At 43.9% G+C, this 72089-nt stretch overlaps 2 protein-coding genes across 4 annotated transcripts in view; both read right to left on the minus strand.

The window, feature by feature from the left end:
- Positions 1 to 18740, minus strand: part of atp1a2a (ATPase Na+/K+ transporting subunit alpha 2a) — a 112265-nt gene extending 93525 nt beyond the window's left edge. Inside the window, exons 1-4 of the mRNA XM_084057115.1 lie at positions 18613 to 18740; positions 16675 to 16749; positions 14175 to 14234; positions 9351 to 9554 (exon numbers count right to left, since the gene is read on the minus strand). Of these exons, the coding sequence (XP_083913241.1) occupies positions 9351 to 9554; positions 14175 to 14234; positions 16675 to 16749; positions 18613 to 18624 (351 nt within the window). The 5' untranslated portion in view covers positions 18625 to 18740. The remainder of the gene's footprint in view (positions 1 to 9350; positions 9555 to 14174; positions 14235 to 16674; positions 16750 to 18612) is intronic.
- Positions 18741 to 29007: 10267 nt separating this feature from the next.
- Positions 29008 to 57685, minus strand: mpz (myelin protein zero). 3 transcript variants are annotated; one of them, XM_084057128.1, is made up of 6 exons: positions 57371 to 57685; positions 52560 to 52726; positions 45773 to 45986; positions 42483 to 42612; positions 41460 to 41502; positions 29008 to 33517 (listed from the first exon to the last, which is right to left on the minus strand). In XM_084057128.1, the coding sequence occupies exons 1-6, from the start codon at positions 57414 to 57416 to the stop codon at positions 33398 to 33400; spliced, it is 720 nt and encodes a 239-aa protein (XP_083913254.1). In that variant the 5' UTR covers positions 57417 to 57685; the 3' UTR covers positions 29008 to 33397. The 3 variants fall into 3 exon arrangements, with proteins under 3 accessions (XP_083913254.1, XP_083913253.1, XP_083913252.1); XM_084057127.1 differs by having other exon boundaries at positions 29008 to 32176; positions 57371 to 57579; XM_084057126.1 differs by having other exon boundaries at positions 29008 to 33858; positions 57371 to 57579.
- Positions 57686 to 72089: the final 14404 nt, after the last annotated feature.

Raw genomic sequence — 72089 nt, forward strand, 5'->3', positions numbered from 1 at the left:
TAGAAAAATAATCTGTTACAATGACTTATATTTTGAGCTACAAAATGAGCTAGTTTGCCTGGACTGTATGTAATATACACACACACACACACACACACACACACACACACACACACACACACACACACACACACACACACACACACACACACACACACACACACACACACACACACACACACACACACACACACACACACACACACACACACACACACACACACACATTGTATACACAGCAGTAAGAGGTTAAGTGTCTTGCTCAGGGACACTTCTACGCCATAAACCGGGTGGTCTGGGGTGGGGGTTCGAACTGCCAACCCTCTGATTGACAGACAGCCCCCGGACCCCCCCCCCCCCCCCCCCAAAAGAAATCTGGCATGGGTTGGGCTTTAGAATAGATCAATGTCACCATTGATTCGGGTTATAAAACTCACATGTAAGCAGGTTTTTTTTCGTAGAGCAGCAGAGGGGATTAGCAACCCTGTTTTAAACCAGCAGCCAAAAACCTCAGTAGTGGGATACAAAGGAAAAGTTTAAAGGGAGAAAACCTTGGGAGGGAACGATTGCCGATTTCCAAAAGGAAACACAACATTATACCAAGCAGAGTTCACATGTTTCTGCTGTGTCGACTGCATCAGGGTGTTTCTTCAAGGTTAACCCGTTAAGACCGGGAAACGCATCATCTGTGTGTCATTTTAAGATTTATTTGGGCTATTCAAAAATAGCAGATCTACAAGCTCATATGATCAGCTATGAGCTTGTAGATCTGCTTTTTTTTTTTTATCGTGAACATTTGTGCAAATGTTTGAATACTTTTTTTTTAAAGCGAACATTCATAACTGAAATATTTGCTTCTGGGGGGGTCCCTGGAACAACATATTTTGAGATGGGGGGTCCGCGGCCAAATACATATCATTTTGGGTGGTCCTAAGACATTTGTAGAATCCCCCCAGAGGCAAAGATTTGAGTTACAAATATTCGCTTTAAAAAAAGATATATATATTCAAAGATTTGAACACATTTTCAAAGAAATTTTTCAAAAATAGCAGATCTACAAGCTCATAGCGCGGCACTCGTGCCGCGCTATGAGCTTGTAGATCTGCAATTTTTGAATAGCCCAAATAAATCTAAAAGTGACACAGACAGATGCGTTTCCCGGTCTTAATGGGTTAACAGATGTCTCCCAAATATATGCAGTTTATATAAAACCTAGATAAAAACCCGAGCACCGAGCGTCTGATCTGTGCGGTGACTGAGAGACTCGTTATGTCCACACTGACTGTGAGTTAGTTGTAGAACAACTTCAAGGTTTCGACGCTTTCTTGTGGAAGCAGCCGTGAGAAGCGGCCAACTCTAATTTTCGGTGGTGGTTGGTTTTCATTCCACTTCGCCTGAAGTGACTATTTTCATCAGCCCTCAAACCTTATAGCTACAACACCTTTAGCAAAAACATTTGCACTCGTCGTAAACTTTCTGTCGCCTCAAATACACACGCGGTGGTGGGAAAAGTAAAGGTAGGGTAAGTGATATTTTTTGGTTAAAACAAAAAGTATTTTGTTAAAAGGTTAAAACACTATATTCTGATAGTAATCATTGCTATAGAGTGTTTTTTCAGTAACAGATGTCTCCCTGTCTCTCCAGCTCTTTAATAAACATAAAATACATTTTCTGGTAGGTGTCAGAATCTCAGCCAATCAGGAGAAAGTACCAATGTTTAAGCTTAATTTGTATAGTGTTCCTTTTCCAATTTTGTCTGCTCATTTCTTAGTGTCATCACTTCCAATTTAACTTGTTTAATCTGTATCCTGATTGAGTTCTCTGTCCTGGTTGGATAAAATTGGAAATGAAACTGAAACTGAAACAAAAATGCATTTTCTGTTTAATAAAGAGGTGGAGAGACAAGGAGACTCCTTTTACTGAACAAACACTCTATAGCAATGAGTACTATCAGAATATAGAGCTATTTAACACTTATTTTAACCAAAGGAAAACACTTACCCTAACTTTAAGTAAAAGTATCAATACTGCAATGTAGAAATACTCCCGTGGCTAGTGAAAGTCCGGAATTCAAAATGTATTTGAGTAAAAGTACTAAAAGAATTGGTATCAAAATGTACGTAAAGTAACAAAATTAGAAAGGACTCATTATGCAGAATGTCCCATTTCACAAGTTTTCAAATTCTTTTGAAAATAGCAGATGCGACGCATTGTGAGCTTGTAGATCTGTTATTTTCAGATGGTGAAATGTATATATGGTTGAAGTGGTTAATGTATGTTTTATGATATTATAATTTATATCAGCAAAGTAACTAAAGTTTTCAAATAATTGTAGTGGAGTAAAAGTACAATATTTGCCTCTGAGATGTAGTGGAGTAGAAGTAAAAGTACAGAAATTTGGATATCCTCCAGTAAAGTAAATGTACTTAGTTACTTTACACCACTGTATACATGGGTTGTTGTGGAAGAAAGAGAAGAAAGGAACGCGTGTTTTTGGCATAGTTTGCATCTTTTTTTTTTTCAATCAACAACCATGGATTTCCCATGGTTGTTGATTGGAAAAAAAGGATACAAACTCGGTTCGTAAAGACACAGGTTTTTGTTTTGTTTTGTGTTTTTTCCAAACCTCATTGATTTTCTAAAGGTATACAAATAAGGAGAGTAAGTTAAAGACACTCTTTCTCTTTGTAAAGCAGCGGAGCAGTGCTTGTTTCATCTTTTATGTCCAACACAGCCCCCCCCCGGCCCCCCCGGGCAAGGCAGTTGTGAGGCAGAAAATGCACCCGTATCTTTAGCCCATTAAGACCGGGAACGCATCTGTGTGTGTGTGTGTGTCATTTTAAGATTTCTTTGGCTATTCAAAAATAGCAGATATACAAGCTCATAGCGCGGCACCGAGTGCCGCGCTATGAGCTTGTAGATCTGCTATTTAAAAAAAGAAATTAAAGGTGGAGTTCACCCAAAAAATGACTTATTTTCTATCAATTGCACACCCTATGAAGCCTTGAATCCATGGATTATTTTTTTGTTTTTGTCGCATTCCTAAGCGAATAATTTGATTCCCGTCTCCTACCGGCTAATGTATCCGGTAGGAGACACAAAGTGGATTATTTGTGTCTCCTACCGGAAATACACACGGTCATCAAATTATTGTCTTAGGAATACCACAAAAACAAGAATAAATCCATGAAATCAAGGCTTCATGGGGTGTGTAATTGATAGAAAATAAGTCATTTTTTGGGTGAACTCCTCCTTTAAGAGCATTTTTGCAAATCTTTGAATATGTACATTATTTTTAAGTGAACTAAATATTTTGAGATGGGGTAAACGGCCAAATACATATCATTTTGGTGGTCCTTGACATGAGAAAAGTTTGAATACCACTGATATTATAGCAGCATAAGTTTTTTCAAAAAACTGTTTAGAAGACATTTTGTAGAATCCCCAGAAGCAAAGATTTGAGTTACAAATGTTCGCTTTAAAAAAAAAAGATTTGCAGATCTACAAGCTCGTAGCACGGCACTCGGTGCCACGCTATGAGCTTGTAGATCTGCTATTTTTTAATAGCCGAATAAATCTAAAAAATGACACAGATTCTTTCCCGGTCTTAATGGGTTAGACAATCACTGTGTGCTGTCACAGACAGTCCCAGGCCATCCGTTTCATTGTCCAACGTAGCAGTAGCCTCCAGGCCTTGTCTCTCTTTTTAACGGCATCACAGATTAAACTCTCAGCTCTGTGTTTTTTTTTATTTTATTAACCCATTAAGACCTGGAACTGTGTCATTTTTAGATTTGAGCTAAAAAGCATTATTTTACACTTTGGGCTATTCAAAAATAGCAGATATACAAGCTCATAGCGCGGCACCGAGTGCCGCGCTACGAGCTTGTAGATCTGCTATTTTTGAAAATTCGTGAAAATGTGTGCAAATCTTCTGAATATACAGTGTATATATTTTTAAAGCGAACATTTTTAACTCAAATCGTTGCTTCTGGGGGGTCCCTGGAACAAGATATTTTGATGGGGGTCCACGGCCAAATACATATAACTTTGGGGGTCCTTGACATGAAAAAGATTGAGCACCACTGATATAGAAACATACGTTTTTCAGAAAACTGTTGAGATTTAGGAGACATGTAGAATTGGCATCAGGTCTCAATGGGTTAAGCTTTCAAAGAGACTTGTTCTCGTTCACAAAGCTTCAGCCCAACCGCCTATAATTAAAGGAATTAAACGTTATGCTGCTGCCTTTGGGTGAAACCACAAATGACAACTCTTTAGGAATTAAACCACTTCGTCTTGAGCCCTGGATACTTATGTCATACGCCCAAATAGACGGAAATAGCTGATCTACAAGCTCACAATTATGCAACCCATTGCAACGCGTTATGAGCTTGTAGATCTGCTATTTATATATTTTTGGGGAAAATGTTGAAAGTGGTTAAGCAAAACTTCTGTACTTTCTTGATCAGCGATCTGGGCATTTTGGAAAAATACTGAAGTAATTTTAAAATATTGATTGATTCACTGTGATCCTGTATTCCTGTATCCATACTTTCAGTGTTAAGTGGTCACATGCAGTGGTGTAAAGTAACTAAGTACATTTACTCAAGTCCTGTACTTAAGTACAATTTTGAGGTATTTTTACTTTATTGGAGTATTTTACATTTTCAGTACTTTTACATCTACTCCACTACATCTCAGAGGCAAATATTGTACTTTTACTCGACTACAATTATTTGAAAACTTGAATTACTAGTTACTTTGCAGATATAAATTATTATATTATAAAACATATACATTAACCACTTCAGTCCTATTTTGAACATAGGCTATTTTCAAACATTTTTAGTACTTTTACTTTTGAAACTTTAAGTATATTTTGATGCCAGTACTTTTGTACTTTTACTCAAGTAACATTTTGAACACAGGCCTTTTACTTGTAAGAGAGTATTTTTATATTGTGGTATTGCTACTTTTACCTAAGTAAAATACGTGAGTACTTCTTCCACCAGTTGGGCCGCAGAACGCTTGTTCTGAGACTTTAAAGTGGGTCCCGGTTGATCCAGAACATGTTGAGAACCACTGCCTTATCACTTATCAGTCAGGGATCTTGTAATCCATAAATCTAAGTGAAAATATATGAAAGTGTATATACTGTAAATGTTTAACACCTGACAGCAGGGATATGCAAAACAGTCTTCTTCTGGGGGTGTAGATTACTGCTCATACTGCGTGAAGACACTTGAGGCTTTGAATCAGCCCGCTAGAGCATCTAGTGTTATCTACTGAAGTATAGAGATTCTTATTGTTTGCTGGGGGATTAAAGACCGTGTGTGTGTGTGTGTGTGTGTGTGTGTGTGTGTGTGTGTGTGTGTGTGTGTGTGTGTGTGTGTGTGTGTGTGTGTGTGTGTGTGTGTGTGTGTGTGTGTGTGTGTGTGTGTGTGTGTGTGCGCTGACTTAATGTTATGCAGCGGTCTAATGCTGTCTAAGATTTTGGTGATTAGTGAGGATATTCATTGTAAAATAATAACTGGTACCTTACATACAGTATGGATATCTGCTGTCCTGTTCCACCCTGGCTGGTCTAATTGTTCATGTACCGCACGCACGCACGCACACACACACACACACACGCACTCTCTCTCGTGGCAACACTTAATTCTGTATCTGTCCTGTGTTTCACACATGTGGGACAGTGTCACCACAATAGAATTTGAATAATAAAGGACTGAACAGAATTAAAAGGATGCAAGAATCAATTTGTGCCCTCTGTTGTGGATATTAACCCTTTAAGACCGGGGACGCAGCTGTGTCATTTTATAGATTTCTTTGGCTATTCAAAAATAGCAGATCTACTTGTTTGTAGATCTGCTATTTTTGAAAAATCTTGATTGTTTAATTTAAAGCAAACATTTTTTACTCTGATCTGTGCTTCTCTGATCTTTGTCCCTGGAACAAAACATTTTGAGATGGGGGGGTCCGCGGCCAAATACATATCATTTTGGTGGTCCTTGACATGGAAAAGTTGGAGCACCACAGATATAGAAACATACTGTTAGGATTTAGAAAACATCTTAGATATGTACAGTATTTGGCCGCGGACCCCCCCATCTGAAAATGCACACATTTTCAAGATTTTTCAAAAATAGCAGAGATACAAGCTCGTAGCGCGGCACTCGGTGCCGCGCTACGAGCTTGTAGATCTGCTATTTTTGAATAGCCAAAGAAAATCTTAAAATGACACGGATATGCGTTCCCGGTTGAAATGGGTTAAAATAGGAACATGATAAAAAAATAATAATAACCCTTCCACCCAACCCCCACAACCCTCGATGCATTGTTGCTGTTAATATGGGAATTAATTATTTTATGTATCAGTTGTGTTTTATTGTCTAGCTGTGTACTATTATTATGTGCCAGAGCGCCAAAGGCACATATCCATTTTATGTAAAAATGTAATGGATAGCAACGTTTGCATTGTCTTTATCTTTATTTCCCTTGTGGGATTAACACAGGTCTAATTACTATCTAATGTTGTGTGCATGTGCTGTGTATTGTGTTCAGCTCTGGTCTGGACAGTAACAAAGTACATTTACTTTAACCCATTGAGACCTGAAGCCGATTCTTCTACATGTCTCCTAAATCTCAACAGTTTTGTGAAAAACGTATGTTTCTATATCAGTGGTGCTCAATCTTTTTCATGTCAAGGACCCCCAAAATTATATGCATTTGGCCGCGGACCCCCATCAAAATATCTTGTTCCAGGGACCCCCCAGAAGCAAAGATTTGAGTAAAAATGTTCGCTTTAAAAATGTATCTATTCAAAGATTTGCACACATTTTCACAAACGTTCAAAAATAGCAGATATACAAGCTCGTAGCGCGGCACTCGGTGCCGCGCTATGAGCTTGTATATCTGCTATTTTTGAATAGCCCAAAGTGTAAAATAATGCTTTTTAGCTCAAATCTAAAAAATTACACAGTTCCAGGTCTTAATGGGTTAAGTACCTAAAGGTAGGGTAAGTGATATTTTTGGTTAAAACAAAAAGGCCTTTGTTAAAAGGTTAAAGCTCTATATTCTGATAGTAATAATCATTGCTATAGAGTGTTTGTTCAGTAACAGGAGTCTCCCTGTTTCTCCAGATCTTTATTAAACAGAAGATTCTATTTCAGGTACAGTATGTGACAACATTTCAGCCAATCAGGAGAAAGTACCCATTTATCAGCTTCATTTCTATAGGTTTTCCAGTTTGACTTTTGTCTGCTCATTTCTTTGTGTCATCATTTCCAATTTAACTTGTTTAATCTGTATCCTGACCGAGTTCTCTTTCCTGATTGGATGAAAATCGGTATCCTGACCTGAAAATGCATTTTCTGTTTAAAGAACTGGAGAGACATGGAGACTCCTGTTACTGAACAAACACCCTATAGCAATGAGTACTATCATTTTAACCAAAGAAAATAACTTACCCTACCTTTAAGTAAAGACATTTGAGCATCTGTATTTCTTTTCACTCCATTACATATTCAAAGACAAATATTGTACGTTTGACTGCACTACATTTATAGTAAGGGAACAAGTACATTATGAATAAACCACTTAAGCCCAATTTCACATATTGTGAAATAGCAGCTCTACCAGCTCACAACGTGCCACATCACATGGCCAAAATAGTGATATTTCAACTATTATTTATATTTCTTGCTGGAAAATCTTTGAATTTGTTGGGAGGGGGGGGGGGGGGGGGTTTCTGAATTTGAATCGTAATACTTAATGTATTTTTAAAGCAAGTACTCCAGTACTTTAACTTAAGTACAGATTTGACAGAGCAACTTTCACTTGCAGTGGTATAATATTTGACTGTGGAGTATCTTTGACTCAAGTACAGCGTGTGTGTGTGTGTGTGTGTGTGTGTGTGTGTGTGTGTGTGTGTGTGTGTGTGTGTGTGTGTGTGTGTGTGTGTGTTTTGTATTGATTTATTGACAACAAGCATATGTACAACCAAAAACATGCACATTTTAGTCAAAAGGATGGCACAAGAATTTCCATTGCGGTCCCATAAATACAGTTAAAAAACAAGAAAATACATCATTTAGCAAAATCAGCGTCATGTGGTATTTAGAAAACTCTTTAGGGAGGACTTAAAACTAGAAGTACACCCAATCAATGTTGTGACTGCAGGCAATAACCCATTCCTATGTGACAGCTGCAGAATACCAAAAAATAGGCCTTTCCAATACTGCTTATGACTTTACATGGAACACCATTTTTGGCGCTGCCCCTGGTGGCATATCCATGCACATCACAACGCCTTGAAACGTATGTGTGTGTGTGTGTGTGTGTACAAACACTTTGTAAGAGATGGGAAAATTGCATTTCCCTCCCCTTGTGGTCTCCTGATAGATGTTTTTTCAGGCCAATTTGGAAAGAAACCAGCGTTCCACATCCTTTTAAATGGATGGTGTCACTGTCAGGACATATTCCACATTTTGGTGGCAGAACAGTAATGAAAACTTTTCCATGTTTGTTTCCCATGTCTAAATGTGGGTGGTACCAGATTATGGTCGCTCCCTCTGGTGTGGTCTGTGTGTGTGTGCGCGTGCATGTCTGTGTCTGTGTCTGTGTGTGTGTGTGTGTGTGTGTGTGTGTGCGTGTGTGTGTGTGTGTGTGTGTGTGTGTGTGTGTGTGTGTGTGTGTGTGTGTGTGTGTGTGTGTGTGTGTGTGTGTGTGTGTGTGTGTGTGTGTGTGCGCGTGCGTGCGTGCATAGGGCTGTCACGATTACAAATTTAAGTTGACGATTAATTGTCACTCAAATAATTGCTATTAACGATTTAACTGTGTGTTTGGGCGTTGAACATTGGATAATATGATGCCTTTTAGGCTTCATAATCAAAAATTCAAATTGCACAGGTTCAGATACGACAAATAACTGAAATAAACAAAGAAATTATTGACATTTTTAAACAAATTGTAAAAAAAAACAGTAATAGCTGCAAGCTTACAATTAAAAAAAAAGGTTTAGTGGTTAACATTAACCATAATTGTAAGCTTATAGATCAGCTATTTCTCCTTTTTTAATATTTGAAAATGTGTGAGAATGTTTCAACATGGAAACGATTATGACGATTATCCAAAAATAATTACGATTAGACGATTATGTAATAATTGTGACAGGCCTATGCGTGTGTGTGTGTGTGTGTGTGTGCGTGCGTGCGTGCGTGCGTGCGTGCGTGCGTGCGTGCATGCGTGCGTGCGTGCGTGCGTGCGTGCGTGCGTGCGTGCGTGCATGCGCGTGTGTGCGTGCGCGTGCGTGCGTGCGTGCGTTTTGCGTGTGTGCGTTCACTCACGTTGTCGTTGACGGGCTCGTCCTCCGTGGCCACCTGGATGCTGAAGGCGAAGAAGCAGAGGATGGCGCCGATCCACAGCAGGATGGAGAAGCCGCCGAACAGCTGGCGGCAGAACTTGACCCACTCCGGGGTGGTGGGGGGCGGGGTGAGGGCGTTGGGCCCGTCCCGGGCCAGCACCTCCAGAGCCTTGGCGGTGGTCAGGCCCTGAATGATGATGATGATGATGCAGGGACACACACACACGTTCAGAGGTTTAAATACGGATTATCCCTTTAAGACCCAGGAACGCAATCTGTGTCATTTTTTAGATTTGAGCTAAAACCATTATTTTATACTTTGGCTATTCAAATATAGCAGATCTACAAGCTCATAGCGCGGCACCGAGTGCCGCGCTATGAGCTTGTAGATCTGCTATTTTTGAAAAATCGTGAAAATTTGTGCAAGTCTTTGAATGTATGTATTTTTTAAAGCGAACATTTGCAACTGTCAAATGTCACAACAAATGTCTTCATTTTTCTGAAAAACTATTGTTGCTATATATCAGTGGTTCTCAAACTTTTTCCATGTCAAAGACCCCCCAGAATGATATGTATTTGACCGCGGACCCCCACCTCAAAATATGTTGTTCCAGAGACCCCCCAGAAGCAGAAATTTGAGTTAAAAGTGTTCGCTTTAAAAATATATATATATTCCCTGTCAGGTCACAAGAAGGTCAGTTGGCTCTCATGCATTGAAGGAGGCATGAGCTCGGTCCTGGGCTCCCTGGGCTGGTGGGGGGAGTGTAGCGCCCAGGATCACTTAGAAAATTGTCACCGGGTGAAAAAGGGTTACAAAATCGTGGGATAAAAACAAAAAATAAATGTAAAATATATATATATATATATATTCAAAGATTTGAAAACATTTTCACGATTTTTCAAAATAGTAGATCTACAAGCTCATAGCGCGGCACTCGGTGCCGCGCTATGAGCTTGTATATCTGCTATTTTTGAATAGCCAAAGTATAAAATAATGGTTAAAAAAGTGGTTACACAGGTGCATTCCCGGTTTTAATGGGTTATCTGAAGGCACCTGATGCAAACGGAATTCTTCCACAGAGAAGGCTGTTCAACAGCTGAAACTCTGCCAAAATGTAAATAATGAACTCTGTGACTGACTGCACTGCTGAACTTTACGACCGCATGGATTAACTTGACTGCAACCCTTTTGATGTGTTTTACTGTCTTGTATCTATTTATTTATGCAAGACCATGTTGTGTTGTGTGTTTTTTTTCCTCCTGCAGGGAGGCAAGCGTGGCTATCGAAATGTTAGGTTTTGGTTGTCATCTTTCTCTCTCGTCCTTAACCCATTAAGACTGGGAACGCATCTGTATCACTAGATTTCTTTGGCTATTTTTTGGTAAAGAAAGTGTGAAAATGTGTGCAAATCTTTGAATATATCAATTATTTTCAGAAATCTTTGCTTCTGGGGGCCCTAGAACAACATATTTTGAGAGGGGGGGGGGGGGGGGGTCCGCGGACAAATACATATAATTTTGGATGGTCCTTGGTTTGAGAACCACTGATAGTATAGCAACAAAAAACTGTTTTAGAAGAATTATTTAGAAGGCATTAGAATACCCAGAAGCAAAGATTTGACTAAAACATTTTCGCTTAAAAATTTATAAAAACGTTCCCAATTTAAAAATGAATAAATAGCAGATCTGCAAGCTTGTAGCGCGGCACTTGGTGCCACGCTATGAGCTTGTAGATCTGTAATTTTTTGAATATCCCAAGTATAAGATAGCGGTTAAAGTGGTTTCAAATCTAAAATGACTTGGCACCTCAAAAGGAGAGGTGCCATTTAGCGGTCCCTGGCACAAATTATTTTCAGATGGGGGTCCGCGGCCAAATACACATCAATGCAGGGGGTCCTTGGGGATTCTTTAATGCTGAATATAGAATATACTGTGAAGTTGTGTACACAAAGTTAGGGCAGCTACTGAAGGAATAAATGCTGTTGGTGTATACAACCAAGTTTTTTCTTTTTATGCACATTTGATTGATGCTCTTTTCATTCTCTTTTTGCTCTTTTTGCACTCTCTTTTCTTTAACCCATTGAGACCTGAAGCCAATTCTCCTAAATCTCAACAGTTTTCTGAAAAACGTAAGTTTCTATATCAGTGGTGCTCAATCTTTTTCATGTCAAGGACCCCCAAAATGATATGTTTTTGGCCGCGGACCCCCATCAAAGTATTTTGTTCCAGGGACCCCCCCAGAAGCAAAGATTTGAGTTAAAAATGTTCGCTTTAAAAATATATATATTCAGAAGATTTGCACACATTTTCACGATTTTTCAAAAATAGCAGATCTACAAGCTCGTAGCGCGGCACTCGGTGCCGCGCTATGAACTTGTAGATCTGCTATTTTTGAATAGCCCAAAGTGTAAAATAATGCTTTTTAGCTCAACATCATCATTCTGTTGTTGCTATTATCTATGCTGCTGCATTGTCTGAGGGAATCCAAAGCAAAATAAGTTGTACTCTTATGTACCTGTACACAAGATGTAACAATACAGTACAATCTTGAACCTTGACATGAAAATTACATTACAATACGCTCATTTAGCAGAGTGGTTCTCAAACCTTTTCAAGTCAAGGACCCCCAAATTGACACTTATTACCCCGCGGACCCCCATTTGAAAAGATAAGCCAGGGACCCCCCATAAGAGAAGGTTTCTACGGCTCTCTAGCAGTGATTCTCAACCATTTTAATTTGAAGGACCCCCAGTTTGACATGCATTAGGGCTACGGACCCCCATTTAATGGCATTCATACCTCTGGGACCCCAATTCATTTCGTAAAATCAATGTTAATTTAACTCTGAGAGTGTACAAATGGAACCAAATGGACCCGGTAGGGTCCATTTGGTTCCATTTGTACACTCTCAGAGTTACAGACCCATAAGGTTCCATTTGGTTCCATTTGTACACTCTCAGAGTTACAAACCCATAAGGGTCCATTTGGTTCCATTTGTACACTCTCAGAGTTACAAACCCATAAGGGTCCTTTTGGTTCCATTTGTACACTCTCAGAGTTACAGACCCATAAGGGTCCATTTGGTTCCTGTCCATCATTTAGCTGGGGACCCCCTGGAACCCCCTCAAGTACCCCTGGGGGTCCCCGGACCCCCACTTTGAGAACCAATGATTTAGCAGACGCTTTTTATCCAAATCGACTTACAATAAATGCATTCAAAATGTCTGAGAAGAACCGCCGATATTATGCAGTGATGGTGAAGGAGGCCGCATGCTTTCATGTTTAAACACAGATCCATTTCCATTACAGTGGGACGCTAGCCGGCTATTTCTCCTGCCTCATTCCATGGAGGAGCGTGGTGACCCCCTTTACCCTGTCCTTTGGTTTCTTAAGGCTGAGCGTCTTGTTATTACGGCTATCGGCCCGTTAACACATCTCTGTGTGGATCTATCTGATGTGTGTGAGTGTGCGTTTGTGATAAGGATTAAAGATGGCAAACAGAGCCAGGGAGCAGCAGCGCAGAGGACCCGAGATGGATCGAACATCGCCAGAGTAACAGTAGGGTGGGGGGGGGGCTTGGGGCTTCGGGGGGGGGGGGTGTGATGCTATAGCTGCTAGAGATTAGATCTCTGAGAAGACAATGAAGCTGCAATCCTTATTTTAATGAATGAAAAATGTATTTTAACCTACTGTATCAGTAGAGCAGTTGTTTTCCTGCATGTCAAGGACACGTAGTATTTGGCCGTGGACGCAACTGAACATGTTTTGTGCCAGGGAGTAGGCTACACCATACAACATTTGTGTAGTTAAAATGTTAATCCATTAAGACCTGGAACTGTGTCATTTTTAGATTTGAGCTAAACACACTTTGGGCTATTCAAAAATAGCAGATATACAAGCTCATAGCGCGGCACCGAGTGCCGCGCTATGAGCTTGTAGATCTGCTATTTTTGAAAAATCGTGAAAATGTGTGCAAATCTTTGAATATATATATTTTTAAAGCGAATATTTTTAACTCAAATCGTTGCCTCTTGGGGTCCCTGGAACAACATATTTTGATGGGGGTCGGCGGCCAAATGCATATCATTTTGGGGGTCCTTGACATGAAAAAGTTTGAGCACCACTGATATAGAAACATACGTTTTTCAGAAAACTGTTGGGATTTAGGAGACATGTAGAATCGGCTTCAGGTCTCAATGGTTTAACCTACTGTATCAGTAGAGAGCAGTTGTTTTCCTTTTTTTTTTGTGTTTAAAATAGCCGATCTACAAGCTCACGTCTATTTTCAAATATAGGTGTAAATGGTGTCATATACTGTAGGTCAGGTGTATGTGTATGCATGCAATGCATCTTTCCTTGTTTCATGCATTCATACATACATGTTTGTGTACGTGTAAGTGTGCAAGTGAGTGTGAGTGTGAGTGTGAGTGTGTGTGTGTGTGTGTGTGTGTGTGTGTGTGTGTGTGTGTGTGTGTGTGTGTGTGTGTGTGTGTGTGTGTGTGTGTGCAGGGCCGGATTGACCCTTCGTGGTGCCCAGTGCAACAAAACGTTTTCGTGCTCCCCCAGGACCAGTTTGTCAGCAGGTGAGGGGGACATTATTGTAAGTGCTGCAGCACTTAATGTCCTTGCATTTAAGCCAGCACTGTGTGTGTGTGTGTGTGTGTGTGTGTGTGTGTGTGTGTGTGTGTGTGTGTGTGTGTGTGTGTGTGTGTGTGTGTGTGTGTGTGTGTGTGTCCGCGTGCGTGCGTGTGTGTGTGTGTGTGTGTGTGTGTGTGTGTGTGTGTGTGTGTGTGAGTGCGTCAGTTACCCGATTTAAGTCCACTGTATAACGTTTGCTCAGTTCATCCAGAGATATCTTGTGGTCATCCTATAAAGAAACAGAAATGTGTGGAAACTAGAACATGAACGTAACACATACAGTACAACAAGAACCTAGACAAGACCAGGCAGTCTGTGACACGTCTGTGACAGAATGTTTACAACTGTAGAGAAGGAGGCAATATCGTGAGTATTTCGGACAGTCTACAGTATGAAGAGGAAGCAGTGGTGTAAAGTAACTAAGTACGTTTACTCAAGTACCGTACTCAAGTACAATTTTGAGGTACTTTTACTTTACTGGAGTATTTCCAATTGTCTATACTTTTACTCCACTACATCTCAGAGGCAAATGTTGTACTTTTACTCCACTACAATTATTTGAAAACTTTGTTACTAGTTACTTTTCAAATATAAATCATGATATCATAAAACATACATTAACCACTTTAGCCCTATTTTATACCTAAGCTATTTGAAAATAGCCGATCTACAAGCTCACAACGCGTCGCGTTGTGAGCTTGTAGATCTGCTATTTTCAAACATTTTAGTACTTTTACTTTTGGTACTTTAGGTACATTTTGATACCAATACGTTTGTACTTTTAATCAAGTACATTTTGTATTCTTCTTTTTTTTTTTACTTGTAACAGAGTACCACATTGCAGTATTGATACTTTTACTTAAGTAAGAAATGTGAGTACTTTTTTCCACCACTGCATGCAGACCACTTACAGGTATACATTACAGTACATATCTCAATCATAGTCCCATGGGCCAGACGCATTCAAATCTATAGGCATGCCAGGCACGTCAAACCGTGAGTTGTGGAATTCCACAGTATAAATGTCATCATGACTGGACTGGAGGATGTAGCTACACTGTACAGACAGTATACCTTGGTACAAGATGACTATTATATTATATTATGTGGTGAAAATGTGTCTGTGCGGCTATAGCAGAATGGAATGGCACGGTAATGACATCACAAGCGGAGGAGGAAGGAGCTATGCTGCATTGACAGTACTCAGGCTGGTACAATATTGGCCCATACAGTACATACATAGCATTACAAAACCAGCTACATTTTGCAATGCCATGGAAGCCCCTCTACTGTTAACTGTGAAACTGAATATATACCGATGGTATAAGTGTCTGCATATTTGTTCATATATAGGGTTTGTCAGGTTGGAATTATTCCCCTTCTGACATCACAGCAGTGAGTATGGGAAATGTTGGTGGCGGGCCGATTTAGCTTTTCAAACACCCCATTTTTGGGCGGTGCAACCGCCCCTATATGTGAGGTTTGGACCCCCACCCATTGCACCCCCCAACCCTGCGCTGTGATTGGCCACCATTGTACCCCCCTAACCCTGCACCGTGATTGGCTAGTGAAACACATGACACATGTGAAGTCCTATAAATAGGACTGTGCACTTAAAAAAAAACACATTTATGTTTTTTTTAAAGTGAATCAACCACTGTGATGACCACTGTGACCACACCGCCCACTTCACACTGGGTGCGATTTTTTATTTTTTCCACATTAGAACTTCCAGCGTTTAAAATTATCTGCCGACTTGGAATCGAACCTGGGAGCTGCATGCGGCCTCCCGGGGGGGGGGCTCTCTAACCATTCAGCTATGGCCTCCTCCCATCATCCCAAGCTGATCAGATAGTTTTTCACCCCAGCCAGCCTGTAATGGTGTCAGAACCCATCCGACAGCACTATAACCCATTCAGACAGGGAACGCATCTGTGTCATTTTTAGATTTCTTTGGGGCTATTCAAAAATAGCAGATCTACAAGCTCATAGCGCGGCACCGAGTGCCACGCTATGAGCTTGTAGATCTGCTATTTTTGGGGGAAAATAATGAAAATGTGTGCAAATCTTTGAATATGTATTTTTTTAAGCGAACATTTGTGACTAAAATCTTTGCTTCCGGGGGATTCTACAAATGTCTTCTAAACAGTTTTTTTTTTTTTTAAACATGTTGCTATAATATCAGTGGTTCTCAAAAAATTATATGTATTTGGCCGTGGACCCCCATTTAAAAATATTTTGTTCCGGGGACCCCCAGAAGTTGTAACAGAGTTAAAAATGTTCGCTTTAAAAAAATATGTCTTAAACGATTTTTCAAAAATAGCAGATCCACAAGTTCATCTACGAGCTTGTAGATTTGTTATTTTTTTTAATAACCCAAAGAAAGCCAAAATATTACACACAGATGCGTTCCCGGTCTTAAATGGGATAAGGCAAGCGCTGGAGCAGATTGAACAGGCCGTTCTTGTTTATGGGCCAACCGTTTTCATTTATGGCATTGTTAGATCACCCAGGTGTCCCGGGCACAACTCTAGCTTGAGGGAGGGAGAGCTTGTGAGCGGTGCCTATGGAATCTGTCACTGTGTGTACAGTACAGTCAGTGTGCAGCGCATGCAGGGATGGAGTGGGATGGGATGGGGGGAGGGGGGTGACAGACAAGTTTTTCTTACTATGGACACTTCTTTCTTCAGCTCATCCAAATCCCTGTCCTTTTTCTTCCTCTTGTCTCCGCCCTCGGCACCGTTCTGGGGGACGCAGCGGACAGACAGACAGACAGACAGACAGACAGACAGACAGACAGAGAGAGAGAGAGATAACCATGCATCAAAACCCTGGAACGTTCAGAGCTACACATAAGTGTGATCACAGCAAAACACGATTTTCGACCTTCCGAGGTCGAAACATGTTGGCAATTGGCCAGTTGCCACCATAAAGGCTCGTCCCCCGTTTTTACCGAGTGCCCGGATCGTCTGTTTTTCCTCCGGTTTGATCCTGTGAGCACCATTGATACTTCTGACTACTTTTAACCATTTTATAGATCCTGTGAGCACCATTGATACTGTACTTCTAACTACTTTGAACCGTTTTTTATGTCTCATGTGAGCACCACCTGGTTGTCCTGTTTTCTCTAAAACACAATTATGTGTAAATGTAACCGCTTAAGGCCTATATCGTACGATGAATAGCAAAAAATAGCTGATCTACAAGCTCACGATGCAAAGATCGCCTATTTTGGCTAGCTCTGAATTTGTTTTCTTTTTTTTTTGGTTCCTTGTAATCTTTTTGATTATCGTGGAGAATAACAGCATCGTGTCCAATATAGGGACACCGCGTTGAAAGTGGTTAAGTCTGAGAGTGTGAAAATTGGTCTATTTTCACACTCTCAGACTTACATTTACACTCAAGGTTTTGCTGTGTGTGTGCGTGTGTGTGTGTGTGTGTGTGTGTGTGTGTGTGTGTGTGTGTGTGTGTGTGTGTGCGAGGGGCTGTAATCACATGCTTCTAAGTACACTCTAAGCAGCATTTTAAATGCATATACACTGTCTATCACAAACATATTCGCACAAACAATGTCCAGTGTGCGTCGTGTGCATGCGTGCATGTGTGTGTGTGTGTGTGTGTGTGCGTGTGTGTGTCTGTTCATTTCAATCCACCAGCAATATGTGAAGACGGAATGTTTCTATTTTCCCCCTCACGGTCTGTGTGTGTATGTGTATGTGTATGTGTATGTGTATGTGTGTGTGTGTGTGTGTGTGTGTGTGTGTGTGTGTGTGTGTGTGTGTGTCATGTACAGTGGAAGAATGGGCACATCAACGGAAAGCATATGCCCCTGTCACTCTCCTCACACAGGCAGCACGTGTGCATGTCAGTGAAAGGATACTGTGTGTGTGTGTGTGTGTGTGTGTGTGTGTGTGTGTGTGTGTGTGTGTGTGTGTGTGTGTGTGTGTGCGTGTGTGTGTGCGTGACACATTGAAAAAGTAATCAAAAAGAGCCAAAGAGAGGAGCAGAGAGCGGTAGGAGTGCCTGGAATCTGTGTGTCAGGCATAGCAATTTTCTCCCCACTGCGAGCGCGGCAGATTACCATGCAAGTCGCCCAATAAAGTTAAATGGAATCGGGCCTGATGGCACGAAAAAAAAAAAAGACAATGTTACGTAATTACGCGAGTAAACAGCAAGCCGAAACAAAATTAATCGCCGTTGAAATACCTGAGTGTTAATTTGAACTCGGGAGAGTATATGCCAATGTAAGTACATTACATTTGTGAGTACATTTGTATACTCTTCAGAGTTACAAAAAAAAGAATGAACAATTAACAAAATTAGCAATTTAACACTGAGACTTTTAGGGTGATATGGGAAAAAAATTATGAGGGGAAAATCTCCCCAAGGCAGTATTTTTCCATGATGCCTGTGTGTGTGCGTGTGCATGTGTGCGTGTGTGTACTGTAATATACTGCTAGAAACTTGAATCATGCATCATCCACTCAGTCTGAGACAGAAGGCTATATGCGCGGGGGGTTTGATTCTATGCAGATGATATACACCCATACATGAATACATAATGAACACTCTTAAGCATAAAAAGAACATAAAGACGGGAGACTTACCCCTCGACCCATGGCTTAGCTAGTTAATTCACACCCAGACGGAAGGTCGGTTGAAATACAGTATGAAGGACAGAACTGAACTTAGGGCCCCCCCCGGGCCAAGACTGTGGTGCCCCCCACCCATCCACACACACACACACACACCCTTTGACCCACCCACATACCCCCCCACGTGTGGAAGACACTGGTGGCTTATTTTGGGCCTGGCATCGATCCCTCCCAAAACACTCTCCCTCCCAACACTCACTCACTCCCACCCCCCTCCCTCCATAGTGCCTCCTGTCGAAGTAACCTGAGATGTACGCGCCCCCCCCCACACACACACACACACTCAACCCAACCACCCCCCCATTCATTATCCACACTCTCTCCGTGTCTTACGCACGCACACACACACACATGCAACGCATGCACACACACACATGCACAAACACACATACACACAGGGGTCTTCTGTGTGTAGTGTACCTGCACCTGTTCAATATATATGCCCCCTACCCGAGACACGCGCACACACACAACGCACGCACGCACGCACACACATTCCGTGTGTGTGTGTTCCCCCCGCAGAATAACCTGATCTGGCCGCCACAACAACAAGCCATCAATCAGTCAGTGTCACTGTGCCACACACACACGTGCACACACACACAAGCACACGCACAGGCGCACACGCACACGCACACACACACACACACACACACACGTGTGAGTGTTGCATGATGGGACGTCAACAGCAGAATGATAACAGGGCCTGCTTGCTTTCACAGCAGCAATAACAACAACATAAACATTGCACATTCTTCAAGTTATACTGCACTTTAACTGGATTGAATGTGCTAAAAAAGATCCCACTCCTACATTATAGACCGTTTCAACCGAATGGCGTTGCTAGGGAACAACCGGTTTGGGCCCAATTTCATTTCCTGTCAGCTGTTGATATTAGCAAACACTGTTGTCACGTTTGAAAAGGTCTCTCTACGCGACACACATTAATGAACTGTGCTGTTTTAGGGATGCAGAAATAGTCCAACACGCTGTGAGCTTGTAGATTGGCTATTTTAGAACGTGTGACAGACTTAAATTGTTTATCGATTCATTGATGTAGAAACAATCAGTGGTGGAAAAAAAGTGTTTTACTTAAGTAAAAGTATCAATACCACAATGTAGAAGTAGTCTGTTACAAGTAAAAGGCTTGTGTTCAGAATGTTACTTGAGTAAAAGTACAAAAGTATTGGCATCAAAATATACTTAAATACCACAAGTAAAAGTACTAAAACGTTTGAAAATTGTCAGGAATGAGTAACGGGAAGGACCCAAAAGCAGACGAGTAGGAATGCAGGATAGACTTAAATGTATTTATTGAGCCGAACAGGCTGGTTAACAAAGGTAGGTAAGTATTGCAACTTCACAATGGCTAACCGCCAAACACAGACTCTTCTAAACAAAGGTCTACGGACCAACAAGAACATAATGCCAACACAGGGTTTAAATAGACAGGGGAGTAACAGGACGCAGGTGAACTCAAACTACAATCAACACTGTGATTGGCTGGGGCACAACAGGACACAGGTGGAGAACATAACTAACTAGAAAATGTGCTCCTCGGAACACAGGTCTCCGCCAGTACTGTTTCTGATTAATCCTGTCTTACCTATTTATATTACATATTGTCACGTGTCACTTGACCAATGTTAGCTTGGCTGAGACGGACACATACACGGAGGGTAAAACTCTCCTGGCGGAGACAAAAAATCACACCCCATTCATATTTAGAAACAACAGTGGTCATCACAGTGATGGAAGCTCACTTCAAAAAATATAAATGATTTTTTGAAGTGTGTGGTGCTATTTATTGGTTTTTATGTCATCATGCGTCTCGCTAGCCAATCAAAGCATTGGTGACAACATATTGTCACTTGTCACGTGAAGCTTGACCAATGTTAGCTTGGCTCAGACGGACACACACACGGACGGACGGAGACGAAAACATACTCTCCACCATACTGGCGGAGACAATCAAGGGTAAGAGAGACAAGACAGGAACAGTAAACAAGGCAGACAGGAAACAATACTACAAAGTAAGATACGCAACATCAGGGCAAAAGGCAACAGAGTAACAACCAATACAAATATACAAATAGAACGTGAAGTATGCAGAAACATACAGTATGCATTTTACGCCTAACCGGCCTAAAGTGTCCACGACCATAAAAGGGCATGCAAGGTCTAAATAATAAAGTCGGCCTAACCAGCCTAAAGTGTTCATGACCAAATAAGGGCATTCAAGCTCTAAATAAAATGCTCTAAGTCAAAATGAAAATGGGATATACTCCAGTTAAGTAAACATTGCTCAAAAGTGTACTTAAGTACAGTACTTGAGTAAATGTACTTAGTTACTTTACACCACTGGAAACAATAATTTGGAGGGAAAACAAATATATAGGCTACATATGAAAACGCAATTCTCAAATGTTTGATTGATCGAAAAGTAACTGAGAGAATAATCAGTAAGATAATAATTGACAGTTGCAGCCTACATATATTTCACATTAACGTCAATATTAATGAGTCAATTAGTCGTTATTGTTCAAAAATTAACTAGTATGAACTTCCAAATTGGCCATTTGGTTAGCATCTTCCTCAGAGCATGTGGCATTGAGTGCAATAGAATAGCATATGTTTTACGTTGCTGCGTTGCTGACATGACAAGCTAACAGCTGGAAGAAGTGCCTGGGTCAGCAGCGCTATCACAACAGATGTACAAAGAGAATAGCAGGGCTTAGCAATGCTAAACAAATAGGCTACTTAAAGTAGTCATCAAAGTGTTACAATGTAAGACACTAATGTACCTCTTCTGATATAACAGCTCTATAATAGACCAGTGGTTCTCAACATTTTCAGGCCACAACCCCTAAAAGAATCATATTTAAACTGGGGAGCCCCCCAAAATAATCATATTTAAACTGGGGACCCCCCAAAATAATCATATTTAAACTGGGGAGCCCCCCCAAAATAATCATATTTCAACTGGGGACCCCCCCCACCCTGACAAGCACTTGGAATGAAGGAGTGGAGGCATACCATTTAGTTAGACTCAGTTCCACAGATAAATATTGTGAAAATAGCAGATCTACAATTATTATTCTTTTTTGTGTAACTTTGAGTTATATCCTATGTGTATGAAAGGTGCTATACGAATAAAGATCATTATCATTATCATCACAAGGCCTCACAACGTTGTGAGGCCTTGTGAGCGTGTACAGCTATTTTCAAAATGTAATAACTTCTTTTGCTATTTGACAATTTGGCCAGTAATGGTATTTTTCTTTTCTTTCTTCATTTCTTTTTTAGGTAGTAAAAAAGGTCTTCAATATTCACTTCACTGTCACCCCCCCGTGGACCCGTTAGGGTCCATTTGGTTCCATTTGTACACTCTCAGAGTTACAGACACATAAGGGTCAATTTGGTTCCTAACTATTAATTTGGCTGGGGGCCCCCTGGAACCCCCTCAAGGACCACTGGTGGTCCCCGGACCACTGGTTGAAAACCACTGGTATAGGGCATTCCATGAGTATGACGTCAGAGACTGAGGATGCAAACTAGCATTCTTGCTAACTCCTATATATTTACACAGACAGTGCATAATGTATTGATTAGACCACGGACCACCTGAGAGCTGCAAATGATTAATTGTTAATCATCATAGCTGCTCTAAAATATTCCAGAGAACCCCATGTGTTGAGAAGAATCAGTGTTGTGTGTAACTTACTTTGAATATCAGTCATTTTGAAACAGTCTCCTCCACAGTCAGGACAGACTCTTTGTCCTTTCAGCTCCACCACTCTTTTTCTTACTGGGAATGGGCTTGGGGTCCATATTTGATCAAGATGACATCCTTCTTCTCAAACATCTCACAACTCTCTCTCACGTTGCTGCTCTCTCTGTTTACAAATGTACTGATGATGGGGGCGGGGCGGAAAGCCAAACAAAAACAAGCCATTCACGTGACTTGATCCTTCCAAAAAAAAAAACTTTGATTACTGACATTTGGAACGATCTATGCCACAGCGCCGCCTGGAGGCTGCAACCAAACCGGGCCTGTTTACACTCACTGCTTAACTGTCCTGACTAATTGGAGTGCACTTCATTAAAGGTTGGCTCTGGTCCAGAGTGTTAGTGAGTGGAGAACTCTCACTAACGCTCTGTGGTTTTCAACCTTTTTCATGCCAAGGACCCCTAAATTGTTATACATTTGGCCGCGGACCACCATTTGAAAATGTTTTGTGCCAGGGACCGCCAGAAGCAATGATATCAGTTTTTTTTTTTGCTTTAAAAAAATATAAATATTCAAAGATATGCACAATTTTCAAGGTTTTTCAAAAATAGCAGATCTACAAGCTCATAGCGCGGCACTCGGTGCCGCGCTATGAGCTTGTAGATCTGCTATTTTTGAATAGCCAAAGCTAAGTGGTTAGAATGATTGTGACACTATGTTAACACATTTTGCTAGGGTCCAGTTCCAGTGCTCATTTCTTTATGTCATCACTTCCAATTTCACTTGTTTAATCTGTATCATGTCTGAGTTCTCTATCCTAATTGGATAACATTGGTATCCCGCGTTAAAAATGCATTTTCTGTTAAATAAAGAGCTGGAGAGACATGGAGACTGCTGTTACTGAACAAACACTCTAACAATGAGTACTATCACAACAATATAGATATTTAACACTAAAGAAAATCACTCGCCCTACCTTTTAATATGCTGTCCCTCTGCAAATAAACAATACAAGTAAAGTAAATCCCCCAATTGTTGTGACAACACTTACTATGAGCACTGTAGTGATTGGATGTGCTTTCCTTAATTAGGCTATTACATTGGATGCACCTGTTACTGTTCTGCTCTACTCTGCTCTACTCTGGTCTGCTGGCTCTTTTGTAATACCACTTAATTTGAACCTGCCAGCACAGCTGATGGAAAAACCTGTATCCTAGTTTGTCTGAACATCGTTTCAATGAATGCACGATAAATAGCACAGAAAGGAACACTATCCTGTACCACTCATTCAGTAGTAGATACTGCACTCAGTGGTGGAAAAAGTAAAAAGAAAATGTATCAATACTGCAATGTAGAAATACTCTGTTACAACTACAAATCTGGAATTCAAAATTGACTTGAGTAAAAGTACAAAAGTACTCATTATGTATGCAGTCCCATTTCACAAGTTTTCAAAAAGATATTTTGAAAATAGCAGATCTACAAGCTCACAATGCGCCTTGATCATGCAACGCATTGTGATCTTGTAGATCGACTATTTTCAAATGGCTGAAATGTAGGGCTGAAATGGTTGGTTTTGTAATAATAATCAAAATCTACAAAGTAACTACTACTAGTAACTAAAGTTTTCTAAAAATTGTAGTGGAGTAAAAAGTAGAAGTAGAAAATTGGAAACAAAAGTAAAAATACCTCAAAACTGTACTTAAGTACAGTACTTGAGTAAATGTACTTAGTTACTTTCCACCACTGATGGCACTCAGGTAAAGTATGAGCTTCAGGCAGTAATCCTTGCTCACAGAGTGTACAAATTGTTTTATGCAACCAAATGGACCCGTAATGGTTTGGTTACATTTGTTTAAAAGGATTAAATTAACACTGAATATGTGCGTGGGGGGCATAATAGGACTATGCCATGTTGCTTTTAACAAAATGGGCACTGAGAATTATGTGCAGGAATCCAATTTCTATGGTGGGGGTGGGGTTACATCCTTAAGGTTAAATAAGGATTATTTATGAACACAAAGTTGATAGTTCAAATCCGTGAACTGGCTTGGAAAGCCTGGCCTGGTTGAGTGATAAAATGGTAAAAAATAAATGGTAACTGGTGCATTTATATAGCTCTTTTATCCAAAGTGCTGTACATAGACTGTGCATTACATTCACCCATTCACACACCGATGGCGGAGGAAACCATGCAAGGCACCAACCTGCTCATCAGGAGCAATTAGGGGCTCAGCGTCTTGCTCAAGGACACTTTGACACTAACTCTGGGGGGATCCCGGGATCGAACTGGGAACCTCACGGCGCCCATCGAGCTGCTCTACCGGCCACTCTACCCCTGAGCCACTGCCATCCCTAAATAATGATAATGAATGAGTAATTCTCTCCCCTGGCTCAACATTACTGTCTTCATGTCCCTTTGAGCAAGGCACTTCACATTTCAATTGTAACTAGAACTAACTAAAAGTAACTAAAAGGATATACTGTACTGTACATGCAGAGCCAGGCCGGGTGGCCTACCCAGGGCTGTGTAAGTCTCGGGTTGCAGCGGTCAGGCCTAGAGAAAGCGGTGGGGGGGATAGCATTTCTATAGCATTCCATAAGGTCAACATACGGTTGACCTTTATGCATTTGTGACATCCCTATATGATCAGTGAAATCACTTTTAGAGGCCCCTCCATAGACATAAATATGTAGAGGCCACATTGGCCACACTGGGGCCGTACGTCAACGTCACCGCCATATTAACCCATTAAGACCTGAGGCGATTCTTAAAAATGTTTTCTAAATCCTAACAGTTTTTTGAAAAAAAAAATGTTTTCAAGATTTTTCAAAAATAGCAGATCTACAAGTTCATAGCGCGGCACTCGGTGCCGCGCTATGAGCTTGTATATCTGCTATTTTTGAATAGCCAAAGAAATCTAAAGTGACACATATGCGTTCCAGGTCTTAAGAAGAGGGGCCCTAACTAAAAAAAAAAATGTTTTGAGTTGTATAAGTAGGCCTAACTGAGACTAAACCTTTTCTGTGTTTTAAAACAATAAGTATCCTATCAAAACATAATGTCTAACATTTGCAACTTACCAAAGCGCTTGATATGGGTTGAGAATATTCAATTCAATTCAATTCAAAAAGTTATTTGTATTTAATTAGACATTTCTGTCTTGAGATGCATCATCTCGTTTGAACACACAAACACACAAACCATGAATAAATAGAACATGTCAACAAGCATAACCATCGTGATAACAATTATGATGATTTTAATTGCGGCGAAGTGGCAATCTTCTTTTTCCGTAAATGTTCACACTTCTATTGTAACAGTCATAAGCTTTGAAGCTTGACTCACAAAACAAGTCCTCAGAGACCATAATTGTCATCAAAAAATATGCTTTACTTAAATAAAACTGCGAAAAACAATGTGGCAACAGCGTTGCTTCAAAGACTGCTCCGCTCTAAACTGACAAAAACCCACCAGACTATATGAATTAGCAATCAAATAAAAGAGACGCACCACATTGTCTGAGGCTTAATTAGACAATTAAATCAAGGAGCAATAATCATTGGCTCGTTCTTAATACGGATATATTGCACACTGCACATGAAATTCTTAATATGGTGAGACCTCCCGCTTCAACAGACATGGGGGGCATGTCATGCATTAGGAGACAGGTGTGGCTTGAACTCTTAATATGGCGGCCGCGATTAGTATTACACATGGCTCCAGCTAACAGCAGTGGTCCATGCGGTATCCACAAGTTTCCCAGGGAGCTTACTGGGGAAAAGGGGGTGTGCCAATTATGGGCATCACCTGTTGTCAGTCATTCAATTCATTTGAGTGATCCAGTCAACAATAATGTCGGAACACTGTATAACCTGACATAAGGGTCATGACATATTAGTCTGCCCACACAGCTAATTCAAATGAATGATCAATGCTTATTATCAAGTGCTGAGGTTAAGTGACGCCCATAATTCACGTAAGACCTGGGAAGGCCATGTGACACTGGAAAGTCGTGGATATACGTGTGTGGGCCCTTCAACGTGATTCATATTTGGGGTCAATCGGACGATGCATTCATGATTTCTGGCATTGTTTTGCTATATAGGCCCCTTACGCAAAATTGCAAATCGGTATGGAATGGAATATGGAATATAAAGAATCATCATGTTTATCTCATAAACATGATGATGTGTAGCGATTTGTGAGTTTATGAAAAGAAATCTGTTGGAGGAGCAAAAGGTGTATTTGGAAGAAAATGCTAAATCTAGTCAGGCAGGCATATATGGGGAGTTGTATCATGATCCCAAGAATCCAGGGGAAAAGACATTTTTATTGTATAATCTACCTACCGTTCAAGAGGTATAGGTCAAAACATAAAGCGGGCAAGTATTGCGCCGCCATGAGGTTGATGATGTTGATTTGAAAGATTTGGGGTGGAGTGACTTTGTTGGCCAACTGGCAGCATCATGGCATGCACACAATATGTGGTGCGGTCCAGCGGTGTTGCGATATCCAGCTCCGCACAGACAGACAGACAGACAGACAGACAGACGCAGACAGGGCAAAAACATACAGTAATCTCCGTGGGTGGAGATATAAAGACCATGGACCTGCTAGCAGTAGACAACCCAGTCTCCAGCCTGGATCGTTATCATAGAACGTTTTGGGAGTCGCCCGAAACGTTCTATCGGGCGACTCCCAAAACGTTCTATGATAACGATCCAGACTGGAGACTGGGTTGCGGTAGAAGGCGTTAAGGCAGGGGTCTTCAACGTTTTCAGGCCAAGGACACCCCTATGCTGAGAGAGAGATGAAGCAGGAACGCCCTCTACATATTGTATAAAATTGTGTTGCAGATTAAACATTTGAATAGATTTCATCAGTGTCAGTGTGAACTAATGATTTCTATTTATTTCACTTAAACCCTCAATACTTAGTCATCTTGATCGTTGGCTCTGTACTTGATCTGCTCTTTTTTATTTCTACACCAAACCTCTTTGCCGTAAATAGCCGATCTACAAGCTTACAATGCTGCGAGGCGTTCTGCAAGGCGTTGTGTGCTTGCAGATCAGCTATTTTCGGCTAACGTTCCCCTCAGAATAGGGATTTTAGGGTTGAAGTGGTTAATGTAAGGGAAAAAATCCTATCACACAAAGATTTGGAGGCCCCCCTGTAGTAGCTCTGAGGACCCCCTAGGGGTCCCGGACCCCCTATTGATGACCCCTGCGTTAAGGTGTTGCTCGTACACCACCGGCTTCGAATGGGGTGCATACACTAGGTATGTTAGCTGGGGTGATAGATGTTATGCTGGGCGGCAGTGGCTCATGGGTAGAGTGGCCGGATGGGAACTGCAGGATTCCTAGTACGATTCCGGGCTCCCCAAGAGTCAGTGTCGAAGTGTCCTTGAACAAGACGCTGAACCTCTAATTGCTCCCGATGAGCAGGTTGGTGCCTTGCATGGTTTCCTCCGCCGTGAATGGGTGAATGTAATGCACAATCTATGTGCATTACATTCAATATAAATGCATATAATATGCATATAAATGCACCATTCCCGGTCTGTTACAAATGGTGCATATAAATGCACCATTTACCATGATGTATAGGCCTAAATGGCAGTTAAGGTTGAACTTGTGCGTGTCACAGTGTGTCTTATTGTTTTTTCTACTGTATTGTATTGTAATGTATTGCATTGTGCATGTATATGGAGCTGGTCCTTGTCTCCAAGACAAATTTCTCCCATGGGAGACAAAATAAAGCAACCTTGGAACCTTGAGAAGATGTAGTGGGCCCTTAATATAAGGCGTTCCTGTGTGTGTATAGAATATGAAACAGGATAATACAGCTCAGAAGCAAGAGAACGTCTACACACAGTAATCTCTACTGGATGAATGAAGGTTATCAACCAGAAGGTCAGCTTGAGTGAGTTCTGTCTAATTGGAATACAAGCTTTAGTAGTGATAATTGAACAGTAATATATAATGGCTGGTTCGTCATAATGAGTTCTTCCTAACAGATTAGTTATGCAGGGGTAATGGCGGCGTGTCCGTTCAACCAGTCAGTGTAGTGTTGCTCAGGGAGCAATGAGTTTTGACAAGTCTCTTTCCACAACACTGCCCTCCACCCGAGACCAAGCTTAAGGAATGTTGTTCAGGGTTTCTAATTTACAGTTGACTGCACCGTCTTATGTTGCCATTTTACCTGCAAATACCTTAATTACTTTCAACCTGGGCGTCCCTATTTTGGGCATGTCATTATAGCAAAAAAAATAGCCCATCTCTTGTACAGTAGATGGGCTATTTTCGCTATTCGGCGTACGGCTTAAGTGGATGATATATTCATTAACTTTGGCAGTGATGAGAAGTTTCACTTTGATGGCAGCAATCAATTCACGGGAGGTTCACACTCCTGAGGTTCAAATGATACATATTATCGCAATTTGGAAGGATCTCCTTTTCATTTGAAGAAGGCTAATGTTAATCTTGTCGACTGACATTAAGCCGAGTCGACACATTTAATCATTTTGCACAATTTCAACGAGTTATTTAAACCAAAGGAAAGCGAAAAGATATTCCAATCTACCCTTGTATTCTGTTGACAACATAGGCACGTAGGGCTTTAATATCTTTTTATTTACGTTCTCTTTACAACAAATTATACAGAACAGTCAGATCTCGTTAGTGTGCTTTAATTAACATAAGCTTTAAAATAAAACAAGTGTAAAAAAAAAAAGGAAAAAAAAGAAAAGAAGTAAGAATCTCCAGTCATTTCTAAGAAAGGAATGTTACTGTGCAACCATAACTAATACAGTACACAAAAACATACAAACAAAAACAGTGTTTTAAAGGTATTTAAAAGGCAGTTTGTTTTACAGTATGTCAGGTATCTGTGTGGCCTTTGAATAGAGAGAGAGAGAGAGAGAGAGTGAAAAAGAAAAGAACATTCTAACCAATCCATTTGACTGGATAGTTAAACAGCGGCTAGTGGAATATAGTGTTTATTCCCCCCCAGAGTTATCTGGCCCAAGTAGCTGAGTTTAAAGGGGAAAAAACAATCAACTTTTAATGCTAACCACGCGCCATATCGAGCACGTCGATCGCGATCCATCTATGGCCTTTGGGGTTGTGACAGTAGCATCTTACAAAAAGGAAAGCTCTAGGGGGGGTGGGGGGGAGAGAAGACCCATATCTGTGGTGATACATATGGAGGTTTGGCCAGGCTTTAAACACACTAGATAAGTCTCGTCCGCCATGGCCAGTTTTTCCTCCCCTTTTCCCCATCCCCAGGCCGCATTAGATGAGTCTCGGCCGCTTATCCCGCGCTCATCTTCTCTCTCTCTCACGCGCTATATGTCGCTGACTGCCGAAATAATAATAACAACAATAAAAAACAAGAAGCGATTTTCCCATTTCCCTCCGGGATTTAAATATACACCGAACAACAGCCACACAGAGCCCTCCATAATAAACACAAGGTCAGAAATAGAATAATAGAACGTGGATATTCCACACGGTACGATTTTATTTCTCCCCTGTGTTTTTTACTCAACGCGTTTGCCCACGTTGTTGTCTTGCACACAGGTATGTAAAAAGGAAAAATCTCTAGGAAAACATTATTTGGGTTTTTACTTAAAATGTTGACATGTACAGTTTAATTCTTTTTATAAATATAATCATATCTCAGTCTTACTGGACACACATGCACAGAACACACGTCGTAAAATCTACGACCATCAAGACAGCTATAGCTATAGATTAAACGATTCTTGTTTGGCGTCTTCAATGGAGGGAAGGAAAAAGAGGGTAATTGAAGGTGAGTTCTGCTGCCCCAGGTTCGTTTTCTTTCCCTCGCCAGTAGGGGGCAGAGGAGAGCATTGTGGTGGTGGTGGTGAAGGGGGAGAGGGCAGACAGGGAAGTTTTTTCTTTTTCCGGTGGAGGCGAAAGTTTGGAGGGCGAGAGAGGACGCTTGTAGATCGTAGAGGGAGGGAGGGAGTGGCGGTGGATGAGAGAGAGAGAGAGAGAGAGAGAGAAAGAGAGAGAAAGAAAGGGAGAGACGGCGAGAGAGAGAGAAAGATGTCCATCACCGGGTTTGAGAGGAGGGAAGCGGAGGAATGGAGTGGAAAGGACAGGAGGGCTTTGGGCCGTGGGCCTGGAAGTCTGATAAGGAGAGGCTTAAGAGTGAAGTGGATTGTGTATAGAACGGGCCCAGCCTACAGTATGGAGGGGAATAAAGCTCCCGTTTATACTTAGCGGTATGGTGGTGTGTCCCATGGCGGAAAAAATAGCCAATCCACAAGCTCACGGCGCGTCGCGTCCGCAACGCGCCGTGAGCTTGTAGATCTGCTATTTCCGTCATACGATTGTGCATAAATTGGAGGGAGTATATACGGAGCTACCGGACGACAGGGGAGAGAGAACGAGAGAGAGAGATAAAGGAAAAAAGGGAGAATGTAAAGAAGGAGAAAATTGAATGGGTAGAGCAGGAGAGAGAGAGACAGAGAGAGAGAGAGAGAGTATGTGATAGGAGGATAGATGGCCGCGAAATAGAGAGAAACAGACTGGAAATAAATAAAGAAGCAAAGAACGGCAGAGGAGAGGAAAAGGAATAGGCCTATAGAAAAATTGGCTGAGGCCCCGAAAGAGAGGAGAGATCTTATATTAATGACTAACTGTGCTAAAATAATTAGCCCTGGGTAGAGAGGAGACATTGGACAGATAGGAGACGGGGGGAGGAGGAGGAGGAGAGGGCGAGAGAAACGTATGAGCGGATTAACTTGGACCTAAAATAACTTCTCCTCCTCCTTCCTGGTAAAAGCCTTTTGTCGGTGTGCTGAGACAGTGACCGCTGTTGGCCCCGTCGACCGGCTGTGACGTCATTCCCCGCTGTCAGTCACAACGCAGAGTCAACAAGAGGCCGGCCCCTCTCTCTCTCTCTCACCGGCTCATGGTCAAATAGAACATAGCGGGAGACCCCTAAAGGCTCTTTCTCTTCTCTCTCTCTCTCTCTCTCGCTCTCTGTCTCTCTGACTCCTTTGTATTTAGTTTTCCCTCTTATAAAGGTGCAGCCGTTCTGTTACAGTAAATAGCCTGTACACTCTTATAATAACGGGGGGTCCAGAAATAGCCCCTTCAGCCGGGGCTAGGGAGGGACGGACGCCTCGGCGACAACCTCCATTAGCTTAAATGTGAGAGGATTGAAACACCCCGGGGTGCGAGGGGCTTGAACCTCCATCTAACGCCAGCTGAGAGCCGGAATCATATTTCTCTCCTGACTCTATTGCCTCTCTCCTCTCCCTCTCTCCTCTCTCTCCCTCTGTCTCTCTCCCTCCCTCCCAGAATGCACTCTGAGCACCTCTCAGAATGGATGTGATTGAGTCATAAACATTAAGGGGTTGGAGGATTTGTCGCGTGAGCCGAGGGAGGGGGGAGGGAGGGCGACTCTAAACACGGTGGGACGCGTTTCAAGCCCCCCCACCCACCCCCCCGCGCCCCTCTCACCCACCCGCTCACACATCGACGGACGCTACGTGTCATTAAGCCATACTATATCCATTTTTTTTTGTACAGTGCAACACCAATCAATACATATATAGGGTCTCCCGCATGGCCGCTATCAAATCATTATGCAGTGTAGCTACTGATATAGTAGGACTATTCTTAGTGCCAGCACTGTCTTGAAAGAGTAGAGATAATGGGGAATAATGGGGGCCGCATCAGGCTGGGCGGAAAGGAAGGGAGCAGGCTAGAGGAGTGGAGGCAGTCATGAAGAAGTCAGACCTTTATCTATAAGGAGAAAAGATAGAGAGAAAAGAAAGGAGGAGGAGGAGGTAGAGGGAAGTGTAGAGGGAGGAGGAGGGGGAAGAGAGAGCAAGGAAGAAAAAAAAAGGGATAGAGCAGTTAGCATATAAATCACTTCTATAATTTGAATTAACGAGAAGAGGCGACAGGCAGAAGGAAAAGGAGGGGGATAGAGTATAGAGGCAGAATTCACAGTGGAAAAGAGGTGGGAAACATGGAAGGGAGGATGAGGGCTGAGATATAGGAGAGGGAGAGGGAGAGGAAGGGACGGTATGATCAGTGTTGAGAGAGAGGGGGAAAAGTTAACAGTTTGACATGTCATCTCCGAGAGAGCAAATTGGCTTGTCCTCCGCCGCCGGGGGATTCGTGAGGCATAGCGGACGTTTGGGGAGGAGAGGTTCTCTTTTTTGTTCTCTCTCTCTCTCTCTCTCTCTCTCTCTCTGGATGCCGAGGACGATGACGCCGAGGAAAGTGAACCGAAAGTGAGGCGATAAGAAACACGCCCTGAACTGAACTGTTCTTTTTAAGAGATTTCGCTATCAAAACCCGGGTGGGGGGGGGCGCGGGGGGTTTGGCGTTGTCGGCAGGACCTTTTTACAGGGAGAGTCCGTTGACCTGACGAGAGGTCGTTGGGTGGTGGGGGAGGTTGGGTTGGGTTGTGGGGGAGTGTCTGTAAACCCATATATGGCGCCATGTGACGGCCGGGAGGAGACATGATTTGACTCGTCTATCCGAGGGATAGATTTCTCACTCTCTGTGACGTCACTTCCACCTTCACCCCAATACCTCCCCGCTTATCCTCGACCACACCCCCCCCAACCCCCCCCACTCCCCCCCTTTCCCCGTCGTCTCTCTCGCTCCTCCCTTGCTCCTCTCTCGTCCTGGCCTTATTTATTTTTTGAGGGCCAACCGGTCGGTGAGCCGCGAGAAGAGACCGCCGAGTGACGCCACCGCCGCCGCCCCTTTGTCCCGCCGCGTTTTGCCCCCCCGCGCCTCCTCCTCGCCGTTCTTGCGGGTGAGCTCCAGCTCGATGGTCATCAGCACGCGGCCCTCCTCCTCCTCCCCCCCCTTTTTGGCTACGGCGGTCGGGGTCTGCGGTTTGTCCCCCTTCTCCCGTCGCCGCCACGCCGGCGGGATGGCCACCGCCACGGGCTGGAGGAGGCGGCTGGCGAGCGCCGCCAACCCCCCCCAGCCCGACCCCGTATCCTATTTCTTATCCTTGCGTGACTCCTGTTGCTTCTTCTTCTCCGAGGAGGAGGAGGAGGAGGAGAAGGCGGTCGCCGCGGCCTTGGCCTTGGCGTCGGCGGTGGGGGGCGCAGGGCCACCCTGTGTGGGGAGGAGAGAGAGAGAGAGTAGAGAGAGAGGAGAGAGAGGGGGAGAGAGAGGGTGGGGTGGGGTGGGGGGGCGGGGCGGTGGAGAACAAGGGGAGGAGAGTCACTTCAGGAGGAAAGGAGGCGTGAGACGGGAGAGTGAGACGGAGGGGAGGGCGGGGTTAGCATCAAGGAGGAGGTGGTGTGTGTGACGGGATGATGAGAGAGAGAGACGGGTTATAAGGAGGACGGACGTTGTGAGGAGGAGAGAGAGAGAGAGAGAGAGAGAGAGACGGGGACAGAGACACACGTTTAGGGGTTTTTCAGGGAGAGACTGAGGGGGGGTGGAGTCCAGAGCTGTAAGAGGGAGGAGGACAAAACAGGTAACCATGCGTTAGGATCTATAACTCTATGGTTGTAGATCCTACAGTGTGGCAGGAAGGATCCAATCACCTGTGACACAAACTGAGAGGCAAACATCATCATGTGCATGTAGTACAGTACATACGTTACGGTACAAAAAATACAGATCATGAGACAGACAATAATTCAGAGTTTCAAAGTATGAGAGAGTTTAAAGTATTAATACAGTGGAGTGAACATACATGTCTCATTGCGGACATACATGCGGACTCACTTGAGGCCGTCTCTTGCATCCCTTTAAGTAGGCTTGTCCCAGACCCACCCCACTTAGGGTGAAGTGTTAACCCAAAACATCAGCATAGAGAAGGTATCGTTTCATGTTGTTTGATCATTGAAACCTTATGTCTTGAAGGCGAGCCACACCTCTAGGTACAATGGCTCTGTGCGTATGCAAACTAGTAGTCACAGGAACCTGGTCTACTGCGATCTACTATGACAAAAATTATACTAATAATGACAATATATATATACAGTATATATATATATCTTTTAGAGTTCTCTTAAATGGATAATATTACACATTTTCAAATTGCCTTGACACTAGTGACCTAACTCTCTCTCTCTATGGGTCTGGATCATACTACAGCGTCACAAGAAAGCGTCGAAAGTAGCAGATCCACAAGCTCGAAACGCGGCGCTTTTTGAATTTGATTCACGAAAAGTAACAGTTTTGGACATAATGAGGTTTCCACCCGACAGACGATATGCATGAGGCCAAGGATCCCACATTTGATACAATTTTAAAAAGTCTATACAGCGTAAAATCCCACCGTGTATATTTAACTCTGAGAGTGCACACACACACACACACACACACACACACACGGAACCTAAAAGTCCATCCATCGGGATCAACTTGTACACTCTCAAGAGTTTATACGGACACCATAAGGGTCCGTTTGGAGGACCCCCATGGTCGGTTCACCTGGAGGACCCCCGGGCATTGAGAGAACTTAACTAGTACACTATAAGACTCATATTATTCTGTTACTGTGGGAGCTAGCTGTGTGTGACAATGTAAGAACAGCACGTTCTCTTTTTTTTTTTTTTAGGAAAAGAAAAGCCTCCTTTCAGGATATATCTACGTATGAAAAGATAAACGGGCGAGCTAGCCGGCGCCGGGGGAGTCGGTATGAGTCTATACATGAGAGAGAGAGGAGGACGGGCTGCTAGATAAAAGGCACCTAAAGTAGGGAGACCGTGGCTTCAATTTAGCGCGACAATTCCCCACAACAGAGAGAAAAGAGACCAGATTGAGATGGAGATAAGAGGAGAAGCAGATAGGGTGGAACGAGGAGGAGGAAGTGAGTGCGCGCGCCGGGATCGGGGGGGGGAGCGGAGGGGAGGGGGAGGAGTGTGTGGGAGGGAGGGAGGTTCAGAGGGATGTGGGGATGGTTTCTATCCAGAGACACATCAGAGCGGGTTGGAGAAATAAGGCACAAAAAAGGAACACCTAAGGCCCGGTTTGTGTAGCCGATAAAACTAGCCTCTAATTGCCCTATAGCAGTCGGCCGTGTCTGTGTGGGTGGGTGGGCGAGTGGGTGGGTGGGTGGGGGGGTGTGTCTTTCTTCAGTTGTGCGTTTCAGTTCTCTCCGCTATAGAGAGCGGCGGGAGGGGGTCAGCGATCTAACCGGCAGGGCTCGCCGCGGGGGTCGCTAGCCTAAGGCGTGCTCCCCAGCGGGAGGGCAAAAAAATTCCCCCTCCCCCCTGATCCAATCCCCTTGCATCGTACATCACCGACTGTAGATGTGTGCATAGCTATACACGGCGTGGTGTAAAGTAACTAAGTATATGTACTCAAGTACTGTACTTAACGTTTTTTGGAGTATTTCCAATTGTCTATACTTTTACTTCTACTCCACTACATCTCGGAGGCAAATGTTGTACTTTTACTCCACTACAATTATCACTAGTTACTTTAGTTACTAGTTACTTTGCAATTATCAATTATTATATTATAAAACATAGATGAACCACTTTAGCCCTATTTTATACCTAGGCTATTTGAAAATAGCCTATCTACAAGCTCACAACGCGTCGCATCGTGACGCGTTGTGAGCTTGTAGATCTGCTATTTTAAAGTACATTTTTAATTCCGGATTTTTACTTGTAACAGAGTACTTCTACATTGCAGTATTGATACTTTTACTTACGTAAAACATTTGAGTACTTTTTCCACCAGTGCACCTATACTGTAGATGTGTGCATATATAGCTATATATACATGTGGCGTTTCCTCAGCTCTGCCCACAGTGAAGAAGAGGCCTGATTTATTCTTGGTTTGCACGCCGTGCTGCGCAGACCGACCGACCGACAACAGCAGATCCCCAAGCTCACGAGTCACGATGTGTCGCACAACACGTTACACCGCCGCACAAACTACCGTATGTGTAAATCAGGCTTAACTGTGACGGCTCTGAGCACACACACACACACACACACCAGGCGGGAGAGCCTCTCTGGGTGTAAACACACACAGCGGAGGCGTCACGATAATGCATGGAAGGAGGAGAACCCTTGTTGACGGGCCCCCCCCCGCTCCACGCATTATAGGCGAGGAGGAGGAAGAGAGGACGAAGGAGAGAGAGAGAGAGAGAGAGAGAGAGAGGTTGATGGACTAAATCTACTTTATATGTGTTAAATTAATGCCCTACCTTGGCGCATGACAGTGTCACGCAAAGAATCGCTGATCTACAAGCTCGCAACGTGGTGTCGCCATGTGACAAGTTGTGAGCTTGTACGTCTGCTATTTTTGGCGTTTTTGAAAAATGTTGAAAGCGTGTGTGGGGTTCTTTATTAATATTGAAACGATGAAACGTATTAAACGAGAGCTTGTTGGCTACATAATTAAATCATAACTACAATGGACCCGTCAGAGGAACGCGGGTTCTATTTTTTCGACAGTGACGACAGCGATGTTGGAGCGAGGTGAGGTTCAGCTAAGTGGTCGAGTCTGCCTCGCCGCATACTAATACTGCTACTTCCTCTCTCTCTCTGTCTCTCTCTGTCTCTCTGTCTCCGTCCATCCGTCCGTCCATACGTCTATCCATCCCCCTCTCTCTCTCTCTCTCTCTGTCTCTCCAGATGGAGAGGCAGGCAGGTGGGCAGAGAGACTGAGGAGACAGGTGAAGGAGGGGGGAGGGGGGGTCAGGAGGAGGGAGGATGGAGAGAGAGAGAGAGAGAGAGAGAGAGAGAGAGAGAGAGAGAGAGAGAGAGAGAGAGAGAGAGAGAGAGAGAGAGGATATTGGAGATTGAGAGGTAGATGAAGTGTGAGAGGTAATGATTTGCTGTCTGGAACCGAACCTGATCAGGAACGCTAAAGAACCTGCAGAGAGAGAGAGAGAGAGAGAGAGAGAGAGAGAGAGAGAGAGAGAGAGAGAGACGGTGGGGGCAAAAGAAAAGGACGTGGGAGAGAAAAGACGAGTAGACGCTTCTCATGGTCAGCTGGAAAGTCAAAGGAACTGAGAGATGGGAGGAGACGGAGGAGGTGGGGGTAGAGGAGGAGGAGGAGGTGGTGAGGGGTGCAACTGAAGAGAGTGAGACAGGGGACCGGAGGATAAAAGGAATGTGAATGAGAGAGGGAGGGAGGGAGGGAGGGAGGGAGCGAGAGAGAGAGACAGAGAGAGAGAGAGAGAGGGAGGGAGGGCAGTGAAGGGAGGAGAGCCACGCAGGGGAATGGAGAGAAGAATGGGTGTGTGTGTGTGTGTGTGTGTGTGTGTGTGTGTGTGTGTGTGTACGTGTGCGTGTGCGTGTGCGCGCGCGCGCGAGAGAGAGAGTTCGGATCGATACCGAGTGCACTCAATTATCATTCCACTACTGTGTGTGTGTGTGTGTGTGTGTGTGTGTGTGTGTGTGTGTGTGTGTGTGTGTGTGTGTGTGTGTCTATGAGCCCTGCCTTTGTGAGACTGCAGGGCAAACTCCCCTACCACAACTCCACCTAATGGGGAGTAACTCTCTCTTGCTCTCTCTCTCTCTCTCTAGCCCTCCCTCCCTCTTTTATTCTGGATGTAAATCTCTCTCTCTTGTCATTTGTAGTGCTGGCCCAGCAGTAGAGATGGTGCGGTTGATACAGAAATGTGTCACGTCAGCAGCAGCCTCGGCCTAGATGCCTAATAAGAGCGAGTTGATCAAACAACCGCTTATGAGGAGCGCTGAGCACCTCCTCCCACAGGGCACCTCCCTCCCTGTGTAGTCTGTATGCTGTGGCTCCTTCTAGAAGCTACGAGACAGACAGAGAGGACAGAGTCTCTCTCTCACTCATAAAAGAGTGCATTATGGAGTGTTGGCAGAAAGTAACTAAGTACATTTACTCAAGTACTTGTACTTAAGTACAATTTTGAGGTACATTCAAGTCACTGGAGTATTTCCGATTGTCTATACTTTTACTTCTACTCCGCTATGATCTCAGAGGCAAATATTGTAATTTTACTTTAAATGATTACATTATAAAACATACATTAACCACTTCAGCCCTGTTTTATACATAGGCTATACATAGGCTATTTGAAAACAGTACAAAAAAATTGAAAATAGCCGATCTACAAGCTCACAACGCGTCGCGATGCGACGCGTTGTGAGCTTGTTGATCGGCTATTTTCAATTTTTTTGTACTTTTACTTTCGGTACTTTAAATACATTCTCATACCAATACTTTTGTACTTGTCCTCAAGTAAATTTTTAATTCCGGACTTCAACTTGTAGCGGAGTACTTCTACATTGCAGTATTGGTACTTTTATTCAAGTAAAACAATTTGAGTACTTTTTCCCCCACTGAGTATAACTGTAAATGGCAACGCTGTCAAACGTTTCAGAGAGAGTGTCCCTTCTTTTTTTTAGGGGGGGACGGGGGGGGGGGGGGGGGACAGCGTTGCGAGTTTGTTTATTTATTCATATATGCGTCGCTTCATCCGCCGCGGGGCGCTCAGAGCAACCGACTGCGGCGCCCGGAGTAACCTGACAGTCATGTGACAGCAGAAGAGAGAGGCAGAGACAGGGAGGTGGGGATGCTGGAGAGTTTCTCTCCTGGAAGATGAGAGGAGAGACTCCTTTGAGGAGGAGAAGCCGGTCGGTTCGGCGATAAGGGGTTGGAGCGCAGCGCAGGGATTTATTCTCCTGCCGTACGACGGTGTCCCTTAGTGGCCGGAAATAGCGGATCTAAAAGCGGATTGTGGATCGGCTGTTCTGGCGCGCGTCACTGCCACGCAGACTATGATATGATAGCTACGTATATACAGGCATTACGGGCCTATATGGAGACTATATGGGGCAGCAGTGGCTCATGGGTAGAGTGGCCGGGTGGCAACCGTGAGGTTCCCAGTTCGATCCCGGGCTCCCCCAGAGTTAGTGTCGAAGTGTCCTTGAGCAAGACGCTGAACCCCTAATAGGCTCTATGCACAGCAGCCATATTGGAAAGAAATTGGGCTTCTTCTTACTTCCTTCACAGGTGTTACCAATGATGCTAATGAAGGCTCTGTTCCATTCTGGTCAGGATGCTGATATCGTGCATGTTGGCTCACTAGAAACACTCCATTTTGGTTCCCAAATGGCCCCTTATGGTGGGTGTGTAACTCTGAGAGTGTACAAATGGAACCAAATGGACCCTTACGGGTCCATTTGGTTCCATTTGTACACTCTCAGAGTTATGGCGGTCCTTGAAAATAAGACAACCACTGTGCCACACTAAATGGAACAGAGCCTTAATTAGTATCATTGGTAACACCTGTGAAGGAAGTACGTAAGGGGCCCAATTCATTCCCAATATGGCTGCTGTGCATAGAGCCTATTGTTCCCGATGAGCAGGTTGGTGCCTTGCATGGTTTCCTCCGCCATCGGTCTGTGAACGTGTGTGTGAATGGGTGAATGTAACGCACAATCTACGTAAAAGCGCTTCGGATAAAAGCGCTATATAAATGTACCGTTTAAGAGCCATGAAAAGCCCAAATTGTGCTGGATCGCACCCCGAGGCAAAGTGACGCGCCGCCGCCAAGTCACCGCCGCCTCCCCCCCCCCTCCTCCGTTTCCTCCACTTCCTGACTGTCCCTCCCCGTTTATCTCCTTCTGCTTCCTGGCTAATCTCTCTGTGGCAGCAAAGACAGCATCTTGAACTACTAATGTCCGAGATTTGTTTTTCCCCCTTATCGTTATCAGACATGGCATGAAGTGGCCTCCGGGGGGGGGAAGGGCCTGGTATTGTATTACAGCCAGGCCCGACGTGCGGTCGTGAGTGAGCAATCAAAACTACATGAAGGCCGGGGACCGACAGCTCCCTACAGTCTGTATGTACAGAGGAGCCACGCCAAGCCATCAAAACGCTCTGATTAGTCCCCATGCCTGAGGCTATGCCGCCTCTCCACATGAGAAAAAAAATACATCCCAAAACCTTCGTGGCGGCTGGCTGCTGATAATGGCCGAGTCTCATAATGGCACTGGTGATTTTCATTTGACTCCCATTGAGCAAAATCAGCGGCTTCCGTCCACCCCACCAATCCCCCCGCGCCTCCTCGCCCCCCTACACCAGAGAGAGAGACACACACACACACACACACACGCACACGCACGCGTGTGCGCCGTAAGCAAATCAAGGCCCCATTCACTGCGGCAGCGGAGCGTTAACGCTGTGACCCGGCCCCAGCCATTTCACAGTCACTGGTTTGATTTTTTTTTTTTACTTCTTTTCTTCTTGCCTCGCAGCTATTTACTCCCTCCATTGTTGTTCGGCCCTTGAGGATGAAACCAAGCAGTGGGGTGAGCAGTATAAATGCAACGTGGAGGAGGAGGTGGTGGTGGCGAGGAGCGTGTGTGTGTGTGTGTGTGTGTGTGTGTGTCTGTGTGTGCGTGTGTGTGTGTGTGTGTGTGTGTGTGTGTGCGTGCGCGTGTGGGTTTGTTCTGGTGAGACTGCACTAGAATTTCTAACAGCTTGAACACACCAGCTATTAGAGAGGAACTTCCTCTCTTTGAATGAGATGTTCTTTTGTTATTAATGCACTGGGGGCTTTGGAACGATGAAGCCGGATGTGAGATATGAGATACATATTCAGCCGGCTGGGACTGGGACTGACGCAGGAGGGGGGGGAATACCATTTACGGAAACCCGTCACGCCGCCGACTTTGCCCGTCATCCGTGGCCGCGGCGTGCGTGCGTGCGCCGAGGTGTCGCGTGGCGTCGTGTTGCAGGAGAAGAAGAAGAACAGAGGCAACGTGCGCCATATGTTTTCAGACCCCCATGCTCCCCTCCGCCCGAATTCACAAACACAACGCTAATCTCTTCCAAGACGCCGTCGTCACTCTCTTATGGAGCGTCCGATCGCGACAGCAAACACAAGCTGTTGCCTTCACTGGCTGCATTCCATAACCTGGGAAATATCTGTCTGTGTGTGTGTGTGTGTGTGTACCTGTGATGAGTGTGTGTGTGTGTATGTGGGGGATTGGGTGTGTGAGGGAGACGGCGAGGGATGGGGGGCGTCGGGGGGGTGGGGGGGTGGCGGTCTGAGGAAGGAAGAAAAGGAGGAGAGGAGGAGGAGGAGGAGGGAACTTGCCTGTCTCTGCTGTGAACCCTCCTTCTTTTTCTTGCCATGTTTGCTGGAGGGGACAAAAGAAAAGACAATGTCAGGATGTCGAATCCATCTCTCCCTCCAGTGGTCACTGGGCAGCATTGCCTGGCAGCTATCATTAAAAAACCAACAGCAGCAAAAACTATAGCATCTAGTGGTGGTGGGTGGGCCCTGTGCGTTGGGTGGGCCCTGTGCGTTGGGTGGGCCCTGTCTGAAAACGCAGGTCTCTCACCCCTGGCTGCACGGGGCACCACCTGGAGCAAACTGGATATCAGGTATCATATAAGCCTGGGTTTGGTCGTTCACAGTCGCTGAGGACCTGAAGTCTAATATTCTTCAGACCTTGTTCGAAATCGTTTGCTACGTTTCGGGTCACGATCTCTCAGTCTTGCCTGCCTTGCTATTCAAGCAGGACGCTACCATTACGATGCGTTTAAAGCCATTCAGCTGATGCTCTTTTTAGAGCGTTTTAGATTGAGTGAGTGAGTGGGGGTGGTGAGTTCAATGTCACGCTCGCTGGCTCCAGGAGGGGATGGAACTCAGGGGAGGGGGCCGGCGCTGTTAAAGAGCTGACCGCCACTCAAACGACTCAACCAACCTGCCTCGTTCTATACTCTTCAAGGTCGTCAAGCCTCTATAAGCCTCGCCACAGTGTGCGGGACAGCCCTAAAGCGTTAATTATCGCTTAGTTGCGCGCCGAAAACAGCCGATCTACAAGCTCACGACGCGTCGCCAATGCGACGCGTCGTGAGCTTGTAGACCGGCTATTTTCAGAGAGTGACAACTGGCACGCAACTAAGCATAACTCTGGCCTACGAGTGCGGCGGCGCTACCGCCGCACTCGCTTTGGCCGATTTGGCTACCGCCGCACTCTTAGGTGCTTTGGTCTCTTTGACCGCTTTGGTCGCTTTGGCCCCTTTGGCCACGCAGGTCTCGGTGCCGGGGATGGGCTCTGGCGTCATCCCCAGCCCGTGGCACAGGGCCGCGGGGCACAGGCCGGGCACTGACCTGACGCTGAGGTTGAAGACGCGGCGCGCCACCAGGAACCTCATCAGGTAGTAAATGACCACGATCAGCACCAGCAGACCCAGGACCACGCCGATGATGGAGCCCGTGATCACACCGGCCTGGATGGGCACTGTGCATGGAGGAGAGAGAGGGAGGGAGGGAGGGAGAGAAGGGTGGTAATTGTGGTTGTTTATCTTCGTTTCTCGAGATATTTATCATCGTTTGTGTGTTTTAAGTACATTTTATGGCTGTTCAGTGCAGAGGAATTACAGGAGCAGGATTTAAGGTCTTTATAAACACCGGGGGCGTGAGGAGTAACCCTTACAAATGCATATATTCTTTATTGTTTATTTGGATCCCCATTAGCTACCACAAATTGTCCGCTAGTCTACCTGGGGTCCACTCCACACAAAAGTGTCAACCATAAAAACAGACAATAGTTAAAAATCACGCAAAATAGACGAATTATAGTGATCAGCAAAAAGAGAAGTCACTCTTTATAACAATACCGAGAATAAATCGTAATACAAAATATACACAATTACATCTCTAGGGGATTCGTCCGTTGATGATTAAGTAACTGAACATAATATTTGATGCCTCAATCATACAGGTTGATGCCTTTATCCGTAGAGGAAGGATAAAGTGAAGCGATGGAGGGAAGGAGACGACAAGAGGACGGAGAGACATGAGAGCAGATGGAGGAACAGAACACAGAAGGAAGACATACGTGTAGAACAGGGGAGGGAGAGGAGAAGAGAGGAGAGAGAGGAGTGCATGGAAATTAAAAAGAGGGGATGTGATGGAGGTTAGGGCAGGGGACGGAGGGGTGGGAGGAGGATGAGTGTCTGGGGGCGAGGGGTTAACACAGTGGGGGAGGGGGAGGAGGGGTTGGGGGGGGTTGTAGAGAGAGAGAGAGAGTTAGAAACGGAGTGACGGGGAGCGAATGGATGGCGGCGATAGCAATCTTAAACACAGCCGGATGAAATTGTAATTGATTTGGCTGAATGAGCGGCGCAGGGCGTTGGTTCTTAACGAGGCGGGGATGAGTGTGTGTGAAACGGGGGCATTCGCTGTACTCAGGCGCGCAGCACGGATCCGCGCATTGAGATTAATTCTTTCGGGGGCCTGAACGATTAGGTCTGCAATTGCAAACAGTTGGCTTCTGACAACGAGAATTCCGCCGCCATATGTGTTCACGTGCAGAAAGCTAATGAGATGAACGCCGGCATTGAGACATCGGAAGGCATTAGGCGCACCGCAAGCGAGCACAGAAAGCTGAGATTGCCGAGAGACAACGGCCCGCATGCACTCACTCACTCAGTAAAAGCAATTTAAGTGTATAGACATATTTCACACAACTAGCTGATTGCAAAACATGTCGTTAACAGATTTTTACGGCATAGTGTCTTTGTCTGTGAGTCGTTGTGTCCGGAGCTAATCTCACGAACCGCTGGACCAATCAGGGCCAATCTTTGTATGTACACTGCAGTAGGCCATGGAAATACGTAGCTCCACTAATACACTTTTGCCCATACAGTATAATGGAGATCTCGTCCTTGTCCCATTTATGCCCATATCTGGAGATCCCTGATGTTATCAGTATATATGCCCATACATATACATGGGCATGCCCATATGACTGTGAAAATGTCCATTTCACTGACTGTGAAAAGTGGACTGACTAAGTAATCAAATGACAGGTGTGGGGAATTTGCCAAATCAAGCTTAGGCTGGGGGTTGCCATGTCAATTAATTGGCTCATTTGGGCCACGGCCAGAGGCTTTTCTGGCGGTTCTGGACAGCTGCCTATCCGACCCGACTCGGTGCCGGGCACTGCGCTCCCTCGGGCCGTCTGCGAGCTGAATTTGCAGTCGGTTGGTTGAACGGTTCTCGAGATACGTGAACTACAGATGTACGTACAGTACGTGCGGCCATTACACAGGTACTTACATAAAAAGAAATATACATTTTTGGAACTGTTATTTGTGTCATGAATACATCCACACACGTACGTACGTACAGAGATTCTGTGCATTTATTGTGAGTCAATGGGCTGTCCAGTGTTGATTTTGACAGCAAATTTTGATTTAGTTTTAGTCATAGTATTTATAGGACTGCTGCGCCATCACTTTTAAAGCGCCTTGATACAGTATACCACTCTGCCTTAAGATGGGTAACTGGTGACAGTTATGGCACCCATCACTGTACCCTTTATGGGAACGCTAGCTTATCCTCTCTCTCTGAGAGGCGTGATAAACACTGGTATCTCTTCATTTTTAAAGCCATCTCAGGTATGCTCCCGCCTTATATTTGTGGTATGTTGGAGCAGAACCCTAGCTCCTACCAGACCCGCTCAAGTGATTTCCTAACACTCAAGGTTCCATTTGCTCATACAGAGCTAGGCAAAGCAGCGTTTTCTGCTAGTGCTCCATCTACTTGGAATGAGCGCCAGAAGTCCCTAAAAATTAGATCACTGCCTTCCTTGGGTCAATTTAGGGCAATGGTTTCCAACACTTTTATTTCAGACTGTAACTGCTTTAATTCATTTTCTTATGTATCTGTTTTAGTTCTGGAAAATATTTTGAGTATTCTTTGTCTTATGTTATTTAATATATTTGATATGGAATTGTATATTTGTATCTCTGTGGATAAAATTGTTGTATCTCGGCTACATTGAAAATGAGGGCCTGCCCCTCAACTGTATTCCGAGTTGAAATAAAGGTTATGATGATGAAATAAAGGTTATGATAGTCTTTTGAACACAATTCCATTTAGTTTTAGTCATATTTTAGTCACCTGAAATGTTTTACTTTTTGTCTAGTTTTAGTCGACTAAATGGCATACGATTTTAGTCGACTAAAATGTATTTTGGAGGTGCCTTGATGACTTCGTAATGGCTGATTTTACACTTGGTTGCATGCTGAAAATAGCCGATCTACATGCTCACAACGCGTCGCAGCGCGACGCGTTGTGAGCTTGTAGATGTGCTATTTTCATAGCGCAACACCTGAGCGCAACCAAACATAAAATAACTTGTCTTTTAGTTCTACTGGATCTCTACTCCACTAGTAACATTTTAGTCTAGTTTTTATTTGTTGATGAAATTGCCAACATATTTAGTCTTAGTTTTAGTCATCGTAGCTTATTTTTATTTCGTTTTTATTTAGTTTTCGTCAGTGAAAAAAGGTAGTCGACCAACATTTTTTTGTCATAGTTTTAGTCGACGAAATCAACACTGGGGGCTGTGCCCCAAATTCGGTCCCCCATTCCTCCATAATTGCTCTCACCCTTTTCAAAGACCAGCAGCCTGACACTGGAGGGCCTGCCCACGATGTCAGGGGGGTTCTTGGCGTCACAGACGAAGGTTCCGTTGTCGCCAAAGTCCAGGTTCTTGAGCAGAATGGATCCGTCACGCCTGCCGGGGTTCCCCACGAACTCCAGCCTGTCTCTGAAGGGGCCCTTGTTGTCCACATAGGCAGCGCCTCCGGTATAGTGGAAGATCTGTTACAGGGGGGAGAGAGAGACACAGGAATCCACTGTCATCATACATACAGTAAAGTTGTGTGCAGTGGTGGAAGGAAATACTGAGATTTTTTTAACTTAAGTAATACAATGCAGGTCCACAAATAACGATTTTTAGCAGCCTCTGCTGGTCATTACCGTCACTGCAGGTCGTTTGTTTATTCCTGCGTTACCCAGAATTCCATTTGTTTTCACCGGAAGACGGAAGCATTTCAAAAAGCGTTCTTTTAATTGTTTTATACTATCTGTGGATCGTTTCTCTTAGACAGTGGAGCTTTAGTTACCCTGAGCTGTGTTTTCTTTTGCTGTTGTTTTTTGATCTTCAAATCCTACAATCTCTTAAAAACAGCGCGAGATTCCTTTTTGTTATTAGCACGGTAGTTCCTGGCCAAACAGGAAACCGGTGCGGTAGTTCCTGGCCAAACAGGAAACCGGTGCATTTCCGTTTCCGTTTTCCGGCCGGATGACGTCATTTTCGCGGGAATGGCTAACCTAACCACCGTTTCAATAGAAAATAGTTTATAAAAGGTTTTCGGGGGGGAAATTCATGGAGTGGGTGTTGTGAAACATTTGCCGCTCACAAAATATATACAATTTAACTTTAGTTTTGTTGAAAAAGTTACCTAGTATTACTTTAAAGTAGAAAAAGTAAAAGAACTCATAAATGTTCCATTTCTCAAGTTCGTCATGTACAAATCTTTTGAAAATAGCAGATCTACAAGCTCACAACGTGTCGCAAGCGACACGTTGTGAGCTTGTAGATCGGCTATTTTCAAATAGCCATAGTATATATAGGGTTGAAGTGGTTAATGTATGTTTTGCAATAATAATCCAAATCTACAAAGTAAATAGTAACTAAAGTTTTCAAATTCCAAATTGTAGTGGAGGAAAACGTACAATATTTGCCTCTGAGATGATGTGAAGTAGAAGTAAAAGTATCGAAAATTGGAAATACACCCGTAAAGTAAAATAATCCTCAAAAGTGTACTTAGGTACAGTACTTGAGTAAATGTACTTAGTTACTTTACACCGCTGGTTGTGTGTTTGTGTAAAAAAGCAAGTAGCAAAGCTTTTGGTTTGGTTTGTTTTGTGCAAAAGTCAAAAGATATTATCCTCTCTGTAGAGAAAGACATCAATTATGACTTTCCAATTATTTTTGTAGTAATTAAACCGCGACTTGGAATAGGGTTCCAGTTGTAATTCAAAGATTATCATGGTGGATGTCTGAGAGGAAGACGCACTTAATTATTTAACTCAGAGAGTTAAATATCCATAATATCATAATTATTTAATAACTAAGACAGTTAAACATCCATTTTTTACTCTGAGAGCGAACAAATGTAAACCAAATGGACCCTTGCGGATCCAAACGTTAACAAATTTGTTCTCTCTCACAGTTAAAAGTGAATAAATTAACATTAAAGATTTTATTATAGTGATTTACTTAATGAGGAGCTGCACATTTAACACTCTTTCCATCAAAAGCCAATAAAGTTGGCCTCTTTACAAGGAAAGATATCTGGCATTTTTTTAAAGACTTACATTAATATGATATGGCTAATTTTACATTTGTTTAATATGATATGGCTAATTTTGCATTTGTGTAAAGATCTCAGGTTGCTGCTGCTCCCTCTAGTGGTTGAAGTATGTGTTTACTGTCTCTGTACAAGATGACATCACAGATGTGGGAGGAGTTACCATCCCCTGCTCCCTGGTTACTCCCTCCCATTTCTTTTCCCGCTGGAAACCTGCACTGCTGGCTGCATCTTTTAACCACTTAAACCCGGAGTCCCCCAGGGGTTAATTCTAGGCCCCTCCTATTTTCGCTCTACGCTATATAGCTTTGTTTTGCGACACATTGTGAGCTTGTAGATCGGCTATTTTCGGCCAACGTTAGCCGCAGAATAGGGACGCTAAGGTTCAATGGCTAACGAGCAGAGGGTGGCGTCACACAATTATTTTGTTATTTTTTTTGTTGATTTTGTTTTGTTGTCACAAGATTTGTTTTTGTTGGCTGGCTGTATATACTTGGCAGGATGTTGGGCAAGTTAGTGAGGAATTGTAATAAGTTATTTATTATTCCTTTTAAAAAGTAATAATATTTATTTACTTATTACTTGGTATAAAAGTCATTAGTTGCATTACTCATTACCCTTTCTGAGAATGTGATGGACAGTACAAGCTGTTTAGCCAGCAGCTCCTTTTAGAACTGAACCCACTATAATTTCTAACGATAATTAACCTCACAGGAGGAGTCCCCAATCAGACAAACTGCACACGTTGTTAACCTGAAGGGAAACACTACAGGCCTAATAGTATGTATGTTACTGTAATCCCTTGCACTACTTGTTACTGGGCAAAGTCATGATATCAGATTCATATACTGTATTACTTAGTAATACTTAGTAATACTGGTGGTGGGTCTCAGTGGTGTAAAGTACATTTACTCAAGTACTGTACTTAAATACACTTTTGAGGATTTTTTTTTACTTTACTGGAGTATTTCTCATTTTCTGTACTTTTACTTCTACTCCACTACATCTCAATATTGTACTTTTACTCCATTACAATTATTTGAAACATTTAGTTACTAGTTACTTTTCAGATATAAATTATGATATTATGAAACATACATTATCCACTTAAGCCCTATTTTATACATGAAAATAGAAGATCTACAAGCTCACAACGCGTCGCATCGCCATGCGCCATTACACTTTAATTCTGGACTTTTACTCTTAACAGAGTATTTCTATATTGCAGTATTGGTACTTTTACCAATACTGCAAGTAAAGAATTTCAGTACTTTGTCCACCACTGGTGGGTCTAGTACACCTCAAAAAAGACCTTATCTGGCTGGGGTACAAAGGTCTGCCGCTGTACCCCGTCTCGGACAAAAGAAAAACGCCGAAATAAAACTCTTTCTATAAACAATGACCTCTCGGGGCCTTCATGGGGCTGATCCGCTGTCTCCTGGACTCTTTTTGGTGAGAAGCGTGACAAGTCATCCGTGAATTACATGCATCCCTTTGGACGCCACTCGCCCGGAATCAAACGCGACATTTAGAGCGGACAAATCTGCCGTGAAAAGCGGTCAAGAAAAATACGAAGATCGAAGAAGACGGGCAAATAGAGTGTGTGTGTGTGTGTGTGTGTGTGTGTCTGGGAGAAAAGAAGGGAGGGAGTGACAGAAGATAACCCATTAAGACCGGGAACGCATCTGTGATCGTCATTTTAAGATTTCTTTGGCTATTCAAAAATAGCAGATATACAAGCTCATAGCGCGGCACCGAGTGCCGCGCTATGAGCTTGTAGATCTGCTATTTTTGAAAAAATCTTGAACATTTTTGCGCAAACCTTTGAATGATACATTTTTGAAAACGAAAATTTGTAACTCAAATATTTGCTCCTGGGGGGTCCCTGGAACAACATGTTTTGAGATGGGGGTCCGCAGCCAAATACATATCATTTTGGGTGGTCCTTGACATGAAAAAGGTTTGAGGACCACTGATATTATAGCAACATGCGTTTTTTTTAATGTTTTGATGTTCGCTTTAAAAAATATATACAGTATTCAAAGACATATTTTTTTCCAAAATAGCCCAAAGAAATCTAAAGTGACACACAGATGCGTTCCCGTTCTTAATGGGATAAGCAAGAAAAGGAGGAGAGTAATCTAGTTTCAAACAGAGGGCAGCGTTGGGGGGGGGGGGGTTCAGAGAAGGGGGGGAGGTTCAGAGGAGGGGGAGGAGGGAGGGAGGGAGGGGGGGAGATAATGCGAGGGGGGGAGGGACCAAAGCGAGGAACGCGGGGAGGTGGAGATGAAGGGAGAAGGAACGGAGGGAAGCGAAATTGGGATGGAGAGATAGAGAGATCAAAGAGATAGGAGGCAGATAAGGCCAGGGAGAGAGAAATGAAAGAATAGACGGAAAGGTGAGGCAAGCAAGATTGAAAAGGAGAGGAAGAAGTAGTGTGCGCATGTGCGCGCGTGCGTGCGTGTGTGTGTGTGTGTGTGTGTGTGTGTGTGTGTATACGTTTATACTGTACGTCCTTGTGCATATTACTGAAAGGTCATTCGTGCATCTTATGTACACACACACACACACACACACGTGCGCTCGTGCGCGTTGTGTGTTACCGGTCAATAATATCTTCACGCTTAGAATCGGCGATGTTACGCTGCAACAATACATTATAATATAACTGTACTTGTATACAAATGTGTGTGTGTGTGTGTGTGTGTGTGTGTGTGTGTGTGTGTGTGTGTGTGTGTGTGTGTGTGTGTGTGTGTGTGTGTGTGTGTTTGCATTATGTATGCATTTGGTGCATCGCATTCCATCCCAGATCCGTTGAATCTGAATTTGCATTTGTATCCCTTGCTGTCTGCCCGCTCATCGCTCTACTGCGACGTTGACGTTTTATTAATTTATTTCTGAACTTTACAGTACAGTACAGGACCAGATCCCCCCTTGGGGATCAACAAAGACTCGTCTTAAACTACTTTAAGCCCTGTAATACTTATATAAGAAGAATACCAAAAATAGCCTCACAACGTGTCAGCATGCAATGCGTTTGCAAGGAAGATGACAATGGCCTTTCCGTGTGGAGTTTGCATGTTCTCCCCGTGTCCCCTAGGGTAGGTACCCTCACAACAAACATGCAGTAATCCTGGTCTCTATACTGCCTGCTACGTCCAACCCGGGGAAACTCCCCCCCTGTCAGGTGATAAGAAACAGCCTGCTCACTCCTCATGTGTTGAAGGAAGCATGAGCTCAGTTCGGGGCTCTCCCCAGGCCGGCAGAGGGAGAGTAGCGCCCAGGATTACAGCTTAGGCAATTGGCACTGGGTGAAAAAATGGGTTACAAAAATCGCAGGATGAAAAAAAAAAAATGACAATGGTTTTGCTATAGCCTTACATCCTTAGAGGTAGGGAGTTACAAAGCCTAGGTGCCCGGGCCACCCCCCACCCTCCAGGTAATGAGGTGACTTTTAGGGACAACCAGGTCACTATCTGAGGATCTAAAGGCTGCGCCCAGGCTCACAGGGGAACCAACACATCTATAATATAACTGAAAGCCTGTCCTTGCGGGGCTTTAGAAGTCATCAGTAAAATCTTAAAATCAATTCTGAAACTCATAGGCCAACCTAACCTCACCGTCACCAGGCTTTCCACCGCGGAGGAGAGCCTGGTATACATTCTAAAACTGAGCCGTGCGATCCGGTTCAGTTTTCAGTTCAATTCGGTTCAGTTCAGTACAGGGGGAAAAAAATGGGGTTCCGGTTGTTGTCGCATTGTTTTTGTTCCCCACATAATGCGAATTAATTAGTTTCGCTAGTCATGCTACGAGGTAGAATAAAAGATGGACATACCAAACGGTTATCATACCAAAAGAAACTAAACGATTATCCCAAAGTAAACAATATTGAAACTATGGGGAATCATTTTGGGGGTGCACGGCTCCGGAGGTTCCGGCCGCCTGATGATGTTAAGTTATTTCCGCTCCAGAACGGATCAGAGAACCGAAAAAGCTCATTGATCTCAGGCTATAGGCAACCAACATAGGGACACCAGGTTGAAAGTGGTTACCCTGGCTCATTTTACTGAGATATCACAGCAGGAGTGTGTACGCAGTATGTCAGCGATATTACACGTGTATCTACGGTATAGCATTACAGACAGAGTTGCTGCTTTGGACCTGCATGTTGCTTCTATTTGTGTTTGTTCAGAATCAGAATCAGAATCAGGTTTATTGTCACAGCACAGGTTTACAAGGTAAAAAAGTGGGTGAAATTCGTTTTTGTGCATCGTTCCCATCGCAACGTTAATTTCCATATACTGCGGTGATTCTCAATCTGTTTCATTTCAAGGACCCCCAGTTTGATATGCATTAGGCCACGGACCCCAATTTGATAGCATATTTTATCTCTGGGACATAGGACCCCAATCTACACAGTAAAAAGGTTTTTGTTTTGTTTTGTTTTTCTCTGAGAGTGTGAAAATGGAACTTTCACTGTTCAATGGAACTTGTGTGTGCGTGTGTGCGTGTGCGTGTGCGCGTGCGTGTGTGTGTGTGTGTTTGCATTACTATACTTGCGAGGACCAAGTATAGTAGAATTTGAAGAAATATACATTGTGAGGACCGTTTTCCTGGTCCTCACAAGACAAAATGGTTGTTTTATAGTTTAAAAAAACATTTTTGAGATACGTTTTCAATTAGAAAAACATGCAGGTTAGGTTTAGGGATTGGAATTAGAGTTAAACATGATTTATACTTAGTTGAGCGCCAGTGTCGTGCACCGAAAAACAGCCGATCTATAAGCCCACAACGCGTCGCAGCGCGACGCGTTGTGGGCTTATAGATCTGCTGTTTTTCGGCTTTAGGCTTACGGTTAAACATGGCAAAATAATATATATTTTTTTAAATGACATTCATAAAATGGCTGTCCTAAAGCGTTGATGTCCTCACAAGTATAGTAATACAAACCTGTGTGTGTGTGTGTGTGTGTGTGTGTGCGCGTGTGTGTGTGAGTGTGTGTGTATGTATATATTACAGAGATGCTGTCTCTGGAGCCGTCGGGTCTGTATGTCCAGGAGAAGGTCACATCCTCTGAGGTCCAGCGCCAGGAGAAGAAGGAACAGGACAGTCTGACGTCAGAGCCCACCAGGGCATGACGCTCCCAGCCTGTGTAGATGACGATACCCTGAGACTGCTCCGGAACTGTAACAACATGTAGGCAACATGGTCAATACATAGAACTACAACAACATGCTTAATACAAAGAACTACAACAACATGCTTAATACAAAGAACTACAATGACATGGTCAATACATAGAACTACAACAACATGCTTAATACATAGAACTACAATGACATGGTCAATACATAGAACTACAACACTATGGTCAATACATAGAACTACAACAACATGCTTAATACATAGAACTACAACAACATGCTTAATACATATATAGAACTACAACAACATGCTTAATACATATATAGAACTACAACACTATGCAGGGAACATGGTCAATACATAGAACTACAACACCATGCTTAATACATAGAACTACAACACCATGCTTAATACATAGAACTACAACACCATGCTTAATACATAGAACTACAACAACATGTAGAGAACATGGTCAATACATATAACTACAACAACATGCTTAATACATAGAACTACAACAGTATGCCAGGGAACATGCTTAATACATAGAACTACAAGAACATGCTTAATACATAGAACTACAACAACATGCTTGATACATAGAACTACAACACTATGCCAGTGAACATGCTTAATACATAGAACTACAACACTATGCCAGTGAACATGCTTAATACATAGAACTACAACACTATGCAGTGAACATGCTTAATACATAGAACTACAACACCAAGCCAGGGAACATGCTTAATACATAGAAGTTCTATGTATTAAGCATGTTCCCTGGCATAGAGTTGTAGTTCTATAGATAGAATCTCTCTCTCTCAGGGATATGAGACGTGACAATAGTCAGAGTGGTTAAGTTTTTGCAACTCACAAGGAGCATGTGGCCCAATTGTTTTTTCGCTGCACGACATTGCACATACTGCATAGTTCTTAAGTGGTTAATTTGGGCCAGATTACATTTGCCAACACATTGCAATGCAGAGAAATGTGTGGAATTATGATTAATAATGTCCTTATGAACCACATCCATCGTGGATCAAAACATCTGTTGTCCGTTAACCAGTGAAAAGGCAGCTAATTAGCCCATTGTGTTGGGTTTGATCAAGTCCCTCCTGGTTCACACTCAAACCCAGCACACAGCAGCTCAACACAAGCACATATCTCTGCTCTTCACACTAATTAATCCATTAAGACCGGGAACGCATCTGTGTAATTTTTAGATTTCTTTGGCTATTAGCAAAATTAGCTATTAGCAAAATAGCAGATCTACAAGCTCATAGCGCGGCACTCGGTGCCACGCTATGAGCTTGTAGATCTGCTATTTTTGGAAAATAATCGTGAAAACTTGTGAAAATCTTTGATAATTATACATATTTAACTCAAATCTTTGCTTATGGGGTCCCTGGAACAAAATATTTTGAGATGAGGTGGGGGTCCGCGGACAAATACATTTCATTTTGGGTGGCCCTTGACAAGAAAAAAGTTTGAGAACCACTGATATTATAGCAACAAACTGTTAAGATTTAGAAGACATTTGTAGAATCCCCCAGAAGCAAAGATTTGAGTTACAAATGTTCGCTTTAAAAAGTATATATTCAAAGATTTGCACACATTTTCAGAGATTTTTTTCAAAAATAGCAGATCTACAAGCTCATAGCGCGGCACTCGGTGCCGCGCTATGAGCTTGTATATCTGCTATTTTTGAATAGCCCAAAGAAATCAAAACAATTGACACACAGACGCGTTCCCGGTCTAAAGGGGTTAAAGCAATTAAAATGAGCCATCCATATTATTGTTGCCATCAACACACACATGATTTATTAGACGTTATAAAAGCATATATGACTTAATCCATATGACTAATTACATTATAATATGTTATTTCAATCGCTCACTGCGATCTAATTGCATTTGTCGCGGGCGTGGGAATGAGGAATGGAGGGATTTAATTATTATCTCAGTTTAACACGTTGCGTTTAATTTATCATTCTTCCAGAACACCCCCCCCCCTCCCCATCCCCCGACAAACATACCTAACCTTAAACCCTTGGGGGAATACCACTCATTAATACACCCTGGATAATTGATTGAGGTCATGTGGTCAGTGACATACGCAGGGTGTACTTTTGGCTCCGCCCCCCAGCCAAAAGTACACCCTGCGTATGTCACTGATCACATGACCTCAATCAATTATCCAGTTCTAGGCAACATAGAAGGGGGGGGGGGACTTTTTTCTTATCTCCACACAACAGCTCTAAGGTGTATTAAAGACATAGTTCAATGTTGAAAATGAGTGATATTCCCCTTTAAACATGACCCTTATTCACCTCCACCATCCATTACAATGGCTAGATCTACAAAACATGCAGCGGCAGAACAATGGACCATTTTCTGTCTCTATATCCTTGTGGGGACGTGTGTGTCTCACAAAGAGAACACACAACACTGGTGTGCAAGTAAGCACACGCACACACACACACACACACAAACGCACGCGCACGGAGCACAGCATAATAACGGTGCATTCAGACTTATTGCCACATCAGCAACAAATGCAGATGCGCTCGGTAAATAATTTTCCGCGGTGTATTAGTGTTCGCTGTGTAAGACGTCAGAGAAGATCATCAGTTTCTCTATTAATATGGATTACACAGTGCGTCGGCTTAATCAAGAACAGCACACCGCGTTGTGCTCGGATAATATCTAACGATCAATGTTAATTTTTCTATTTGGGTTGTGGGGAGGGGGTAGGGGGGGGATAAATCTATATTTTTTACTCTGCCTGGAAAATACAGTCAGCATCTTAAACAACGACCAAATCTCCAAGGAAGCTGGAAGGCCCCACTCTAATATTTACTGTTACAACAACAACAACAACACAAAAACACCATTTCTGTGTTACTCCATTCCGCTGGAAAACGTGTTAATGTGCTACAGCGAGAGTGGCAATGCAGTCCCCCAACGATGTCAACGTCAACGACACACACGTCCCCGGCGTGTTTAAGAGCTCATTCCACCTCCTTCACATCCGGAGAGAGGAAAAGTTCACGCTTAAAGCAAACATCCTTCAGGCTCTAAAGCGCTACTTAGTTCAGGACAACCCCGTGGGAGAAGAAAACATGTCAATGAAATTGCCCTTGACATTTTTAATTAAACTTATTCACAAAGCTGTGAATATCATGACAGGAAGGGAGAGAGAGAGAGAGAGAGAGAGAGAGAGAGAGCTCTCTGCTGGAGAGAGAAACCTCCGCCAACAACAGTCTCACGTTGAGCCGGCGACAATAACATTGACGCCGTGTGACTTGTGTTGCAAGCAACGCTCGCTTTGACAACACCGTCTAACGGGCGTACAAAGGGGACACGTCGGTCGCATCCAGTGTACTCGCATCCCAAAGCTAAATTGGTACCACAGGGCTCCTCTCGGATCAAAGCAACAGCCAATAAAGTCATAGAAAACCTTAAAAAGAAAAGCTTGAGAGCATGAAAACCTCTCCTGACTTGGCTGCCTGCGTGCGTGTGCGTGTGCGTGTGCGTGTGTGTGTGTGTGTGTGTGTGTATTAAAGCAATCATTTCTCCATCTCTAACGCTTTCATCAGCGAGTTGAAGGAAAGCGCCGAGGAGGAGTTGACCTCGTTTCAATCAGGCCCATCATAATCATCAGGTGCGGCTCGTAGATGTTTCGCAGACAACACACACAATAGTCCATATTCACACGTTGCCCATTTTGGAATTTAACAATATCATCCCATCCTTCAACCTCTCGCTCGACACGAGAAGACGATGAAACGGCAACAACACCAGGCTGCAAGAAGGGCTGCAAGGGCTACTCTTTGAGTCCTTGCCAAGATAAAGAAAAAACCCAAAGCATCTTAAAGCTTTTTTTTTTTAGAATCTAAACCTTTAAGCTGCTTTTTACTGTACATCCATTACCCTAAACTTTATATCAGTGGTTCTCAAAGTTAGGGGGTCCAGGGACCCTCATGAGGTTCCTTGAGGTGGTTCCAAACGGAGCCCTTACAGGGTCTGTAACTCTGAGAGGATTCAAATGGAAGCAAATGGAACCCGTAGAGCAGTGATTTTCAACCACCAGTGGTCCTTAGGTGGTCCCCAGCTATAAGATCGATAGTTAGGGAACCAGATGGACCCTTATAGATCTGTAACTCTTGAGAGTGTAAAATGAAACCAAATGGACCCTTACGGGCCCATTTGGTTTCATTTTACGCTCTCAAGAGTTAAATTATTGTTAAACCATCTGCATGACTTAATTAGGAAGTTTAAACAATTAGAGAATCTAGAAGAATCATAACTTTGACAAACGTTTGCCTGTTATCTCTCTACCACATCAATGCAGCATTGATGGAATTGTGGAGATAATATTATATCCAACAATAACAAAATATTCAAAGTTTTGGGTCTGAGAGGCTGAATCTCATCAAATGATGGTCCGTGCCTCTAAATGCCAACTAAATAATGGTCCTTGATATGAAAGAGGTTGAAAACCACTGCCGTAAAAAGGGTCCATTTGCTTCCATTTGAATACTCTCAGAGTTATGGTTGGTCCTTTAAATAAAATAAAAAAGTTTGAGAACCACTGCTTTTAGATGATAAAGGAACACTTCTGGTGTTCCTCTATCATCACCACCTATCACCTATTTGTATATATATATTTTTTTTTACCTATTCCAAGAAGGATGACCGACGCTAGCGCCAAAAACGTCAGCATGGTGGCTGGCTTCTATGCAAGGAGCCTCTTCGGCCGAGAAAGGACGATGATGGTGAGGATGAGGAAGAGGAAGAGGACTGCTGCAGGACCTCACAGGACGCCGTGGAGCTGAAGAAGTGAAGAGAGAGAGTCCCAACTTTTTGTAAAAGGGCAAGCGAGGGAGAAGGAGGAAAAAAGGGAAAGGGAAAAAGAGAGAGAGAGAAAAAGAGAGAGCGCCGGGAGATAGGTCCGGCGAGCGGGTGCCAGGACAGAGCAGAGCGAGGGACTTGAACACTGGACAACAATAACAACAGAACCCCCACTGTGCCTGTGGTTTATACCCAGCCACACCCCTCCAGGCCCGGCCCCGTCACCCCTGATGCCCTCTCTCTCTCTCCCTATCTCTCTCTCTCTCTCTGTCTCTCTCTGTCTCTCATTCCTCCACGCCTCTCCGTTTATCAACGTCGGTCGACACGAATTACACAAATTATCACAATTAACACGGAAAAAAAGAGAAAACGTTGGGAGAGACTCAATGCAAAAAAGGCAAGACTCAATGCCGAATTAATTCGGTAAACAAAGGGACGACTTTGAGGGGAACCGGGCAGAAATCGACGCGGCGATGACCTTGATGACCTCTGGAGCCAGTTGCACGACCTCACACTAAGTTCCAGAGGTGGACAGTAACTGAGTAAATGTACTTGACTATTGTACATAAGTACATATTCTGAGGATCTGTACTTTACTTGAGTTTTAGACTTCTTTGATACTTATTACTCTTACTCGAGTAAATTTCCAAGACAAATATTTTACTTTTACTTGTGTAAATTTCTAGGAAGGCTAAAAAGTACAAGTTACTTTTAGGTTCGCTGGTTCCTCGAACCTAAAAGGTTACTTTTAGGTTCGCTGGCTCCTCGCAAAAAAAGGTCTACAACGTGAACTAGTGTGTTGATACCCATTATTCTGGCAAAAAAACAAATTGAGTTTTGCTGAACATATTGCTTTGTGCTAATAAAATACACACCAACAGCATCTGGGGCAAAAGCCACCACAGGGGAACAGCGGGACCAGCTGTTAAAAAAAATAAATAATAATAATGCTGGGAAGTGGGCCCCAAACAGATCCCCTGGACACAAACATACAAAGTACACTTAGCTCTATGCATGCGTGATGAGAGATCAGACCGGACAACACAGTCTCACTGCCTAGAAGTCACATGTTGACTTTTGTGCAGAACCCCTTCCAGTCACAATGTGACTTCCCAGCATTATCATTTTTTTTTTTTCTGTTAACAGCTGGTCCGAGTTGGAAGGCTGATCCTGTTTCCCGTCTTTTAACTTTTACCATTTTTACCAACCATTTAAAATTTAACCAGGAGTATCTGTACTCTTACTCAAGTACTGGGGTCGAGTACTCTGTCCACCTCTGCTAAGTTCAAACTTAGCCTAGTTATAGCTTAAATGGCTTTTAAAAAGACATTTAAGCTATAAGTAGGCTAAGTTTGAACTTAGCTTAGGATAAAGTTATAGCTTAAATGGCCTTTAAAAAAGCCATTTAAACTATAACTAGGCTAAGTTTGAACTTAGCTTAGGATAAAGTTATAGCTTAAATGGCCTTTAAAAAAGCCATTTAAACTATAACTAGGCTAAGTTTGAACTTAGTGTGAGGTGGTGCTGGTGGCCTGATTCATACTTGGTTGCATGCTGGTGTGTCGTGCATCGAAAACAGCAGATCTACAAGCTCACAACGTGTTGCAGCGTGACCCTGCTGTGAGCTGGTAGATCGGGCCATTTTCGGGGTGGCAAAGCTTGACCGATGCACGCAACCAAGTACAAATCGAGGGTTATTATAGGAGAGAACGCCAAGAACACCAAGAATGCCACCCGCCACTTTTGTGATCACAACCTGTGTGTAAATATTACATGGAAGGTGTGGTAGGTGTTAGCCTGTCAGTGGCACCACGTGTCTGTTTGCCATGTGTGTTTACATGATGGGAGGGGAGGGAGGGGGGGGGGACCATAGCTTGACCCCGTCAAGCCAGGGTCAACACAGCTCCTTACCCCCTCTCGTTCGCCTGGCCCTGCACTCTTACCCCGGGCGGCTGAGGCCATGCAGGCCATGCAGGGAGCCTTAAAACAAAGCCTTGAGTCTTCGCACCCGATGCCTTTCTTCTCTCTCCTCCCTCACTCTGGATTCCTGTCGCTTGCTGACGTCTGGCTCTCCCGGAGACAATGGGGTGAGAGGGGGCCAGGGGCCGACTGGTGTCTGTGGCTTCTGTCAATGGAGCTTTCTTCCTCTCCTGACCTCTCCTTCGTCTCCCTTCTCTCCCCTCCCTCCATCTCTGTCTCTCTCTCTCTCTCTCTCGTTCTCTCCACCGCCCCTCGCAGACAAAGCTGTGTATTCACGCCGGGGCGCCCACTCCTCTTTTTTTCCAGGAATATTGGAAGAGAGAGAGAGAGAGAGAGAGAGAGAGAGAGAGAGAGAGAGAGAGAGAGAGAGAGAGAGAGAGAGAGAGAGAGAGAGAGAGAGAGTGGGGAGAGTCCTGCTATATATAGATGGGTTGATATGAGGACAAGCTTAGAGACGAGGTCTCCAAAGCACGCCGGTTACCAAACACAGACCCAGACGCAGAGCGAGGGAGGGAGGGAGGGAGGGAGGGAACAAGCGATAGAGAGAGAGAGAGAGAGAGAGAGAGAGAGACATGGAGATAGAGAGATAGATAGAGAGCGCTAAGGAGTAAACGGGAGAACCTAGAGGACGGGGAGTTTCTGCGAAAGCCCCATTTTCTGGGGGACTTCGTTCCATCATTTTGTCACCCGTTATAAATATGCATTTATTTAGCTGCTGGAGCCGTAATGGTGAATACGCTCGTAGATTAATGGTCTGTAATGTTCCCCTGGCTACAGTAAACACTCCAGTTTGAGTTCCATTTATTCTCATCTCCCAATGTGCGGCTATATTTATCATGACTTAACGTTCTGGCTTTGGGTCCCCCGTCGAGGATGCTGTAGCCTAACACGCAGGCGGCACCTGACTAAAGCTACCCCCCCCCCCCCCCCCCCCCCCGCCCCCTCCTCCCTTCTCCCTCCCCCTCTCGCTTTTAATTAGTCTTCCAGCTTAACCCATTAAAACCGGGAACACATCTGTCATTTTACATTTTAACCACTTTGACCATTATGTTATACTTTGGCTATTCAAAAGTAGACGTGCTATTTTTGAATAATCATGAACATTTTGCAAATCTTTGAATATATATATGTTTTTAAGCGAACATTTGTAACTCAAATCTTTGCTGCTGCGGGTCCCCGGAACTAAATATGTTGAGATGGGGGTCCGCGGCCAAATGCATATCATTTTGGGGGTCCTTCAAAATAAAACGTTTGAGCACCACTGATATTATAGCAACATAAGAAGTGTTTCAGAAAACTGTTAAGATTTAGAAGACATTTTGTAGAATCCCCAGAAGCAAAGATTTGAGTAAAAAAAAAATCAAATTTTCATGATTTTTCACAAAATAGTAGATCTACAAGCTCACAGTGCGGCACGCGGTGCCGCGCTATGAGCTTGTATATCTGCTGTTTTTGAAATCTAAAGTGATAGAGATGCGTTCCCGGATTGAATGGGTTAATTTGTACTTGATCTAACCTGTTTTTTTCCTTTTTTTATGCTACCGTTGAGATTAGTGAAATTTTCCTGCAAAAAAGAGAAACCCCCTCCCTGTCCAACAGGAACGCTGCTGCGTTTCACCTTTAGTTACAGACTAAACCACAGCACGGGACCGTCTTAACGGCTTCGTGATAAACCGGGCGAGCCCCCCCCCCCCCTCATTCATCTTCCTCCCTCAAATAACCCACTGATGGATCAGCGGAACAAGCGACGACCATCTGCCAAGTCGTTGGCGGCCGTCAACTGTCTAAGCGCTGGCTTGGACTCCCCTAAATTGCGACATCCTTAACGATTATGGCAGATCCTGCCTTCAGCCCCCCCCCCCCCCCGCCCCCCCAGAGAGAAACAGGGGGATTCTTTATGAGCTTGGCAGGTGTACGAGGAAAGTGGGCAGGCGCCCAGAAGCCGTCCAGGCAGCCACCAATCCCAGTGACAGTGGGGTTTCTCTGCATGTGTGGCTGCAGCGTTTTGGCAGGCAGAGAGCTGGATCAGATAGATAGAGAGAGAGAGAGAGAGAGAGAGAGAGAGAGAGAGAGAGAGAGAGCGAGGCCCTCGTTCCCTTTGCCGCCAATGATGCGGCACCAGTAATAATGTAGGGGAGAGAAAAGAGAGAGATGATCGGCTGCTAAATTATGCAGAGGCAGAGGTAGACAGAGAGGTGCAGCAAAGGTACACCGAGGGAAAACTCCCCGAGAGCGAGAAAGTCTTCTTGCGGAGCCACACACTCCGAAGGATGTGGCTGAAATAATACATGAGCGCATCAGCTTGCACATTAGGGATATCGAGGGGGACAAGTCTTCAGATCGATTGTGGTTATTAGACTTGACGGGAATAGGCAAAGTACCTCGGAGGTTGAGCTAACATGTGAATGAGACTCTCTCACCTGTCTGGCTATGCAAGACTTGTCAAATCCGCTTCCCACGGGGGTTAGACAGCAGCCTTCGCCGCATTCCTGTATATTGGGCGATGTCATTAAGCACCCGAAAGAATTTATGGAGCATCTCTCTCTCTCTCTCTCTGTCTCTGTGTGTGTGTGTGTGTGTGTGTGTGTGTGTGTGTATGTGTGTGTGTGTGTGTGTGTGTGTGTGTGTGTGTGTGTGTGTGAAATGGTAATTTTCTTTGACTTTGAATTGTCTTCGACGGAACAGACCGTGCTGAGCATGTCTCCAATACTCCGGGGATAATCGGAGTCTGGGAATGCATCCCAACTCGTAGATTTTAAGGGATCTTGTCAAGTCTATCCGTGTATAATTTGCCGGCAATGTTTTAGCACATCTGTCAAAGCCTTGAGTGTGGCCCTGATCACACGGACGACTTGGCAAGATTTACAGAAAGAGGAATGTCTTTTCTTGGGCTTCTGGGGAGGGCGGGGGGGGAGAGCGAGCGAGCGGAGGCTTTCTGTTGAATGTGGAGCATCTCGAAAACTAGCCTTGGGGGCTATAGTTGTGGGTCGAGAGAGAGGGGAGAGAGCAAACTGGGAAACGGAGGCGATAGAGAGAGAGCCACAAGGACACAGAGAGAGAGAGAGAGAGACACACACACACACACACACACACACACACACACACACACACACACACACACACACACACACACACACACACACACACACACACACACACACACACACACACACACACACACACACACACACACACACACACACACACACAGAGGCCAGTTCACTTTATGGTCATAAGGCTAATGACAGGAGCAATGATCCAATGGAGCTCGCCACAGTCGCCGGCCCTTAAGTATGAGCCACTCAGCGTGCGCCACAGCTAAACAACCGTCCGCCGATCATAAACCAATCATAAAGAGGCCTCTTAAACACCCGGAACCCACTTGTGGAGCGTTGTGCCCGGCAGGCCTTTGAATAATGGAGAGGGACATTAGCCTCGCCGGAGCAGGAAAATGAGCGGTCGTAATAATAATAACACTATAGGACTCGGATCGGTTCAGGAACCCCAGGGCACCATCACAGGAGACTATATAGGGTTAAACATGCATTAACCACTGGAACCCTGATTTGGGGCTCATTAAAGACACAGATATGACAAAATATGGCAACATTTCCAAACAGCAGACATACTGTAGCAGATATGCAAGCGATTGCGAGTGCGACACATTTTGAGCTTGCAGATATATGCTTATTATGAGTATGCTTATTTTTATAACATGAATTCTTAGTTTTTAGGACTTTTTATTCAGGTCGATAGGGTATGTTTCTGCACTGTTTTGTTTTTGTTCTTTCATGAATTCTGCCGTCTTTTACTAGGAAAAACATCATTTTGTTTATTTCCTAACACTGCTTGCAGATGGAAAACAAATGACAAATAAAGCAATCTTGAATCTTTGCTATTTCCTATTTTGTCATATGACGAAGTATATAGGCCTTAAATGGTTCAACAGATCATAGTTGTCATGGCACATGAAGGTAAAACAATCTGCATGCTATCTGCTCCCAGTGTTGCAATGCTGAATTGGAACGTGGTTGCACTGTATTTTAATGACGTGACGCCTACGTCGCTTAACACCCACACTACAGGTTACACAATGGACAATTGATATGCATCTAGACTCATTCCTATGTTAATCCACCTGGTGTGAGTCGGGAGCCTTTGTAAACTTTGGTGAGGTGTGAATTTAAAGGATATACACCATGAATTTAAAAAATGTTTTTAATATTTAATATCATATTGTTTATGTCCCTCAAACGTTTTTGTGAATAGATAGTTCAAAAGGTTTGAGCCTAAATCAAGCCTCAGATATACTCATTCCAACTAACTTCTCTCTGGCTTATAAAGCACTTTCACCTGCAATAGACCATATTCACACGGCGGCCATATTGCCATTAAGTCAATGAAATGCCACCCCAGTTGCCACAGCAACGCAATGTTAAATTCCAAAATGGCCACCGTGTGAATATGGACTATACCACATTGTCCTGTTTGGCACGGGGCGCTATTTTTTCTAAGTTCGAACTGAAAAACAGGAGGGATTGTACCACTAGTGACGTCACTTCCGGGTGCAAATCAGTTTGGCCTGTTTTGAGACCAATTTACATAAAACCCCAGATATGCTGTGAATGCCTGAGTGCTCAAACTGGGGTATTTTTTGGGATAGAAGAGAGTGTAGGGGAGACCAAAAACACACAAAAAAGAAGAAAAAGTTAAAATTCATGGTGTAGTCCCTTTAAAGTTGTTTTAAATCTATGCATTTGCCTGCGTGTGCTCCTGGTCAAATAAGTTCCTGCACGTCGTGCAAGGCCGTCCCATGAGCAATGCAACCCTGTCTGCTCCACAGTAAACTCCTCAGTGTTAATGTAAGGTCATTGGGTTCAGTGACGGCTCCAGGGGGGGCTCTCCACAAGCCCGATGGGGGGGGGATCCCCACAAACCCAATTGAGATGAAAAAATATTAAGGAATAAATAAATAAAATATACATAAATGTGTGAAAGACAATTGAATGACTTCTATGTAAACCATACAATAAAATCATACTTTTTATTTACGGAACGATGGATAATGCTGATAAATGATCTTTGTATACGTTGTTGGATCATTGAATCTTGTTTGTCGTATTAGTATTATTCATTATTGTTTGTTGCCCCTGCTCAAAAAGAGCCGTCACTGATTGGGTTCTATTTGGACCATTGAACACTCAGAGTTGTGCCGGCGTCAGCCCAAAAAAGCAACTCTTGTCCACAATTGGTGTTCATGGAGTTGATGGCACTGGGTACCATGACTCACCCACAGCCTGGTACAGTCCAGGCTCTGTGCTCTGAAGTAGAGAGGGCCCTAACTCACTAACCCATTAGGACCGGCAGGAACGCATCTGAGTGTCATTTTATAGATTTCTTTGGGCTATTCAAAAAATAGCAGATATACAAGCTCATAGCGCGGCACCGAGTGCCGCGCTATGAGCTTGTAGATCTACTATTTTTGATTGTGACATTTTTGCAAATCTTTTAGAGCAAACATTTGTAACTCAAATCTTTGCTTCTGGGGAATTCTACAAATGTCTTCTAAATCCTAAAAGTTTTTTTGTTTTTTTTTAACTTATGTTGCTAAAATCAGTGGTTCTCAAACTTTTTCATGTGCAAATCTTTGAATATATAGATTTGAAAGCGAACATTTGTAACTCAAATCTTTGCTTCCGGGGGGATTCTAAACGTATGTTTCTATATCAGTGGTTCTCAAATGTCGAGGAATTATATGCATTTGGTCGCGGACCCCCATCTCAAAATATTTTGTTTCAGGAACCCCCAGAAGCAAATATTTGAGTTACAAATCTCTCTCTCTATATATATATTCAAAGATTTGCACACATTTTCACTTTTTTTCAAAAAATAGCCAAAGAAATGTATAAAATGACACAGATGCGTTCCCGGTCTTAACGGGCTAACTCACCAGAGAGGCCGGGCTATAAAGGGCGCTAAAAGGAGCCTGACATCATCAAAACCTAAAGGTTACTGGCCAACGCTCGGCGCTCCTCCTCAAGAAAAACACTATTGATATTCCGTGGGTTCAACCGGGGACAATGGCAGGGCCTGTGCCCCCCCCCGGGCCCTCTGCCACCCCACCCCGCCCCGCCCCTCTGTCCCTCGTGCCCCTGGCATGGCACAGATGTCACAGAGATCACCAAACAAACGGATGGAGAGATAGAGAGATGATGGAGGGATGGGGAGGAGGAGAGAAAGAGAAAGGAGGAGGTGGAGGAGAGAACAAAATGCATTGTTCTCGCCGTGGAGAAAGGGGTATTGTTGAGGAAGACAGATAGGGCCATGTGGGTGAACAGGGGGGGAGGGGGAGAGAGAGAGAGAGAGAGAGAGAGAGAGAAAGTGAGGGAGAGAGAGAGAGTGAAAGTGTGAGGGAGAGAGAAAGCAAGAGAGGGAGAGAGAGAAAGAGTGTAAGGGAGAGAGAGAGAGAGAGAGAGAGAGAGAGAGAGAGAGAGAGAGAGAGAGAGAGAGAGAGAGAGAGAGAGAGAGAGAGAGAGAGAGAAGGAGACAGAGAGAGAGAGAGAGAGAGAGAGAGAGAGAGAGAGAGAAGGAGACAGAGAGAGAGAGAGAGAGAGAGAGAGAGAGAGAGAGAGAGAGAGAGAGAGAGAGAGAAGGGGAGAGAGAGAGAACACAGAGAGGTGAAATGTGTCATTTGTCATACAGATGTATAGTGTTAATACATAACCCTGCTGTAGAGGGGACACTCCTACAAACTTTTCCTGGAGAAAAAACAATAATGAAAAGAAAGAAAGAAAGAAAAGAGGAATTGTTTGTGGTGGTGTGTGTGTGTGGGGGGGGGGGGGGGGGGGGGTGGGAGAGGGTGGCATTATTATTATTTATATTTTTTCACCCTCTGACATCCGAGTCCTCTTCAGTTTCCCTGTCTGTCATCCTCCGCTCACCGGCTCGTTCCGCATGCCGTCCCGGGATGGGGAGCAACACTGATGTGATGCACCGTGTCATCTGTTGTTCTTTACACACACACACACACACACACACACACACACACACACACACACACACACACACACACACACACACACACACACACACACACACACACACACACACACACACACACACACACACACACACACACACACACACACACACACACACAGCTGGCAGCAGTTACAGTGGTTCAGCATCACAGGCAGCTCGGCATGGGTAGGCAGGCAAGGTTGCGAGTGCAACTCCCGCCCTCCCCCTCTCCTCCCTCCCCAAGGTGTCTTGCTTGGAGAATAGCAGATCTACAAGCTTGTAGATGGGCTGTGTTCCACCATGCGAGGCACAATGTGCAATTATGCATAAATCAAGGCTCTCCTCCTCCTCCTCCTGCTCCTCCAGTGGGTCTTAACAGGTGACTTGATGCTTGGCAGCATCACGGCTGTGTGAGCAGGCTGGCGCCCGGAGCGGAGCGAGGCCTCAGAGGAGAACGCAGGCCAACGTGCCGCGATGCCCCGCGGGGGCACTGCTGTAGGTAAACATCAGTCATGCACGCTTTGACGCGCACGCACACGTGCACACACACACACACACACACACACACACACACAGTTTAACAATTTATTTATGTCCACACACAGGGAAAGCATACAGGGACACAAATATTTTAGGCACAGTAAAGGTTTCATTCACAAACTCATGGATATGTCCTCATGATACAACACACATGTCACTCAGCACTCCAAGTAGCGGCGGCAAATATTATACTTTTACTCCACTACAATTATTTGAAAACTTTGAAAAAATGTGAAAATAGCCAATCTACAAGCTCACAACGCGTCGCATCGCGAGGCGTTGTGAGCTTGTAGATCTGCTACTTTCAAACATTTTAGTATTTTTACTTTTGGTACTTTAAGTACATTCTGATACCAATACTTTTGTACTTTGACTCAAGTCAATTTTGAATTCCGGACTTTTACTTGTAACAAAGTACTTCTACTTTGCAGTATTGATACTTTTACATAAGTAAAATGTTTTCCCACCACTGCGCACGCCGCACAGGCACACACGCGCGCGCGCACACACACACACACACACACACACACACACACACACACACACACACACACAAATGTGTGCAGAAGAGCAGGGAGTGACACACACAATTCACACAAAGAGAGAGAAACCAAACTGTCAAACAGCCTGGGGGTCCAGGCCCTTGTATATACACAAGCACATCAATATTCAGGCCAGGGAGACTTTCACACTGTATTAAACATGTCTTATACCGGTGGCACAATTATGTACTATGTACACAAACGTATACACATATACCGGTACTGCTCTCGCACAAACAGTTGGACGGATGTACACAGAGCTGCACTATTTTCAGGGACGTGCACAGATAGACTCTAGGTGGTGCTAGAGCACCTGCCCTTTGCCCTCTTGACCTTTTTTTTCCCAGTTTACAGCAGGGGTCTTCAACAGGGGGTCCGGGACCCCTAGGGGATCCTCAGAGTTACTACAGGCCAAATCTTTATGTGATATGATTTTTCTTTTTACCATAACCACTCGAAACCTAGCATCCCTTTTCTGAGGAGAACTTTAGCCAAAAATAGCCGATCTACAAGGCCACAACGCCTCGCGCTGCGAGGCGCTGTGGCCTTGTAGATCTGCTATTTTTGGCAAGGAGGTATAGGTGTAGAGGGAAAAAAGAGCAGACCAAATAAACCAAAAAAAGTATGATTTACTTGAGCACCTGCCCCTCAAAATGTCTGTGCACGCCACTGACTATTTTTATTCACTAAAAAAAGTTACGTAACACAGCTTCAAGCCCCTGTGTTGTTGTGATGCTTGTAGAAATGTTAAGAACATTTTTGAAAATGTTCACCTGTATTGACCATGTCCAAAATAGAGACGTTGAGTTGAAAGTGGTTTAAAGGCTATAAGTCATGCTTGGTCAGTCAGTGTTACCGTTGAAAGTAACTAAAATAGGCGCTTGGGTGTGGGTCCGAATCCACCGTGGTGCGTCCGGCTTTGTCAAGCGTCTACACGAACACAATTGGCCCGTTTTCGGGGAAAGGAAGCCGGGCGGGGAGGGTGATATCGTTCATTCATTGCACATACTCCTACGGGCTGGGGCGGCATCTGTCAGCGGGGAGTGTTTGGGCGGGAGGAGTAGGACGAAGGCCCTACATCAGTAGGATATGACAGCAGTGACAACACAGAAATGTGTGTGGGGAGGAATCAATTGGCATAACGACTAAATTGGGGAGAAAAAGGGGTAAAAAAATAATTGCCTACTCTAAATGGAAAAAAGAAAAAAATGAAATTGAATCAAATCATGTGGATTTCGGGTAGCCTGGCATTTGCCAGACCGATAACGTGGATTCACTCTCACGTTCCTCCACGGTATCAGTCCAGACTGATACCTTGGAGGAACGTGAGAGTGAATCCACGTTATCAGTCTGGCAAATGCCAGGCTAGATTTCGGGATCCACCTGGGAACACCGTGGCTCCCATGTGGATCTCTGACTTCACGTGAGCAGCCTGTGACGTCAGTCGTCTATGACATTAAGACTCCATATTTGGGCAACGTTTCGATCCTAACCATTTTGACTCCCATTATGAAATGAAAGTTAAATATTTAAAAATGTATGAAAAATATATCCCAAATTACTTTTTTTTACAAATCGGCCTCCTGGTGGCGCTATAACAGGCCAATCTGAAAAATGTGGGGCAGGGGTTTGGCTTTGGCATCCAGGGAGTGCCTAACAGTGCCGGAGATTAGCTGTTCACAGACAGACACACAGACGGACCCACGGACGGACAGACGTCCGTGGGTCTTTCGGCCTGGCGGAGACAATGAAGAAACATTTTAAAGTGGCCTACTGCAGTGACACAAGAAATCTGGTGCTGATCAGACCGGCGAGTCACGAGATAATAGCCTACCTCCAGACACACACACACAGACCAACCCCTGGCTAGACTTCCTGCAGAGCCACCATGTAAAGACAACAAGACAAGACAGACATTTTTTCAGGTGGAAAATCGGTTGTTCTCTGCAAAAATATAGGCCAAGTTATAGGCCCGAGTACGGCGCTCTAGACGACCCCACAGTCACACAAAGAGCGAGGGAGGCAGGCATCAAGTGATTTCCCTCACAATGGCACACGTGCACAAATACTGTATGAGACTGAGAGAGACACTAGCTGCAGTCAAGCCTCAGAGAGTCATTTGCAACAAAAGCTCACCCTCCACACAATAATATGGAATTGAATTCAGAAACACATTTGCATTTTCAATATTTCACGCTCTGTCAGCTCTTTGATTTCCATTAGCCTCTTTTGGGGGGTGCTTTTTGTTTTGTTTCTTTTGTTGCGTTCCTTCACACTGTCGACGTTAAATGACAGCTTAAAGTGAACTGTACAGCTGGCAATTTTGATTTGAATTCCAGATTTTTCTGCTGTAGTAACAACGAGACAATTGTTTCAGGAAAAAAAAGGTGATAGCATGCGGTGAAGATGACATTCAAAGTGAGCGATACGGCAGGTCGATGTGCCAGGAGAACAAATTCACACACTGTGTGAAAAAGAACGAGCTGCACACGTTCACAAACAAACCTGCAAATGGAAAATTTCAAAGATGTACCACTTTCACACCTGGGATCCCTATTTTTGGGCATGTCAATATGTAGGCAAAAAGATGAGTTTTTTAACCCAGTAAGACCGGGAACGCATCTGTGTCATTTTTAGATTTCTTTGGGCTATTCAACAATAGCAGATCTACAAGCTCATAGCGCGGCACCGAGTGCCGCGCTACGAGCTTGTAGATCTGCTATTTTTGAAAAATCGTGAAAATTTGTGCAAATCTTTGAATATATATATATTTTTAAAGCAAACATTTTTAATTCAAATCTTTGCTTCTTGGGGGATTCTAAAAACGTCTAAATCAGTTTTTTTTTTAAATTATGTCGCTATAATCAGTGGTTCTCAAACTTTTTCATGTCTAGGACCACCCAAAATGATATGTATTTGGCCGCGGACCACCAGCTTAAAATATTTTGTTCCAGGGACCCCCCAGAAGTTGTAACAGAGTTAAAAACGTTCGCTTTAGAAAATATATATTCAAAGATTTGCACACATTTTCACGATTTTTCAAAAAGTAGCAGATCGACAAGCTCATGGCGCGCCACTCTGTGCCGCGCTATGAGCTTGTACATCTGCTATTTTTGAATCGCCAAAGAAATCTTAAAAATGACACCGAGATGCGTTCTCGGTCTTAAAAGGGTTAAGTATTGGTCTTCAACAGAGTATATGAGGCCTAAGTGGTAATCAGGCAGAGAGGTAAACAGAGAGAGACAGAGAGGGGAAATAAATCTAAAAGAATAATGAATGGATCAACAGAGGACAGACAGGCAGAGAGATAAACAACTATACACCACACACTGAAAGAGCAAGCAGCAGAAATCACACAATCCTGGACGTCTGCCACACACAATGGCATTCTGCTGCTCGACACCCCTCCATTCTTTCAGCCCGAGACACATGGGGACAGTGAGCCCACACACACTTCCAATCCACACACACACACACACACACACACATAACGATGCGCTAACCAGCAGGCATGCAATATGCACGGTTAATGCATACCGAGGGAATCAAACAGGCTTCTCCTGCCATCAACGAGGAGGAGGGGGAAATGCACAACCACGCTTACTGCATGTTCGACAAAGCCACGACAAAATGGAGCCACCACCCATAGACACTGGATGCACGTCCAAAAAAAAACCGCTTTCACACGCCAAGGATCTGCATGTTTCTAAACCAGGCCGTGTAGACCTTGCACACACGCCATTGCAGAGGAATGTACAATAGTTTTTTTTTCCAACAACAGTACATCTTACAGCAGTGGTTTTCAACCAGTGGTCCGGGGACCACCAGTGGTCCTTGAGAAGGTTCCAGGGGGTCCCCAACCAAATTAATAGTTAGGAACCAAATTGACCCTTAAGTGTCTGTAACTCTGAGAGTGTACAAATGGAACCAAATGGACCCTAACGGGTCCATTTGGTTCCATTTGTACACTCTCAGAGTTAAATAAACACTAATGATGATGATACAGTGTAGATTGAGGGACACCCAAGAAATGAAAATGGTTGAGTCCCTGGCATATCTTTTGAATAGGCGGTCCGTGGGCTAATATGAGTCAATTTGGGGGTCCTTGACGTGAAAAAGGTTGAAAACCACTGTCTTACAGGCAGCATTCATAGTGTCAAAATGTACCGTGTATATACCAGGTCGGTGATGAATGCGATCGAATAGCTTATTACTGTGTATACCGTAGGGCTAGGATATGAGTCCATTGGCCCATAGAATATTTTGACTATGTAGCATTTACAATTTACAATTGCAGTACAATTTAGGCATCTAGCAGACTCTTATCCAGAGGTTACCTCTAACCCCAATAAGCACGGTAATCACGTAAACTAGTATCACAGGTAAACCAAGAACCTACTGTAGCATCAGTCTAAACAACATATAGGCTACTATCAAAATAATAATCTGACCGTACATTGAAA

The sequence above is a fragment of the Gymnoscopelus microlampas genome (genome assembly GCF_963454915.1).
Source record: "Gymnoscopelus microlampas genome assembly, chromosome: 5".
NCBI classification, from domain to species: Eukaryota; Metazoa; Chordata; class Actinopteri; order Myctophiformes; family Myctophidae; genus Gymnoscopelus; species Gymnoscopelus microlampas.

What these genes read in the sequence shown, in the direction of transcription:
- mpz (XM_084057128.1), bottom strand. Translation starts at nt 57,416, where the DNA reads ATGCTGACGTTTTTGGCGCTAGCGTCGGTCATCCTTCTTGGAATAG. An exon ending in GCTGCTGGTCTTTGAAAAGG is followed by an intron (nt 42,613 to 45,772) that starts GTGAGAGCAATT and finishes CTCCATGCACAG; the next exon opens with TGCCCATCCAGGCCGGTGTG. An exon ending in GTCTTCAACCTCAGCGTCAG is followed by an intron (nt 41,503 to 42,482) that starts GTCAGTGCCCGG and finishes TGTCCCCTCCAG; the next exon opens with CAAACATGGCAAGAAAAAGA.